This window comes from Equus przewalskii, chromosome 2 (assembly GCF_037783145.1).
Source record: "Equus przewalskii isolate Varuska chromosome 2, EquPr2, whole genome shotgun sequence".
Classification (NCBI taxonomy): Eukaryota; Metazoa; Chordata; class Mammalia; order Perissodactyla; family Equidae; genus Equus; species Equus przewalskii.
This window is the reverse complement of record NC_091832.1, coordinates 3,278,857-3,350,387: the sequence shown is the minus strand read 5'-3', so window position 1 is coordinate 3,350,387 and position 71,531 is coordinate 3,278,857. Positions and strand designations below refer to the sequence as shown.

The following is a 71,531-nucleotide window of genomic DNA, read 5'->3' as shown; positions in this document are numbered from 1 at the left end:
GTTTTTAGTGGGAAAAAATCAATTTACATCACAGTGAAACAGAAGTGTATATCAAAGAAAGTATAAATATTAAAAGCACTAAAAATGGCTGCCTTGAATTAAACAAAGCCCACGGTTTGAAAAACCTCCAACATGAAGAAAATGGAAAGTCAAAGAGATACGGCAGAATCTTCTCTTCATGTGTGGCCAGTCACATGTTCTTTATTCTCCGACGAGAGGATTCAGCGAACACGGCAAGCCTCTTGAGGTAGATTTCAACATCCACGTACTTTTTCATCCAGGATTCTTATAAACAATGAGCTCAAAGAAAAGGGAGCTCTTCACACTTCTGTGAACTACGCTCCCCAGACTTTCCTCCCCATCCTTCCCTCCCACTGCACCTTCCACTATCCTCTAACGACTGAGCAGCGAGCACTTGCCACCTGCAGGGGCACTGACTTGGGCACATCAGATTCCACCCAGGATTTTTCACAGAAGTAAAATTACACTCACCCCACACACCAAAAAGGAGGTCTGCTAGAAATCTTTTAAAAACCGAGCGTTTAATTTATATGAGACGGTGTCTAGACATTTATTTTCTGGAAATATTTAACTTGGATAAGACATGTGGCCCCCAAGATGAATGCAGAATTGAAATATTTCACTTGAAAATTTGTGCAAGGAAACGTCTGGTTGAGTGCAATGAGGTTAAACATTGAAATATTTTCCTCGAATGGAAAGGTCATCCTGTTTGCTGTGTGCCAGGAGGACATTGCGTCTGAACACTCCTGCTATTATGTTAGAAATATATGTTTAGGCAAGAATTGCTTTTGTGATGGCTACTTTTCCGTAGTTATATATGCATTTACATGACTCTATGTGAATGCTACAACTTAGTTAGTTATTGGGGAGAAATACTAGAGACGGAAATTCCAGAGATTATATCCAATGAGAGTTTTATTTGACTTTGAATTAGAAGTTTTTGCCTCAATGTCCTAGACCATAAGGGCCAGCAAATTTTTCCGCAAAGGGCCAAATCATAAATATTTTAGGCTTTGCAGGCCATACGGTGTATCACAACCACTCAGCTCTTCCCTGGTGGTGTGAAAGCAGCCAAAGATAATACACACACAGCGGGTGTGGCTGTGTCCAATAATCTTTGTCCACAGAAACAGGCAGTTGCTGACCCCCATCCTAAATCAGTAACTTCTCTATTGTTTTAACTGTGAATAATAGTAAGATCTGAAATTTACAACATCACCCAAAACAAACACACGTGCGTGTCTGCGTTTGTGTCCGTGTGTGTGATCATTCACAAAACGATACCTACCTTGATAATGAGCATACACTGATATTTTCTATTCTATCCAGTTTGATTCTAAATCACTTTTTAAATGCTGGTGGCCACCATCTAAATTGATTTCAAGACCCACTAATGGGTCATGACCCTCAGCTTATAGAACACTGTCCCAGGCTGACTCTGTGCTTGGGTTTATAGCGAATGGCGTGCAAATGGCTAGAAGCAGACAAAGAATCACTGTCCCTCTGTTCATGAATGGGAACGCTTGCCCTTGGTCTGAAGCCTCTGCTGTCTGCCTGAGTTTTCACGTCTCTGGAATCTGGTAAAGTTGTGACCCAATAACCAGGGAGAACACGCATTGCTGAGAATGAGGATGAAAGGTCTGGGTAAGAGCCACCGTTCAGGAAGCTGGATGCCTTCTCTTTTCCAAAATGGAACGGGGAAACCAAATCTTATTTCGGAATGAGGCTAGTAGAGTTGGCAGGAATCCTTCTCTAAATGGAGCTCCAGTGGGCAAGAAAACCAGGCAACAGACCAAGCCCCAGAGGAAGAATCACCCACCTCAGTCCTAATCCCACTGTGGCCACTGACCAGCCGGTGGCCTCGGCAGGCCACTCCTCCCCCTGAGCCTCAGGCTGCTATACTGCTAGCTGGGTGACTTGATGCAAGTTTCTGCACTTCTCTGAGCCTCAGTCTCTTCAACTGTAAAGTAACGTCTCAGAAGACCGCAATGAGGACTAAATAAATTAATGGTGGATGTAAAGTACTTAACACAAGCCTAGCACGAAGTCAGTGCTTGATATATAATACTTAGTACTAACACATAATACTTGATATGCAATACTTTCAGTTTTAGTTGATAGTTTAATAGGAATGTATGATTTGGCTGCTCCGAAAATTTATGAGACTTCAGACAGCACTCATAGAAGCAAGGACTCCAGAGAAATGGAGGCGGTCTTTCTGCTTGTCTCTGGGATTGGCAGCCTTAATTGGAATGCTGAGACCAATTCCTGGACACAGATAAAGCAGATGGCTTGCCCACGGGGACTTTCCCAATTGTGGTTGTGGGGAGAAGGAGGGGAGGGTAATAAAAGAAGCGACTGAAGAACGGTTGAGACAAATCGGGATGATGACGCTGATGGTGATCGTGACTATTGTTTATGGAGTGAATACAAAGAGTTAGAGCGGTGCAAACTCCACTAGCACTTTTATACACATTATGTGTTCCTCCCAACGTCACACTAGGAAGGCTGGTAGTGACCCCAGCTTGGAGAGTTAGGCGAGGTACCTCAGCCTCATTGCTACTCAATAGCAGAGCTGGGATCTGACCTACACCTGTGGCCTCCAGAACCCCTGCTCCTGCCCATAGCACATACTTGCCTCTGGCCTGAGTACGGGGATAGGTGGATAGGTGACCAGGGGCAGATTCCGGCTCTGCCTCCACGTGCCCTTGAAGGAGTCACTCCCCTTCCCTGAACCTCAGTTTCTTCAGCCTTTTCTGGAAACCCCAGCAGCCCTTGCTCTCTGGGTTCTCTCCCCCTTCTCCCTGCCCCCGTCCCTGCCCCCACCAGAGCTGCAGGCCCTTCCTAGTGAAAGTCAGTCGGTCTCTCCTCCACCCTGCCAGCAGCTCACTTGACCCCCATCAGCGCAACAAAGGGCAGGCACCCAGAGAGGAAGGACTGAACACTGCAGTGTGGAACAGCTTCTCCGCCATTGCTGCCTCCGGGGCCTTGAGGAGGAGCACCCTGCATGAGGCTGGAGGCAGAAGCTCTGGTTAGTTGTTTGCTTGCTTTATAAAATATCCCACACACATGGAGAAGTTCAAAGACTTACAGAACAAACACGCTGCAGCCACTGCCTGGATCTAACAATGTTAACGTTTTGCCATATTTGCTTCAGACGGCTTTTTTCTAATTGAAACCTTTGGTTGAAGGTTCGGCAGAAGTCCTCTTTGCAGGTTTCCCCGGCCTCAGTACCCCTCCTCCCCAGAAGTATTATTATCACGTAGTGGCGTATGCTCTTCCCGACCAGATCTTCACGGTACATAGAAACAGTTCATCTTAAACATTCAGGACTCATGCTTTGTATGTTTTTTAAACATACTTAAATGATATCATCTCTTCCGTCTTTCTGCAACTTGCTCTTTTTTATTTAACACTATGTGTCTGCGATTTATCCACATCGCTAAGTGGAGCTCTAGCGCATTCCTTCAGCTGCTGTTTCATATTTCTTCTACAAATGACCAGTTTATTTATCTGCCCCTCTCTGAATGTACTTTTAGATTGCTTCCAATATTTCACTATTATATAAAACACTGAAGTTGAACGTTTTTGTGCCTCTCTGTCTGCACGTGGGCAAGAGTTTCTCTAAGGTTTCACTGCCCAGAGGAAGCCCTGGTTCCAAGGGCGTGTCCATATTCACCTCTGTCAGGTATTTGCCAGTTGCTTCCCAAACTGACTTTACCAGCTTATATTTCCACTATAGCACCCATGTCTCCCGTCCTCACCAGCCCTTGGTATTCTCCGACTGTTATTTTTGCCAACCCGATGGGTGAGAAACGGTATCACTGTCTTTACGTGAATTTCCCCTATGGTGTGACTAGCGATACAAACGTCTTTTCATGTGATTGCTGGCCATTCGAATTGCCTGTTCATGATCGGTCAATTTTTCCGTTGAGTTGCTTGTCTTTTTCTCGTATTCCTTTGTATGAACTACTTATATATCCTGGATCGTAATTTTTTAAAATTTGAATGTGTTGTAAACACCGGGGCAAGCTTAGTAAACTTCAAAGCAGCGTCAAAAACGTTGGTTTGACTGGTGTTCGTTTTACTGTCACGTAACTCTTATCGCCTAAACAGAGCCCCAGAGGACAGAGAACATGGCTCCCGATGTTTGTTTATCCAGAGTGAGTGTTAATAGGAAGCAGCCTGGAATTATGTGGAAAATTATGGCTTTAAAAATAGAAATGGAGTTAATAGCGCCTCTGCCACTGAAGAGCTATGTAAGCTTGTTCAAGCCGCTTAGTCTCTTTAAATCTGTTTCTTTTGTTCTAAAATGGGAAGAATCTCTCACAAGGTTGTCGTGAAGAATCGCATGAGACAATGCACGCAAAAGTGCTTAGTGTGGGCACGACCTATGCTAGCCCTCACTAGATATTGGTTGAGTAGAAATATTGGTAAATATTTGTTGGTGGTGAACTTAATTCTTCAATGACTGAATAATAGTTTCAATTTATTGAACATTTCTTATGTGCTTAACATGACTCTACAGGAACAGTTACCCTCTGTTGTATTTTCATCCCTTTTACAGATGACAAATCTCAGACTAAGAAAGGTTAAATAATTTGGACAGTTAAAAAGCTTATAAATGGTAGCATTAAGCTGCAAACACTGATCTTATTCTTTTTTTTCACCTTTTTTCTTTTTTCGAGGAAGACTGACCCTGAGCTAACATCCAGGCCCACCTTCTTCAATTTTATATGTGGGACACCTGCCACAACATGGCTTGATAAGCAGTGCATAGGTCTGCACCCGGGATCCGAACCGGCAAACCCCGGGCCGCCAAAGTGGGGCATGCAAACTTAACCACTGCACCACCAGGCTGAGCCCAACTCTCATCTAATTCTTGTCCCCAAATCTATTCTTTCATCAACAATATTTATTGGACGTCTACTATATGCCAGGTCCTCCATAGGCACCGGGCTACACTGGTCGACGAAATGAACAGAGCTCTTTCCCTCACGGATCTTCTAGTAAAGGATGAAAACAGAAAGTGAACAGGCTAATAAATTGTGCTGTGTTATGAAAAAACGTACAGCTAAGACAGAAAGTGGCAAAGAGCTTGGAGGTACCCTTTCAGGGAGGTGATCAAGGAAGGCTTCTCCAAGGAGATGACATTGAAGCCAAAATGAAATAGATGAGCAATAGCAAGCTGGCCATTTGACGAGTAAGAGCACTTCAAGCAGAGGCAACGAGGGTCAAGTCCAGTTCTAGTCTATACTGTCAACTTAACTGAAACTATTTTCTTATTCCATATCCCCCACTTGTGGCTGCCGCTCACTCCTTTTAGCCTAACCCAAGGAAGAAAAGAGTGTGAACCCCAAGCATCTGGGAAAGCTATCATTCTACCCTGGGCCCAGATCACCCCCAGCTGGGCAGTAGCCATCTGGACATCTTCCAGATGTAGGCTGCCCTCCTCCTACCAACTTCCCTTCCACATCGCTGTTGCATCTCCCAGGCCCCAAGCCTGTGAACTCAGCCAGATAGGTTTGGCTTTGTTTCCCAGGTAAAAACTTTTCACCCTAGCATTCCCCACACCATCACCAGGGTGGACATTTGCAGATTGGCCTGTGTGTGCGCGAGCTGAGGACCCCAGAGGATTCATTCAAGCCTGGAAGGCTGCCAGGTTTTCATTAAACCCCCTTGTAAACCCACACTGCGGTGCTGCAGAGCCACATCTGCTGAGGAAGCCATCTGCGATTTGTATCGCTGTGCTCCAACAAAACGCCAGCAGTGTGAAAAACTCTCCCTCCGCTCTGCAGTGAACTGGAAAAGTAACATCGGTAATCACTTCTGCAGGCTCCATAATGACATAATGGGCATTGGCTTAAGTCTTAAACCGCGGCTGATGGTCCCTGCCAACAATCTGGGTGGATCCAAGTTGTCCTAAAAGTTACAGGTCATCACTCATGCCCACCTCCCTACCTAAGAGAATACAGATAAAGAATTTGCACTTTGTGCTACACAGAGAAAAAAGTAACTAACATTTAATGTGGGTCTGCTCAGCATCAAGCATGTTATAACCATGACAACCTTAAAAAGCTGACATTAGTATATTCATTTTACAGAGGAAGAAACCGAGGTCAGAGATGTTAGATGGCTTACCAAAGCCACACAGATAAGTGGCATGGCTGAAAGTCAAACTTGTATCTCATGAACTCCAGAGTCTGAGTTTCCCACCACCCAGAAGGAGAACCCTGAGGAGGGCACACAAAACAATTGTTTGGTAGCTTGTTTCGATTTTTCTCAGACTACAATTCAGAAATTCACTAAAAACTGAGTCAGGCAGGACAGGTAGGACACCTTCCACCTAGAGTGGCCTGGAGCTAAGTAAAACCACTAAGTTGTGGGATCTGCACACGGGTTACATAACCCATGACACTCGCTTTGAATTGGATGGACTGAAAGGAGCTCCCCTTCCCTGCTTCTTTCTTCCTCCTCCCCCAAGCCCAACTCACCTTGCCAAAAAACAAAAACAAGACGTGGCCTGCTCCTGATGACTGAGCCCACATCCAACACTAGAGACATCCAGACCCTGTCCATTCCACCCACGGCGCCTTCCCAAAGCTGGGCTCACCCACATTTGCTGCTGTGGACTTTTGGTGTCTCATGCAGTCTCAGAGCTAAGGCCCTTCTCCTGAAAGTGCAGGTCCGCATTCTCTCTGGATACCCCTGGGGCTATACAGGACAAAAGCACCGGCTCCTTAAAGGCAGAGTTCAGAGGAGCAACAGCTCACTTCAGCAGACTTGCAGACTCAGAAGCAGAGAGTCGTAGAAGAGCGAGCCTGTGCTTTAGGACCAAACAGGCTAAGGTTTGCATCTTGGCTTTGACGCCTAATCATTGTGTGATCTCAGACAAACGTTTACCTTTCTGAGCATCCTGATATGGCAAAGGGATCTAATGATACCCCCGGACGGGGTGGCTGTGAAGAACTGAAAACACAGTACGTCAAGACACAGGCACATGCTATACTTCAATAAAAGTTGATTGGCTCTCCTGACCTTCCACATTTATCTCATATTTGGCTAAGCCTTCAAAAAATGACTCCAAAAAATGTCAGAAGAGTTGATAGCTTTCTTTTGAAAGGATAGTGTCTGATATTTCGGATGTTGAATCGTCCAAAAGTTTACCTCTCAGCAGCTTTTCCTCTTCCCTCGTATAAACACCTAGAAATAATTTCCTGACCCATGTCCCACTGAAGCCAAAGACACCTGGACCAAGAGAATTAAACCTGTTTAAATCGCTTAGGGGAACTCGCCCTCCTCCGTGGACGGCCAGGTTAGCCAAAGGTTTGGGTTTCTTGAGAAAGGGGAATGGTGGGAGAAAAGGCGCCGACAACCGAGGAGACCGGCCTCCATGGCAGAGCTCTAGGCTTGACTAAGACGCATGAACCACAATCTTCCCGCGCACATCTACAGTGTAATCCTGATGAAAGAATCGCGGTGTCTGCGGCAGCCTCGCTGGAGCACGCGCTCACTGCAACTTCAGCTTCCTCCGCCCTCAGGTGGAGACTGCAGATGATAATAACTACCTCGCAGGATGGTTAAGGGATTACAGGTTAAATCCACGTCCCTACCAGGCTCAGGGCCTAGTTGAGAGCAGGTGCTTCTTAAATGGCTGTTTTAGTGCTTACAAAACACTCTTTTGATATCCACAACCCTGTAAGGTAACAATCTCTGATTCCATTTTTTAAGATGAGGAAATGGAGACTCAGGAAAATAAAACCTGCTCAAGATCCAACAGCCCTGGCTTGTGCTGAGAGGATCTGTGCATAGCTTTATTTGGCTGCAAAGCCTCTTTTCCTTCCAGCACACACACAGGCACACGCGCACACACACACACACACACACGTATGCACACACGCACGCGCACACACGCCACTGCCACGTCTGCTCCCGCGGATGCAGAGGGGAAGGAGATTTCAAGCGCGTTGGTCTGCATCTGAGTTGCTTCCTCTCCTCTGGCTGGCTTGGTTCCATCTCTGAGTCCTCCACTATGTTGCCAGCCTCCCCCCACCTCCACAGACCCCCGCCCCCCTCACCCACCGCCCCCCACTCCCCTCTGCCACCACTGAGGCTCCCACACAGCCAAAAAGGCATTTGAGAAACCACAGCGTCCCCCCTCCCCACCGCGTGCCTTTGAAGTAAGCCTGTCATCTGACCGGTACTACTCAGGCTGAAAATCGTGACTCCTCTCCCACCTGGAGCCCTGGCTCCCCCCTGGCTGCGTTCAGCACAGACACCAGATCGTCTGCCCTATTTTTCACAGGGCTTCATTTCTAGCCAACCTGAATTCACTAAGCACCTACTCTGTGCCAGACACCAGGCTTGACTCTGGAAAGAGAGAAATGAGTAAAACATAGGCTCTGCCTTCAAAGAGCCCACGGAATATGACAGAATCCAGTTTAGTTCAGTTCAATAAACACTCGCTGAGCCCCTGCCATATGCCGGACCTGCGCCGGGCACTAGGAAATGCGAGGATAAGTCGGATGCCAGTGCCCTGCAGAGGGAGCATACAGTCAACAGAGCATCTTAATCAGCATCCTCGTGCCTGCCAGGTATCCACTGGACAGCCTGCGGCGGCTCCCTCACTGTGCCTTGTACACATTCTCTCCAGTCCTCAAAATCAAGGAACCTTTTGGGATAGATGTTTGAACGTGCAGAAAAGTTACTCCGTACAAAACCAGTCACGATGATGAGGATTCTAGAACTCAGGTCTGCTTTTTGTCTCAAAAGTTGCTAGGTTTTTGGCAGGGTTGTGACAGATCCGTTGTTCTTTTTATTACCTCATATTTGAATGGTGTGCCTGGATTTTCCAAAGCATCTTCCCTCTGTTACCTCCGCTGAGCATCAGCAGCAGCCCTGTCCTGAGTAGCACAGGGATTTGCGTGGGGCCCAGGGATGGTCACACGTCAGGGTAAAGAGGGCTGACCCGAGCCAAACACTGCAACGCCGCTTGATGCTCACCACACCCAGGAAAGGAGCCAACCTACTTCCCTCCTTCAGTTCCTATTTGAGGAAACTGAGGCTATGAGCATCTGTCCCAAATACACAGAATTAGTCCTGGGCTTGGACCCAAGTCCTGCAGTAGCAGCCACTACCTCTGACAGGCAGATCTGTCCTCAAAACAAAGCAGGGCTCTCATCACGGAGCTGGGACAGCCTGCCTGCCTGGTTGAGAGGCAGAAATGGCTTCATGGGAGCTCAGCACATGCTTGTTCCCTCAGCCATGTGACTTTGGGAAACTCACCAAAACCTCTCTGGGCCTCACTGGCTCATTTGTCAAGAGGCGATGCTAACCTGTGCCGTCTGCATCGCGGGGTTCTGTGAGGGCCTGCTGAGAGGTGAAACGGACGGGAGAAAGGCTTCGGGGGAGTCAGGAGCGAGTGGGATGGTCCTTCATAAAGGTTCTACTGACATGTTACTACAGAAGCAGAAGCCCAGGAGACAGAAAGCAGACAGGCTACAATCCCGTCCGGGAGCCCTGCTCTGGAACCAGGACCTGCCCCTGCACGGGGTCCAAGCGAGGCCCACGGTCCACAGAGCCAGACCCTGCCCCGGTGAGTTATCTGCCTCTGCCTGTTCAGCAGGGTTCAACTTGCAGGCGTGGGGGGAGGGGCCATCTTACAGACAGCCAGGCCTGATCACAGGGTGATGGCATCCACGCCAACAGCCGCCTTGGTTGTGATGAATGACACCAACATTCAGGCCATAAACTCTTCACATCACTGTGTCTGGCAGTAATTACATGCCTCCCATTAATAAATCCTGTTTCTGAATGGTTTACTGCACCCCTTTCTTCAAACTCTGCAGGCTGAGACCTGTCAGATGAGGCGAGGCGGACTTGTAAGAGAAGGCAAACAGTGGCTTTCTGGGCACGAATGGCAGCAACCACAGGCAGGGGGAGCCACAGGCTGCGCCCCACACCCAGGTTCCGGGGAGGAGGGAGATTTGTGATTCTCAACCCCACATTCAATCAATCAGTCACCAACTCCCGGAGATTTTACCTTGAAGCCATCTCCACTGCCTTAGCTCAGAATTCATCATTCTCACCTGGAGTACAGGGACAGACTGTCATCTTGTCACTATCCAACCCATTTACCACAGGCTGCCAGAGTGCCTCCCAGCATAAAAGTCTGACCACCTCATTCTCCTGTGTAGACCCTCCACAGTGGTCCCCAGCACTCCAGGAGAAATCCACTCCTCCCCCGTCAAGGCCCTTTGAGATCTGAATCTTGCTACCTGCCCAAGCTCACTTCCTGGGAGGTCCCCTTCCCATGCTACTCTACCCCAGTGCCTCTCCAAGTGTGCTCCTTGGACCACAGCATCAGCATCACCCAGGACCTTTTGAGAAATGCAAATTCTCAGGCCCCACCCAGAGCCACTGACTCAGAAAGTCTGAGGTGAGGCCCAGTGATCTGATTTTTTAACAAACCCTCCAGTTGATTTTGATGCTTGCTACAGTCTGAAAAACACCTCTTTACCCACTTTTTCTTAAACTTTCCTGTGGGCAGGACCACCTGGGGATCTTGTTAAAATACAGATTCTGGGGGCTGGCCCAGTGGCGTAGCGGTTGAGTTCATGCACTCTGCTTCAGTGGCCCAGAGTTTGCAGGTTTGGATCCCAGGCACGGACCTAGCACTATTCGTCAAGCCATGCTGTGGCGGCATCCCACATAAAATAGAGGAAGACTGGCACAGATGTTAGCTCAGCAAACAATCTTCCTCAAGCAGGAAGGGGAAGATTGGCAATGGATGTTAGCTCATGGCCAATCTTCCTCACACACACACACACAAAATACAGATTCTGACTTAGTTGGTCCAGGGCAGAGCTCAAACTTCTGCTGTTCCAGCAAGTTTTTCCAGGTGATGCCCATGCTGCTGGTGCACACACCAGACTGAGCCACGAAGCTCTGGCCATCAGGCACTCCTCATCATTTCCCAACACACCTACTGCTCCATGCTTTTGTGAGTGCTGTTCCCTCTACCTCCCCTAGATTTCTTCTCCTCCCTTTCTCACCTCCCTCATCCGTCGGACAATTCTATTCATCTATCAAAAGTGAACACAGGGGAGCCGGCCCAGTGGCATAGTGGTTAAGTTTGCACACTCTGCTCCGGCAGCCCGTGGGTTCAGATTCCAGGTGCAGACTTACACACAGCCCATCAAGCCGTGCTGTGACAGTCCCACATACAAAATAGAGGGAGATTAGCACAGATGTTAGGTCAGGGCCAATCTTCCTCACCAAAAAAAAAGTGAACATGAAGGACCCCTCTATACAGAGGACTTCCTTAACCGCCCCCCCTTAACCTGTCTGATCCCACATGACTCTGCAAACAACATCCCCCATCAGAGCACTGACCACACACTACTGTCTGTTCACCTGTCTGTGCTTCCCCATCTATGAGAAATACGCTAAGAAGAGGATCTCTTGCATCTCTGTGACCACAGCACCAGCACAGTGCCTGGCACACAGCAAGAGAATGATGGATAGAGAGGAAGTGAGTGAATCCTTAACAACCAACCCCACCCGTGGGCACAGTAGTAAACAAAGTATTTGGGAGGATTGGCTGCTTACTCTCCTACCCATCACAAGACCTGTATTAACTGCCAGGTCCCTTTTAAAGCCAGTGGTAGCAAACTCCGCTTTCTTTTTTTTTTTTTTTTCCCCAAGGAAGATTAGCCCTGAGCTAACTACTACCAGTCTTCCTCTTTTTGCTGAGGAAGCCTGGCCCTGAGCTAACATCCATGCCCACCTTCCTCTACTTTATATGTGGGACTCCTACCACAGCATGGCTTTCCAAGCGGTGCCAAGTCTGAACCTGGGATCCGAACCTGCGAACCCCGGGCTGCTAAGAAGCGGAATGTGTGAACTTAACCACTGTGCTACTGGGCCGGCCCCACAAACTCTGTTTTCTAAACAGAACCGATGGCCATTCCTAGAAGACAAAAGACAGAGAGATGGTCTTCCTGAACCAGGAACCCCAGAGAAAATTTCCAAGAGGAGATATCCTAACTGGAGGTATGTACATAGGGATTTCTCAGAGAGGAAGACTCTACACACAGGAATTTCACAATGGAAGTTCCTTTTTTAATGTCTACACTCTGTCCACAAACATTTATTGAACCCTGACCATGTGACAAACACTGTTAAGAAGTGGGGCTACAAGCTGAATTAGAATCTTCCTTGCTCCTAAGAGGTGTCAGTAAGGGAAAAAGATACAGACAGGCATCAGGCCAGTGCAGAGTGACAAGGCTGTGGTGCAGGTGTGCACAGACATGGAGCAGACGCTTCTTATGTTGCCGGGAGGGACAGGGAGAAGCATCAAAGAGGAGAAGATATTTGAGCTGAGTCTCGACAGCTGAGTTAATTTTCCAGGAGGAAAACAGGGAAGAAGGATGCTCCAGGCAGAAGGAACAGTGCAGCCCCAGGAGCAGAGGACACGGAGGAGGCTGCCTGTGGGGGGACTGCGAGGGCTCGGTTCGGTGGGGTGGGAGGGCCGGGGTGGAGGTTCATGTTAGGAGGCTGAGCAGAGCCAGATGGGTCGTTGAGCAAACATCCCTTGAGCCCCTCTTGGCACCGAGGCAGGCGCTGGAGATGCAGACAACCATAAATAACACAGAAACGGTTCTGCTCCCCCGGAGATAACAGTTCACAGTTTAGTAGGAGTGGTGGGGAAAACAAACACAGAAACAAATGAGTAAAATATCTGCACACGGTAATGTACAATCCAGCTGAGCCAGAACGAGACTGAGAGCTTTGACTTCAGATAAAGTGGTCAGGGAAGGGCTCTCTGAGGAGGTGAACTTACTTAGAGGAGGAGATGAGAGAAGAGGACCCCGAGCAGAGAGAAAAGATTAGGCAAACCCCCAAGGCGGGAAGGAACGTGGCAAATTCAAGAAACCAGAAGTGCACGGAGTTAACGAGTGAAAGGACTGACGCAAGTGGACAAGAAGGGACTGGCGGGCAGCCAGCCATGCCGCCAGGTCGTGCAGGCCGTGTGGGTGTTTGTACTGATTCCAAGCGCAGCCGACCTTTGGAGGGCTCGTGAGCACCAAGGTGAGATGACCCAGTCTCTTCGGGGTATTTTCCTTCCTCTTTTATTTTTGTCTTTTTCCAAAAAGGTAACTCTAGTTCCTTAGTAGAAAATGGGTTGGAAGAAGACTGAAGACAGACCGTCACTTAAGAATGAGGCTATGGGGCCAGCCCTGTGGTCGAGTGGTTAAGTTCGCACCCTCCGCTTTGATGACCCAGGGTTTCCCCGGTTCGCATCCTGGGCGCGGACATGGCACGCCTCATGAAGCCATGCTGAGGTGGCATCCCACATAACAGAACCAGAAGGACCTACAACTAGAATATACAACTATGTACTGGGGGGCTTTGGGGCAAACAAGAAGATTGGCAACAAATTTTAGCTGAGGTGCCAATCTTAAAAAAAAAAGAATGAGGCTACGTAATTGTCCTTTGGAGACAAAAGCCAGGGCCAGAACTAATATAATGGCAACTCGGATGGAGAGAGCAGCCTCGAGAGAGTGTCTTCCCTAGGAAAAGTCTACACTCGAAGCTACCAACAGCAACTTCCTGTACTTGAAACAAATATACAGCAAGTTCTCTTTCAGACAGCATTTATTGAAAAGAATGCCTTTCCTTTTTGCAACATGGCTTCCATCTGCCTGAATTCTGGGTTAGGGAACCAGCCATTTGGCTCAAGGCACAAGGAAGCCCTACGGTGGCCATTCCTGGCCAACACGTATACTGATGCTGGCAGGCCCTGAAGAATGTAAAGGCGACTCTCATATGTTCCCTCTCGCCACTCTTGGGCTGCCCTATGGCGACCTGCCCAGCCAAGTCTCCCATTGCACTGAACTCCTGAGAAACGAGTCTGAGGAACACTGGGGAAGGGGGTGGCTCCACAAAGGGAATGGCAGATTGTACACAGCAGGCGTGTAACTGCTTCTTTCTCTTAAACCCTCTAGAACACCTGTCCTATGAAACAAACATCAGGCATTTAGCAGAATTTTAGGAATGGCCATTTTTCCTGGGGCTTTTCAGACCTTTCAACAAATCCAAGTCTTAGACCTAAAATGTCTCTAAGGATCATTTAATCCAACCCCATTTTTGACAGATGGGCAAAGTAAGACGCAGAGAAAAGTGACTTATCTAAAGTCATGACGCTATTTTTAAGCAAAGCTGTAGCTGCAATGTTGGTCCTAATTCTCAACTCTGGGCCCTTTCTCTATGACTCAACGCATGCTTCAGTGAGCAACTTATTGAGCATTTACTACGTGCTGGGCTCTAGTTCTCCATACCATTATAGAAACCAAGTTTTACATGAGGCAGCATTATAAAACGGAATACTTGGCTTGTTCAGAATCTTGACCATAGGCATGGCCTCTGTGGTATTCTAAACTCCTGAGAACAAGCGAACTGAGTCTTATTCATCTCTCCACATCCAGTCAAGGAACTGGGCAGATAGCACTGTTTATCAATGAATGGAAGAATGCTTCCTGTGGTTCTGTGAGGATTCTTCACAACTATAAAATGGGGCCAAGTGGTGTCTGGTGCAGACAGTTCCAAGCAGCTCTCCTTTCGTGGTGGGTCTCTGAACGGAGACGCTGCGGGTAGTAGGTGGGTGGCGATGATTTTTTTCCCTTGCTGGTCGATTGCCTTTTCAGGTGGTCTTTATTAAGCCATCAATCTTTCAACCCTGACAGTCACTGTGACCCACTGCAGCTCAGGAAAGGAATCTTTCTTAATTACCAGACCTTACTTGCTCCCTTGAGATCCCTGAGTGCTACACCAGGTGGAGCTGATGGATGTGTCATCCGATTCTACCAGCAAGTGAAGTGTCTTATTTGCTCAAACCTGAGGGCCTAGCTTGCTATTCCAGCCTAGTTAGAGGTGAGGCCCTGGAAAGCCACCCATGTTTTATGTCTCTGGGATAAGACCTCTTTGCTCCAGCATTTGGAGTATTGCTAAGTAGTTAATAACACAGACTTCAGAGTCAGACCCATGGAGCTCAGATTCCCATCTCTGCCAATCACTGTGAAGCAATTGCTTGACTCCCCAAACTTTGATTTCCTCATCTGCAGTGGGGTCCCTTCACCTGCACAACTTTGACATGCCGGAGGGCCCCGTCCTCAGGCTCCTTCTCTTTTCTGTCTATACTCATTTCCTTGGTGACCTGACCCAGGAAAATGCTATGTATACGCCAAAGACTCCTAAATGTTTATCACCCCAGACCTCTATCACAAACCTAGACTCAAATATTTGACTACACCGCAAATCTCAACTGGACCGTGTAACGGAACATCTCACACTTAATATGTCTCAGACCAACTGCTTGATTCCTGCTCTGTCCTGTCTTCCCCATTTTAGTGAATGGCGACTCTATTCTACAGGTTCCTCTGGTATGAGACCATGAAGTCATCCTGGGCTTGCACACCCCACTTCCAAGCCCTGCAAAGCCTGCCTTCTTTGCCTTCCACAATCCCACTCCTTCTGACCACCCATGTGTCTCATCAAAATCCCTTGCTGGGATTATCGCAACCGCCATCTCACTGCTGTCTTGGTTTCCACCCTTGCTCCTTATAGACTTTTTCTCACTCAGCCGCCGTAGTGATACTTTATAAAATCGGATCACGAGTCACTTCTCCACAAATCCTTCAGTGACTTCCTGCTTCACTCAGTAGAAGCTCAAGTCCTTACAGAGTCCTCCAGGGCTCTACGAAATAGCTCCTCCCCTCCCCCGGCCAGTACTTCTTCCCCCACCACACTCCCTTTCCTTCAAGCCATCCCACCCACACACCCCCTTGCTGCGCCCCCAAAGAGTACACGCCCGCCTCACAGCCTTGCTGTCCGCTCTGCCTGGAGCGTGCTGCCCCTGCTCGTTCACGCGGATCACTCTCTCACTGTATTCTGGTCTCTGCTCAGATGTCGCACTCGCAGAGAGGACTCACGCAGCCTTCTCCCACCCTGCGCCATCATCCTCCACAGCCTGCTTTATGCTCCCTCACGGTCTGCCTGCTGCCCCTAAAATACTCATTCAGTCTCTCGTCGGTCTCCTTCAACTTGCACGTAAACTCATGAGAGCAGGAACTTTGTTCTGTTCCCCACCGCGTCCCTGGCATCTAGAATACTGCCTGGCACCGAGGAGGTGTCTGACAAATCTTCGTGGAATGAATAAATGAACAAATTCATAAACTGGAGGGGATAGTCTACCTGCTGGGACGGTGGAGGGATCAAGTGGGACGGTGCGTGTCCATCATCCCGCATGTCGCCTGGAGGTCATATCTGTCTCCCTGTGGAACTTCCAACACGACTGCAGCTCATGAACATGGTACAGTGAAAACCCAGTTCCAGCTCCTCTATATGATGAGACCTAACATTAACTTCCATGCGCCAGTTCCTGTACTAAGCTCTTACCTTCTCTATATCGTTTAATGCCATGGCAAACTTACGAAGTGAGTAGTTTTATTATTCCTAATTTTACAGACGCAGGAACCGAGGTTTGGAGAGGTAGAAAATTTAGATAGATTAAATGTGTATAAAAGAGGTTATACACATAAGGAGCTTATACACAAAAGAGTAGGAACATAACAAAAGTGCATTGACTCTTCCATGCTAAGTTCTGTCTCTGACTGGGAACGTAGGGTCTGGTGGGCTGCTGGGCCTCACTAGAACCCAAGTCTCCCTACAGACCAGATTTTAAAAGGCTGAGAAGTCATGAAGGAACTGGAAGAACAGAACGGGGCTCCTCTTCCATAGATTGGACCTATGAAGAAACCTGCCCTTGAAACTTGAACCTCTTCATCATAGATGTAATGAGGTGAGTCCAACATGGACCTTTTCAACACCCATTTGGAGAAAATCTACTAGAGTCGCAGCAAAGAGATGATGTGCAAGAACACACATGAACTTACCCCATGTTTCTACTTTCAAATCTTGCCGACTTGTCCTCTGTCAGTTGAAAGGACATGGCTGCAAATAGAATCAAGTTTTTAAAAAAAGACACAAGATAATTGCGGCCACTGAGTCACTTGGTTCAGACTCGTGGGTAGAGGATTCTCCTGGACCTTGAAAATCGGGCCCCAGGTCTCAGGCCTCTTAAGGAACTCTGAGTAAGGAAGTGTAAATGCTGCAAGATCAAAGGCATGTAAATGATGCAGAGTGAAAGGGAAAGGGAAGCTGGGAAGAGCTGGAAGCACATTGTTGGGAGAAAGAAAGCTCAAAGTAGACCTATTACACAGAGATATGTGCGTGGTGTGTGGTACGTGTGTTATGTAATGCTTTGTCTATAAAGCGAGAGATTCTGTGAGCATATATAATAAAACACTAAAGAACTTATCTCTGAATAGTGGGAATATGGATGATTTTTATCACTTGTCCTTATCTTTTTTTTTCCCCTGCAATGAACATATTTCATGTGTGTAATAAGAGGGAAAAAGAGAAGATTAGCCAGAAGAGAGCAGGCCCCAGCATTTCCCAGACAGCACTGACACTGGTTCCAAGTGTCGTGTCAGTGAGTCCAGCTCCCCACAACTGTGGAGGCCAGGCCACGGCCTTTCCCCTGGTTTGCGGGGCTCCTCAACTTCACTGCTCTCTTCATCCCTTTATGTATTTCACTCGTCCTAACAGGCAAACTTCTGCTTCGGAAAATGCCTTTCACAGAAACAGTAATAATTAAAGAGAAACCACAAGCATCAATCCTATGTGAGGGAAAATGATCATCCCCCAATAATAAGTAAAGAGATGCAAATTGAAATTAAAGTGATCGCCCATATTTCTCCTAATAACTTTACCAATAATAATAATAGCAATATCCAGTGCTGGCAAGGGTGCAGTGAAACTGATGGTCTCCTTCAATGCTGAGGACATTGTGTATATGTTCAGACCTGTGGGAAAGGCAAATTGGCAATATATATTAAGATCCGTGAAACTGGTCACTCTATTTCATTTAGTAATTCAACATCAGGAAACATATCTTTAAAACATAGTAAGAGGTGCTGTCAAAGATTTACATCCCAAGATGCTCATGTTTGCACAAATAATAACTCTGGTATATCCACTTAATAAAATATTAAGCCACCATTTAAAATTAGCCTCATGAAGACAAGGGGCAATATACTCATGGTATCTGTAAACGCGCACCGTTATTACAATTACACGCAAGTCACCGATAAAACAGTCTAAAACATGTCGGCCCACCCACATTGGAAATGAAAGAGACACAGAAAATGAACATCTTCCTTGAATTTTTCCATAACGTGGGCACGCTTGTTTAAGAAGTTTTTTTAATCCATTCTACATTAAATTGAGGTGGAGACATGCCATCTTTGCACCATAACCTCTCTGTGCCTCAGTTTCCTTTCCTCAGAATGGTGTTCAGAGTAGTTTTCACTTCAGGCGTGTCATGAGGATAAGACAAGTTAGTACCTCTGACACGTTAGATGAGGTAAGTCTTTAAAGTGCTAGAACAAGAGCTGGTACAGAGCAAGTACTCAATGAGTACTAGTTAGTACTGTTGTTGCTCTTTCATAATTTGTCCTTACCTCTCCTCTCCGTGTTCTTCAGCCACATTATTCTAGGGAATTTCGCTTCTCACTTAGGGCCTTTAAGCAACCCCCTCCCTGATCTGCCTCCAGACTCTGATTTGTTACCTCTCCTGAGCTCAGTTCTCTAACAACAAATGGACAGACAACCGCAACCCACAACCAGCCCCTTCCATTGTTGAAGAACGAATAGTAAGTCATCCCACACAGCTGAAAGAACGGCGAGTGGCCACTTGCTGCTGGCCCTGCGGCTGCAATCCGTGCGGGTCGCCTCGCAGCCTTTAGGATGAGGATCCGTCTACGGAAGGGGAAACAAGCCCAGACAAGTGACTTGCCCAGGGCCACATGGCTAGTAAATTACAGAACAGGGATTTGCACTCCGCCCGCGCACCAACTGTGGGGGCTGTCTCCTTCCACCTTCTTCCCCATGTGTCTGCCTCCTGGATACACCTTCCAGTTCAGGCTTTCAGGATCACTGTTCTGCAAACGCACCACGTTTCATCTTGGACCCACTTTGGTTCTTGCGCCTGGAATGACCTAGACACACACCCCTCCTCCACCCACATTAGCACACCTGTGCGTGCGCACGCACACATGCACACACGTGCCCCTATCTAATCCTTAATCTCTCTCCTGAACACTAGCCCTCCTTCTAAGACGACTTAAACCCTTCCTCTTGCATAAAGCCTCTCCTCACCCCACCTTAGTCATTGAATTCCATCCGTTCTAACACCAGATGCTTTGACTGCAGTAACTGAGTGCTGAAAAAAGGGGCTGAGGGGCCAGGGGAGAGGTGACAGGCCAGGTTCCACCTGCGGAGTGCTTACAGCCTGGCAGCTAAAACACTGAGGTGCCAACTACAAGGAAGGTCACACTCCTAGGAGAGATCAGGGAGGGCCAGAGGAGGCAGGAAGGGGGCAGAGCAGACGAGCGAGGAAGCGCTGTGTGCTAGCGAGTCCTGACTGAGTCTGTTGTTCTGGATAAGTCGTCCTCTCTGGGCTCAGGCTCTTCCTACATCAAATAGTATGAATGAGCCGGACGTCCTCTAAGTACCCCCACCCTCACCCCACTCAGCAGAGTGTCTGGCACAGAGTAGGCATTCAATAAATATTTGTTAAATGAAAAAATGAACTCTCATATTCCAATGCACTTTAAGATAAGGTCCAGATGTGTGGAGGGGAAAGGAAGAAAGTTCTTCCAGAGAGGAAAAGACTAGGTTTAGGCTCTCAAGAAATGAGTCCTGACAAAAGGATGAGCCATCACCCCTCTCCCCTTCCTCGCAAGATCCAGGCCAGGTTTTCTCTGAGACCCTGACTGTGCTTTGGCTGGCTGTTTAATTATTTCTCTGTGAGTCTACCCTCCTGGATAGAGTTAATAAACCAGCCAGGTCTTTATCTTAACAAGGAGTCTTAGGATCAAATTCTCCCCTCATTAAAGGCCCAGAGTTCTCCCTGACTGCGGTGGGAGTCCTGCCATCAGCCCGAATGTGAAATTTAGTTTCTGAGTTCCTTCTTGGGCACAAGCCTTTAGCGGTGGGACAGTTTGGGACAGAGGGATGAGCTCCCTGAGGTGGGCGTGGTGTGGACTGGGGGACAACTGGAGCCAGAGCGACCCTCAGGCAGGCCATCTCCCTGACCCTCTGGGCCACCCTGGGGGGTGTTACCATCGAAAGGGGACTGATGAACCTGAGCCCCCGGCTAGCGAATGTTGAAGCGGGTCCTCCTTCCTCCCAGGCCTCGGCTCTTTCCATCAACCACATGGGTTTCCCCAAAGAAATTTCCAAAATGTGGCGGTCACCAGGGACAGCTTTCATATTCCTGTTTCTAAGTTTTCACAACAACCATGCAAGACAGATTTGGAGCCAAACAGTTCTTTCCTCTTTAAGATAAGGCCGCATATATATTTATAATTGAATGAATATTTATATGCAGGGAGAGATCTAAATGTGTATATAAACGACGCTTGTCTATTTTTCTGCACAATTGTTGGGTGTATACTTATGCACATGTACCTGTAGAGTCTACATGGAACCATGAGACCTGAGTTTGAATCCTGCCTGTATCACACACTATGTGTGTGACATTGAACAAATCTTCATGTCCTTGAGATTTTATTTCCTCCTCCTTCAGGAAGGAATAAGAATAAAGCGTATCTCACGGGGTGGTTGTGTGGGTTAAATAGGAGAACACTTAGCCAGTCAAAAGGACAAATGCTGTAGGATTCGGCTTCCGTGAGCTATCTAGGGTCGCCACGTTCACCAGATGGAAAGTAGACCAGGGCTGAGGGGTGGGGAGGGGAAGTCAGGACACGTTTAATGGGTATAGAGTTTCAGTTTTGCAAAGTGAAAAGTTCTGGAGATTCGTTTGTTACACAGCAGTGTAAATATACTTAACACTACTGACCTGTGCACTCAGAGATGGTTAAGGTGGTAAAAGTTATGTTCTGTGTTTTGTACCACAATTAAAAAATAAATGCAAATAGGAGAACACAGCATCTCCTAAACACCAAATATTTTGAACACTTTATCCCACTGAACCTTCCAAACCACCCATCACCATATAAGGTAGTAATTACCTCCTTCATACAGATGACATGACTGAGGCTCAAAGAGTTAAGTAATTTACCCAAGGTCACATGACTAGTTGATGCACCTTTATTTTGAACTCGACTTTCTTGAACTCCAAAGTCCCTTTCCTTTCTGCTGTGACAAGCCTACCCCCTTATAATCCTAGCCTAGCACAGCGCAGGCAGCTGTAAGTACTGGAAAGTGTGCGTGAATGTTTGGGAATACATTCCATTGGAACCACAGGAAGATTCCACACCCTGGAGTGTGACTTGATGGTTCATGGGGCAGAACAAGTGGCCATGTGGTAGGTTATCCTGCACATTAGTTCCAGTTTGTGGGGTCTCCAAGGGCCCAGAGGGATTGCCACTGGGGAGAAGGCCAAAGTTGACGGGTCCCAGGCACAAATCAAAAGACAAGGGTTTGAACTAGAATTCAGGGTTGAGAGGGAGCCCGAGTGGTGGCAGAATAAATAAAGCTGATTATCAGCGTCAGTGGGCAAGGCAAGTCCAGAAATTAAATCAGAAGCGATGGACTTGAAAGCAGTGTGGACCAAAAGCAGTATATGGGAAAGAGCAGAGGAGGAGCCAAACTGCGTGGCTCGGAAGCTGTCTGTGAGAAGGAAGCAGACGTGAGTTTCCCCTTCCAGCAGCACTTGGGACATGACTGGGCTTAGAGAGACTGCAGGGGGGACACTCAGCGTGCTTCTGAAATGTACCCATAGCCTGTGAAACCTGCACTAGCCTATGAACCAGAACTCCAAAATGGTGGGCTGGCTGTGAGCTCAGGGATAAGGACAAAGCAGCCCGTGGTATTTCTCTTCTGAGATCATTCAGCCCCTAGTCAGCCTTCCAAGGGAAATAAGGTTCAGGTCTTCCCCTCCACCTCCCCTGGAAGCTACTGTCAGAAAAAGAGCGTCATGTGCTTTCGAAACATTGAACAGGGCTAGGTGAGCTTTGCAATGTCAGAGGGACATTGCGCCACAGAATGCAGAGAGAGTGAGGACCAGCCCTCTGAAGACAGTAAGGGGACAGGGCAGCCCAGAAAAGGGTCTTGTGTCGGGGTGAGTGCTCTGAGCCCCTTCCTCTGGCTCTTTCAATTCTGAGATAATGGTGCTGGCAGTGATGATATTCCTGTCTGTGTTCCTCACTCAAACCCCCCGCCAATTGTAAGATGGCCACAGGAAAGGCACTCTTGGCAAACCAGAGGCTTTTGGTCTCATTATTTGCACACGTAACTGTCGGTAAGAGGTAAATAGCACAGCCCACGGCCATCTTGTATTGGGGGATTGCACCACTCCTGGGAGAAGTGGCACCAGGACTGGACAGTGCATCTCACTTTGCAAAGTTCTTTCACCTGTCTAGCATCTCAGCAGGAGGGAGGTTATTGGCACCTAGAAAATGAGAAAACTAAAGCCCTGCCACGTCTGCCCTGCCCGCCTCCCCACCTCCTTAGACACCACTCCATCCCTCGCTCACTAGGCGCATCGAGGCTCAAGCTGCACTCACCTTTCTGTTCCTTGAACACTCCAAAATCATTCCCACCTCAAGGCCTTGGCACCCGCTGTTCCCTCCTTCTGGAATGTGCTTCCCTATCTAATTTACATGCCGGCTCCTTCTCACTCAGGTCTCAGCTCCGATGCCACCTTCTCCAAGAGCCTGCCCAGTCCACCCTCAGTCAAGTAGCCTCACCTCCCTGAGACAAGAGCACCAGAACTCAAACTAGACTGTGCTTCTGAGGGTCAATGGGAAAACTGCTTTTCTGTCGTTTGTAGTCTTGTAAAATAAAATACAAGTGAATTTCTCAGTCACTTGTCACAAAAATTGGGAAACCACTCATCTACGGTGACCATTAGCATTGGGCGCTGCTGTGATGGGTATTCCGAATGGAGCAGGGGCAGTAGGGGGGTTCCCTGGAGACTCCCACCCAATAGCACAGGTCACTAGTGGAGAGGCGTCCAGGCTAGGAGAGGCTGGTGGAGGAGGTACGTGGGGAATTTTCTGGCTAATCCTTGCTAGAACTCTTTGTCTAAGACCAAGAACTTGGTGATGAGTTGGGAGAGGGGACATTTAGGCTGCTCCTTGAAGAACGTGTTATTAATATTCTAGTGGTGGTGGTGAGAGTGACCCAGAATTCCCTTCCACATGCCCAGCCAGGGTGGAGAGCAAGGGAAGGGAGTCTCCTTATCCGAGTCTCTATCCTACATATCTGCGCTCAGTCACAAAACACCCACGCTCAATGGTGAAATGCCGCCTCCCACCTGCCCCCCAGCCCCAGGGGTCCCCCGTGCCATGTCTTCTATGTGTTCAGGAGAGGGAGGACTCATCAGGTTCCTGGGAAGAACTAACAGCTGAGAAGCACAAACACCAGAGTGAGAGTCAGAAGACATGGCTTTGGATTCCAAATCCAGCCCTTCCTAGCTGAGTGAATTTAAGCACACCAGGTGATCCCTCTGGGCTTCAGTTTCCTCACCTGTAAAATACGGAGTTGAATCGAACCCTAATCTACAATTCTGCCTTGGGTGTGCCTTGAGGAGCACTGCGTAAATATGAGATTCTACAAACAATTTGCTTTAACAAAGAAGGAAGAGCACCAGAGAGGTGCCGAAGTCACGCAGATAACTTGTCTCTTTCCTATTGAGCTCCCGCTGAGACGGAGCACTGGGTCACAATCAGCGGCAGCATCGGCTTTACAGAAAGGCTCCCACTGGGCCACCTGCACAGAGGAAACCTCCTTGAGGCTTTGAGAAGGAGGGTATTTGCATACATTTGGGTTGCAAACAAATATTCAAGAACCCACAGGCCCCAGATGTATAAAGTGAGTTGGCTTTTCTGTTATAAGTTTACTCTTTACTTGTCCTTTGATTTGACAGATGGCCTTCTGCCTCCCCAGCCCCCAACCTCCTGGGAGCTATGAACTACCATTTACTGACTTTCTGCAGGGTGCTGGCACGGTATTAGCAGTTTTCACTCATTTTTTCTTATTCTTACGGCAACCCTAGGAGATGACTATGATGCAGATCCCCATTTCCCACACAAGGACACTGAGGATCAAGGGGTTCAGGACTCGCCCAGGGTCACACGGTGCTGTAGTGACGCAGCGGGCCGTTTTGGCTCCCAAGCCCGCACTCTATCCACCGCAGGGGAGAGACGGCCGACCATCTGACCTGCGCGGGGTCCTGTGCTTGTTTCATCAGAGAAGTGGCCAAGAAGAGTGAGCGTACCCCTCCGGGCACGCCTCCCGGCTCCTCCTTGCCAGTGGCTCCAGGCCCATACTGCCATCCACCAAGCCATCCACACAGCCTGTTCTGACTTCCCCTGAAGTCAGCCATCCAAGGGAAGTTCGCTTGAAGCAGAACAGCAGGACTTTCCACTTCACAGAGGACTCCAGCCTTGCCAGGTTCTCCACCAGCCAGGCGCCTGGAGGTGGGCCCGTGTGTTCCCATTGCATAAGTGTTATCCCAGCCAGTTCCTGGAATCGGAAATATGGCAAACCGTTCACCTGGTGGGGAGCCCGTGGACCGGAGGGGCAGTTGTTTGGTTAGCTGCGCCTTCAAGGTCCTTTCCAGGAGACCAGCTCATGAAAAGGTTTGTCTCGCAAGCCCCATTTCTTATGTCAAAGTTGCTTTATTTTCCCTATTCTTCAGTCACCCGACACATACTTTTCCTCTCAATGATCCCTCAGATGCACCTCAGCATCCTCTGCCCTGGCTCGGGCCGCCATCTCTGGCTGAAATTGCACCATGGCCTCCTCACTGGCCCCAGGCTTCCCGCCTCCAGCCAGGCCCAGCTCTAGGCCAGCCTTCACATGGCAGCCAGGAGGATCTTTCCAAATGCCAATCATATTGCATTAGGCCCCACCATAAATCCTTCCACAGCTTCCAGAATCTAAAAATTAAATACGTCTCTACCGTTTGAATTGTTTGCAGTGAGAGTGTATTGTTATAATTTGAAAGAAAATGTTTTAAAATATGTATGTAGATATTTGTCTCTCCCTAGACTGCAAGTTTCTTGAAGTAGGAAGAATGTCTTTTTGTCTCCACATCTCTAGAGCACAGCTCAGTGCCCTACACACAGCAGCAAAGAACTCGACGTGTGTTTAGTGAAGTTCAGTCAACAGATACTTACCAGTTAATCGGAACTCATGAAGAGTAATGAGGTACTCAGTGTAACTAGAGTGGGTTGGCAAAATTCTAGACAAAACCATTTAGTCAGTGTGTGCAGCGTTATCTAAGATGAAGATACAATTTCTGTTATAATTTTTGATATTGAAAATGATTCTTAGATGCTTTTTGTCAATTCATGGTAGACTAGGCGTCCAGGTTGGGATCCATTTGTTTGTCCAAATCTCTCGAGTACCAGTGAAGGAAACTGTGTTCTTCAAATTGTCTAGGGTCCTCATTTTGATGAGCTCCAGGGACAGAACCACTGTAGCAAGTAGAAAGGACCAGAAGAACAATTGCAGCCCCATGCTCTATCCTCCCATCTATTTGGACATCTAACGGTAGCCTTTCCTGAAGTTTATGTCTCCAGGGTCAAATCTGCATTCTGTCATATACTAGCAAACCACTTCTTGAGACTTCACGTTTGGATCTGTTCATGGGTTAGTTGTGCAAAATAAATGAAATCATATATATATATAACGTGTGGTGTATTGGCTGATGAATTTGAGAAACACTGAAAACCACTAAAATTGTTGAAGTTACTTATCCACAATCTGCCGGTCCTGCAAGATTAGGCACTTGAATTGTAGGGAATCGTGTCTCAACCATCCTGCCTTCCTCACCGTTCCAGGAGATGGTCTTGAATTGATCAGGTGTTCAGCAAAGGAGTTGGGGCAGGAATTGCCATCAGGCATGGAGGAGTCGGGCCGGCTGGCCTCCACTGAGCCCTGATGCAGGCTTGCCTCTGCGAAGCACAGAGGAGGCGCTGCCAAGCAAAGGTAGCAGAAGGCTCAGTCTTCCAGGAAGCGTTCCAAGGGAGCGTTTTTTTTTCACTTCCTTACTGAATTTTCCCAAGTTTCGGATTTATCCTGCAGTTCCACAGGCTCAGAAACCTGGTTTTGTCAGCCCCCAACATCTAATCCTACCCTCCTACACACCAAGACCCAATCTCCTGGAAACTGATGGCTCACGTTTTATGGCACAGTGAGAGCAAGAAGGTACCATCACAAAGAAGTGGATCCACACATCTGCAAAACCAGGACTTTCTCTCCATGGGCCACACTGCTTGGGATGTCACGTCACACACGTGGAAGATTGCCGGGTGAGCTAGACATCAGCACAAAAGGGATTACCTGAATAAACTTTCTAATTGCACCCAATTAAGAGAGCCTCATGTGATTCCTAGCACACAGCAAGGACAGAGTGCCAAAATTTCCCTCTTGTCTCTGCTTTCCTTCCTTCTTCAAATATATTTAAGATCTATGGGTGGATTAAGATCAGCTGACTCTCACAGTCCTGGGAGCCATCCTGTCTCCTCACTAATCCTCGTGTGCCTCTCTTAAACTTTAACTCTCAGAAGATAATCTTGTCTCCATATTTCTGAGTTCTCCCTGGAAGTTCCTTGTCATCCTACGTACTGGCAACAATGGTTTTGTTTGAGAACAGCCTGATTCAGTGGAATGAGCACAAAATCCACAGTCAAGAAACTGAGATTAAGAACAAGCTCAGACACTTTGTGAAATGAACCTCACCTTGTCATCTGTTAAGTGGGAATGAAATGCTAATAACTCCTCTTCTAGGGTAGCGGCAAGGATCAAGGAGGTGAGGAGTATCGTCAACCCCATACGACAGGCTAGTCGTTATTTCCGTTATTCTTATAGAAAATCTGAGAATGAGAAAGACACAATTTGACTCTTATTCAGCCAGTTTGTAAAGGATGCAAACAGAAAAACCACCCCATCAAATATGAGATGGGGTTTAACACTCAACCACTGAATAGCCGTCTTCTCTCCCAGACTATCCACATCTCTTCTGCGTCTGAAACGCTGGTCCCAGACATTTCTAAAAGACATGTCTGAGGAAGCATCCAATTGGATGTATTTCCTGAAGAGCTGTCTGGGGAGAAGTTCCATGTTTTTGCCCCATCTTGTACATTTCTGGAAGTTCCAGAGATATGAAAGCCAAGAAGTGGGTGGAGATTCATCCAGAAAACAGCCAGACTTTCTGGATACCAGAAGGAGTTCACTTGGGGTTAGATTGATTCAGCTGTCAAATAGTAGCAGACACGAGGATTCTTTTTTAATGAGAGCTAACCAGCCCACCCCTTGTAGAGTATGAACAGCATGAAGAGTATTTGGCAGATGCATCTACCTACTGAAGGGTCATCCATCCGGGATCAGTTCAAACTTGGCCCAAAGAGCTGGGAGGTCCTTGCAAAACATCCGCTGCTGTTAATTACAGAATAATGTGCAATTGAAACCAAAGCAGATGTTGACTCCTAGCTTTTTCATTCTATTACTGGCTTTGACCTTCATGCCTCAATACTTCCTAACACCTACCCTTTGCTTCAGCAAGATACACCTCCTGATTGTAATCCCCTTCTGCCATGACCATTTCCTACCTCCACGTCTTTGCTCATCCTGTTATCTGTCAACATCTGGCAGGACAGGGAGGGGACACAAGGCCTCGTCTGTAAATCCCTAACATCTAGCACCATGTCTAGACTGAGAAGTAGCTCCTTGAGTATTAGGTGGATGAATGAATGAATGAGTCAGTGAATGAACAAATGAGTAAGTGGATGAATAAATGAATGAGTTAGTGAATGAATAAAGTAATGAACAGGAACCTGTGTCTTCCTTCCTCAAATATAAAATAGTTGATTTCCTTGTTTTCTTCCAGGATGGTCCAGACAGCTTGGTTTGCACAACACAGCAGAAATACAGGTCAGTGAAACCCAGGGAATCAAAATGAATTTCAGATTTACTGGGTTTAATTCCAAAACACCCAGTGATAGCCCAAGGGAACCTGGACCCAGTGCTAAAATCTGGGTGCACAGATTCGATACGAGCTTTGAACAGTAACATGTTCTGTTAAGGCAATGGGTTGTTTTTTAAAAGCTCAGGTTGTATCTCTGTGGTGGATGACCTGGGTCAGTGCCACTTCTCTTCTTATGTCAGAATGGGATCCGGAGACAAGAACAAAACTGATGCCTTTCTAGTGCCCAGAGATGTGTGCTTTTCTTACAGCAGCGATAGAGTGTGAACATCATTATCCTCCATTTTATCACTGAGAAAGCCGAGTCTCCAAGAGGTGCGGTGAGTTGCCCAGAGTCATCGCTAGTTCATGGATCTAGGATTCAGATCCAGGCCATTTGGACTCTAAGTCCATGCTCTTCCCACCCATCACTGTAACCACATAGGTTGACGAAGAAGAAGGGGAGTTTGCGTGGAAAGGAATTGGCTAGGAAATCCAACAGTTGACCACTATGGCTGGGGTACAAGAAATGTGCACGCATTCTTACCTTACAGAATGGTAAGAAGTGGGGAAGCTCTATTAAGCCAGTGTAGCGACCAGAATGCAAACCACATTTGGGGAACCTTTCAAAACATGTTGCTGATGTGCTGATGGCCTTCAGAAATATATTTTTCCCTTGGACTAGAGGAGACACAGTAAACAGTAAATTCATCTGGTTTGCAAATTCCCTTAAACAAGTCTACACAGACAATTCTGAGGGCTAAATAGAGCCAGTCCTGTTTTCTTAGAAGGAGAACAATTGAATGTGGAATTTCAGACCAGTGCAGCTGGCCAAGCCGGGTCAGGGAAAAGGCACAGATTACATTCATTAATGTTTTGCAAACCCACCCAATCCCCGCCCACCTACCCCCTTGCCTCTCTTCACCCCATCCTGCAAGGGAAAAGCCTAAAGTTGCTGAAGAGGCACTGAGACAGAATTTGAGGCCGACTGGGGCAGATGTTCAGCGAGGTCTTCCCATGCCGGCGCGGGCACAGTCCAGATACCGTGTTTCGAGAAGGATGCATTTCCACCAGGCAGTGTGCTGCTGAGCTAGGATCCCTGTGCTGGCAGCGCCTCTGAGTCACTGGAGGGAAATGCTGGAAATTCCCATGATGAGAGTCTGGAGAGGGAAAAGTGCTGGTGGGAAGCACAGTGGGAAGAGCATTGGATTTATAATCCAGCATTAGAAGATTCAACTTCCGACTCTAACGAACGGAGAGACCAGCCCAATCAGTCAGTTACACTCTCTGCCCTTCCTGCTCCTCGGCCCATATTGGAGCATGATCGTCAGCGTCCTTTTAATTCCCTAGGTTGCTATAAATAGCAAATGCGATCATCTGAGGATACTATCCATTAGGTCAGGACAAAGCTACCACTGGTATGTATGTTTTTATGTAAATTAGAAAAAGGCACCTCTTCCTCCATGTCGGAGCACATGGTTTAGCAGGCTGAGCATGAGCTGTATTTGCCCCTCAGCTGGGCATCCTTGCATAGGGAACACCCTCGCCACCTTCCTGGTGGCCCCTGGGTCATGGTGCCCCCTTTAAGAATAAGATGAATCAGCACAATTATAGCGACCTCAGGGTGCTCTTGATCACCTTGGTGATAGCAAGAGGCAAGGAGAGTAGTCAAGGCAGCCATAACCACTATCAGCCCAACCCAAGTTAAAAACAATTAGCCAGAATAATCTCTCCCCATCTAGAAACCCACCCTTGCAACAGTGAATGGAGGCAGAGGAGAGGGTCATGAATATGCTCACACTGATATACTTGCCCGGAAACTTCTGCCATCAAGAAAGTCCAAAGTTTTTAGAAGCCTCAAGCTGGCTGGTTTGAATGTACGTATGTTCACAACACCCCCTCCAGCGTCTCTTTTCCTGGGCCTTACGATATTAGGCCTGTACTTAGAGTTGCTCCCCTTACCGTGTCTGTATAATCTGAGTAGAGGTTTGATGTTGAAGATTATGTATGAACCATGCATTCTTAGCCACTAGAGTTCATTAATGCAGGCGGGGGTTGACCGTACTTGTCCCCTTTTTTCTGCTTTTTGCTAGACACTTATTTTTCTTTGATTGCTTTTTTCTGCTTCTGTCTTTGACTGAAACACTGTTAAGACCTATATTCCTATTCAAATTTGTGTTTTGTTGCAATGCTCTGCATGGTTCTGTTGAGCTGCAATGCCTGAACTTCTAGTAGATGGCACCACAGAAAAGGGGCCCACGGCACACTGCGCAAACGTGTCCTGAACTATGTGTCCTAATCTCTTCCCCCTGCCTCACTCCACCTTGCTCTTGGTGCTCCTAGATTCTCACCTCATTGCCCATTTTCCACTTACATCTTCACCTTGCCTGATGAACTTGACCCTCCACACCCTCCCCAACCTGTAGATATTGAGAGCATCCTCAGCTAACAACATTCTGATCCTCTCCTCCCACCCAAACCATTTTGGGTAAACACCTCTGCTGGCTGGCTGTGCCCTGGAGGCCTCACACAGTCATCAACTTAACCCGCCTTGAGTGACATGCGGGTGAGGCCACCCAACCTCAGGAACAAGAAAAGAGTAGAGGGCTAAGGGGAAGTCTTGGTGAAATTTGGAAGAAGCAGGAAGGTGTCCCTCCTTCCTGAGGGGAGAACCCAGCCATGCCACGTGTGAAGAAAGGCATCACGAACCTCCTGGGAATAGAGCCTGAACCCCAAACCAGTAGACTAACAGGGAGACCTCAGTGATGCCAAAAGGGAGTTTTAAGAAGCTCAAAAGAGCTGTAAATATGTTTCATAAAGAGTCACGCGAAAAATCAATATAGGTTCTCATTACAGTTGATTGTCAGTTAATGCTTCCTGGATTACGTTGTCTTTATCAGTTTAACCTCAGGGTACCATTCTTAAACTCTTGAATGTTTCTTAAATCTGGGGGTCTCCCTGTTTCCAGCCTTGTTCCACTCAAATTCACCCTCAACAGTGGCCAGAGGCCCTACCATCTGCCTGCTGGGAACCCATCCGTGGGTTGAAGCATGATTGAAGCGTGGATTGAAGCGCGAGCAACTTGGGTGGGACGCAGGCCCTACAGGACTGGGGCTGCCTACATACCCGATAGACATCTGTCTCCCCCACAAGACTTTCTTGAGGTGGGTCTATGTCTCCTTTGTTTCTGTACCGCTAACACCAAGAGTCACGCCCAACACATAGTGGACACCCCACAAACGGTGATGAGTATCAACTGGTGAATTAATTAATATCACGGACAAAGTGCTCCTAATTGGCATCTAATCCTGTTTATTTAACTTCTCATCTTTCTGTGAACTCAGTGGCCCTGGACCTTGCCAAAGCAGTCCACAGCCCTAAGGGATTATGTGGCTGGGACTTCCTCTGCAGTCAGTGTCTGCAAGGCTGAGGACAGCGAACACTGAGCCACCCTGGTGAGAGAAGTGGAAAATAGGTAGCAGCCACTGAGAGCTTGCAGCCAACGAGATGTTTTTCTAGTCTGGATCCACACACCCAGACAGTCCCGAGAGGTCCTGAGGGCAAGTGAGTGTCCACTTGCACAAGAACTTACTCCCATGGAGGCCACCCTACCACCAAGCCCACCCAGCCTTTCTCCCCAGTGCCGGCGGTTCATGCCCACTTCCTCTTCCACATTCCACAACACTGTCTCCTGGAGCCCAGCCTAGCTTCTGTTCCTGCTTGCCTTAATTCCAGAATGCCTCGTGGAAAGGTTTCTACCTCTACGTTTCCTCCCAAGGCTCAGGGGACCTTTGCGGCCGGCAGAAGCAGTTCGTTGCGTGCACTCAGCAGCCTTCAGTTCAGCCGTTCTCTCGGGGCCCCGCCGCAGTTTGAAGCAATGGTAGCAGTGCGTGCCCCCACCGACCTCCTTACCTCCTCAAGGCTCAAAGTAGCCCAGAAACGGAGGCACGCAGCAAAGGTCAGAACCGCCCCAAGGACAAGAAGGCGCTTACTTGTCGACTTGATGACATTTCTGCTAACTTGAGACCCTTTGTAAAAGCCCTGCTCTGGCAGGCAGCTGAGATGAGGGTGTGAGGAGAGGCAGCGTGCATAGTGGAAAGAGCAAGGACTTGGACACCAGAAAGTCCAGGTTTAGGTCCTTGCAGCTGGCTGTGGGATCTTTAACAAGTTGTTGAAGCTGTCTGAGCCTTCTTTGCCAGAAGTCTACGAAGTCAGACAGCTATGAATCTGCTACATATACAGCAAGCGGAAAACCAGGGAAGTCTTGCCTTTCCTGAGTGCTGTGTTCTTCATCCCCAAAAACCAAAACAAAAATACTTCCCCTTGAATCTTTCCAGCGACCTCCTAAAGCTCAGAGAGGTTGCAGCTTGCCAAGGTCACACAGCAAATGTCCAGAACAGAGATACAACCTAGTTCTGTCTAGTTCCCAAATCACATGTCCCAAGTCTCAAGCTTCCAAAGTCAAATAAGACAGGTATGTAATCTCTGCTTTGAGCGAACTCAAGTCTTCGAGAGAAGGTATATTAACATCTAAAAGTCTATATTCAGCAGACACTTCTCGGAGCAGCGAGACAGATGGGCTGAGCTTTGAAGAAGGAGTTTACTAAGCCCCTTCTTTCCTTGCCTACTAGAAAACCTGATCCCAGTTTGTGGCTCCCGGCAGCGTGCGTAAAGGACTTGACATCTGTGGTGTGTGTGCTTACGGCGCCTGCCCACAGCTTCGTCCTTCTTTCCTGACCTTGTCTTCTCTTTGCTACACTGTTTGCCTTGAAGCGTACTTCACCTTGTTATTTTGACTGTATCTTTGTAAGCAAGCTGCCTTCCCATCTTTTGTAACAAGGTAGAAGATGAGTAAACGAATAAATCACAGCGTGGGGACAGTTCCCTCCTCCACCCCACTTAAGTGTGTGCACACAGGCAAGTATAGACACCGCTTGGCCCATGACTGGTTTCGGTGCTCATTTTGGTGAGGTCCCTGCCTTTAAAGCCTTCTCACACCTGCCGTTGGGGCCACTTGTCCTCTCTCGCTCTATCTATAGGTTCACTAATCAGAGCACTGATGAGCCCCGACGTGCGCAGCTGGGTTTGGGGGAGCAAGCAGGTCAGCCTGGTGAGCTCCCGCAGAGGGTGGTCCCACCCTCAGAGAAGGTGCTCACAGTGCTTCTGGCAGCCACGGTCTAGAGCCTTGGTCCCAGCTGTCTCCGTGTCCACCCTCTGCTGAGATTTCCTACCCAGCCCCATTGGCTCTGAACTGGGCCTTCGCTCTTGTCAGCCCCGGTCCTGGAGCCTGGAGTCCTAGCACTGACCCCCCCGGCCTTCAGCTGGGGCAGGATGTGAGCACAAAGTGGTGCAAATTTAAGTAAAGGGGCTAAGGTGTACTCGGCGTTGACCTTTAAAGTCAGTGGGTCAGAACAGAGATATGCAAAGTCACCTGAAGGACCCAGAAGGGCTCCCAGGCAAGAGAGGCTGAAAGCCCCCATGAGGTCCAGAGGAAGATGAGTCACGCTGCAGGGGAGCTGGCCAACCACTGGAACTGAAGAAAAGGGAAGGTCATGGAGTCAAACCAAGGGACACTGCCTATGAGGAAGATTTAGCCAAACATTTGCAGTATTTACAGCTCCATTGGCAGGACTGTCCCTACCGTGTGATAAATACCTGAGAAGTCTTATAAAGATGTCAGTAAACATTTCATGTGTGTATTTCTCGTTGTTCCTATTTCATGCTTATCACACAACCTTGTATATAGAGTTTAGTTTTCCCAGGAGGTCTGATTCCAGGGAAAGCGTGAGCTTATCATGCCAATGGGAGCATTCCATCTCTGTAAACTCGATTTAGCAAGCTACATCAACAATTTGGCTGCTGAGACCTCCTTCAATCACATGAGCAGAACCTACCGCTGAGTCACAGGTCCTCTGCCAGAGACCTCACAAAGCAGATGTCTAAGTCTAAAAGGCAGCAGGATTATGGAGAATTTACCAAAGGAGTGAATGACAAATTGTGAGACCCACCCCTTTCCCCATAGACCTCACTCGCCCTGGTGGACTTCTTGGCACCTGCTCTCTGTCTGGACTGCCCACCGTAGCCCCTGGGGAGCAAGCATGCCTTGGCGGGACTCGGTCTTCCCTTGTGCAGGTGGGCCGGGCTCTAACCACTGGCCCACACCCTGTGGGTGAGAATAATCACCAGCACCTGACCCCTCTCCATCCGACCCGCCCCACCGCCTAACCAAACCCAGATCCATACCTTCCCCAACTTGGCTCCCTGGCCACTGCCACCCCACCCAGCCCAGACAGGAAATAGAGATTGTCTCCTTGGGTAACGAATCTGTTAAAATTTTCGTATCCTAGTATAGAGCGTTACTCAAACCAACTCAAGAAGCAAGAAGGAAGAATTGAAAGAACATGGCTTCGCTAAGGCAGATATTTTGTGTTGGGCTATCCAAACAGCAAAGATCTTTTCACGCTCACTTGGTGAGGGAGCAGGGAAGCAGAAAGGTTCACCCACTGCAGGCGGGAAGTGAAATTTTTACAGCTTTCCTGGGGGGTAACTTGGCAGCATAATATATTAAAATGTTTTTAAAACCCAAATGCACTTTGAATCATCAATTCCATTTCTAGGAATTTATCCTAAGAAGTAAAGATATACGCAAAAATTAACTGCAAGGATATTTATTTCAGCATTTTTTTAATACTAGTGAAAAACTAGACCTTAGCTAAATATTTAACCACAGAAGATGGGTTAAATAAACAGTACATTCATCTAATGAACTAATACTTTGTGATCTTTTTAAATGATATAGAAACACATTTATAAATGCAGAAAGACATTTACAGTATATTGTTAAGCAGAAAAGCAGGTTACAAATATATACATGGGAAAAAAGGTATGAAAAGACCTAACAATGTGACAATAGTTCTTATACTCGAATGGTAGAATTAAAGGGTAATTTTTAATTTTTGTTTGTTATCAGTATTTTCTCTTTTTCAGACAATAAATATGCATTACTTTAGTAATAAAAAATACAAGAAAGTTTGTTTTTGTAAAGGGTTGGGACTGGCATTCGTTTAGACATGGGTTCCAATCCCAGCCAGACATGGATTACCAGTGTGACCATGGGGACGGTACCACTCTCTCAAGCCTCAGTTTCCCCACATCCGGAATGGCCACACCAGCTCCTTCCTCGTGAGGCAGGCGTGAGGATTCAGTGAGGAGGCGTGAATAGAGCACTGAGCACGGAGCAGACATTAAATGGCAATTTCCCCTTCCTTCCTAGCTGTCCAGAATAATAATTCGCGAAGAAGATGGTGAAACACACGCTAATCATATAAAAGGGAGGTGTGGAAAATTAGGACAGCCTGGTCTTTAAGGGTCCGGGCTATGTTCTTTGAGCTCTGATCTCCTCAACCCCAGGCAGCAGCAGCCCTGGAGACACCCCTTGTCACATGTCTCTCGCGCTGCAGGTGGAACCAGGCGGGCTGTGTTACCAGCCGCATCTGCAGGGGGGCCAGTCGCCCCCTGTGTCTCCATCCAGCCTGCTACGCCCACTCCAGGCAGCAGCTCAGGGAAAGCCATGCCGCCAGACTGACTGAAACGTCGGGGCCCCTCTCTCTCACCTCTGTCTGCTCCCAGCTCCATCCAGGTCCGGGTCATGTCTCACTCCTACTGCTCTGGACTGGGCCCCAGGTTCATGAATTCGGTTATTTGTCAGGAATCCTTCTCCCAGCTTCTCATCTATCCACTCTCCAAACTCTGTGACCACCTAGTAGATACTCAGCTTTGTGTACGATATAGAGATGAATGAGCCAGACCCTGCTCTGGGGGCCTCATGGGCTGGTGGGACACAGACCACCCCACCATAATGCTGTGTTCCATGGACTGCTATTACCATAATACTCACATAGCATTTGCTCTATGCCAGGAGCTGTTCTAATCACTTTAAATGTTACGCCTCTTTTAATCCTCACAACCTCCCTTTATGAGGTAGGTTAAAATTATCTCTATTTTCAGGGTTGGAGGAGAAAGTGAAGTAGAGAGAAGTTAAGTTACTTGCTCGGGACAGCACAGCTGGTAAATAGCAGAACCGAGACTTGAAATGCAGCTTCTTCACACGCTTACAAACAACAGAAGACACCACGCAGCTGCCATGTGTGTGGGTCCCACCTAATGATAGTTACTGTATTAGAAATTAAAGTTGAGGACTTTTAAAAATATTTATTTATTTCACTAAAATAACGATAATAAACCCATTACATGTTAATTTAAATAACATATTATTTATTTATTTATTTTCTGTGTGTGAGGAAGACTGGCCCTGAGCTAACATCTGTGCCAATCTTCCTGTATTTTATGTGGGACACCTGCCACAGCATGGCTTGACGAGCAGGGCTAGGTCCACGCCCAGGACCCAAACCTGTGAACCCCAGGCCTCCCAAGCGGAACACACTAACTTAACTGCTACGCCACTGGGCCAGCCTCTAAATAACACATTTTTAAGTGAAAAACTCTCTATAAAAATTAGTGAGAAGAATGGCATTGTTTCACTTGTCTGTGAATCTCTCTCGTGTCTGACTTAGCATACAAGTGGATTCTCATATCTTCTTTTGCATTCGGTCTATTGTGATATGCTGTCTGGTTGTGTTGAAAGATACACTGAGTCATATTAAAAATTTTAAGAGCTTATTTGAACCAAAATCAATTCCAATCAGGCAATGCCCAGGCGGTAGCGGGCAGGAGCGCTGCACCGACAGCAGCTCAGGAAAGGCCTTTCCGGAGAAGAGCAGGAGCGCAACAAGGGAGTGATCTGCCACCTACAGCCTGGGCGGCCGCCTCGTGGGACAACCTGGGTCGTCCTGAGGGTTGATTTCTCAATGCTGAGGCGTCACAGGCTTGGGTTCCGGTTTGCTGCGGCGTTTGAGCCCCGGCTCCCCCGGGTCTAATGGCCTCCTCGTTTAATTAATCTAACAGTGGACAGCGATGGAGAAGTGTGGCTCCGCATGGCGTGGAGCTGGGGGGGAACACAGTCTGGACAGCCTGTCCAGGCGGTGGACGTCCTCCACTCCTGCACTCAGGCTCACGGGCGCTTTTCACAGGCGGCTGCAAGGTGCAATGTGACAGCTGACGGTGGAGGCCACAAGTTTTCCAAAATTCTCATTTTTCATTTGAACTCTCCAATTTTACTATTGGCAGCAAATACCATCACTTGTTTTCTTTGAAGTGACAGCCCCGACTTCATCATTACCAAAAAAAAAATCTGCCAACAACCCAAGTCTAAATGACCGGGGTGTGTGTATCCTTCTGTCAAGGGCAAGGGGTTCTGGAGAAAATGGCTGGTTCAGCTCCAGCCCCAGCCCCACAGCCAGGTTGCACTGCCCCGGCATAGGCGGCCCTGGGGGCAGCAGACATGCGCCACGCACCACTCTCTGCGGTAAACCAGGCTCCATGAGCCTCGTCCGTGAGTCCTGCCCTGAGCCTCCCCCCGTGACAGCCCCTCGGCCTCCGCCAGCCTCTCCCGCGCCTCGCCAGTCTGCGACCTCCAGGTCCTGGCCCAGACGGATGCCTGACCGCCACCCGTCCTCAGAGCTGACCCAGCCAGCTTGGACAGCACTTCAGTCACCTCACCCCCAAAGACTGGGCAGAACTGCCAGGTCCCGAGCCCTGACTGTGGCTCAGGCAAGACATTATGGAGTTGCATTCTCATAAGGCTTCCGTGAGGCCGGTATCAGCATCCCCAGTTTCCACTGAGGCAGCGCAGAGCCCAACGTGCTGGCCACACGGCTCCCTCTGGCCCGGGAGCCAAGGCCTTGCACTGCCTCCTCGGCAGTTCCCACAGGCCCTTTCCCACCCCCCGACTTCCTCCCCCGCGGTAGGCCTGCTGGGGAGGTTCCAGCATGCCTCACAACCAAAATTTCCTGAAATGAGGAAAATTCCCAGCACTGGTGGTTTTAATCATCCAGTGTCTGAATTCCTAATATTCACAAATCACTCAGACGTTGGAAACAATGAGACACATCGGCCTTCCGGAACAGACCATTGATAAAGTCTGAGCTGGGCTGGCTGCTGCCATGTCTGTCGTGTGCCAGGCCAGGAGACACAGGCCTGCCTTCAGGGAGGACTTCCACCCAGGCCGACGGTTTGTCATCGCTCTCTTTGCCCCGCACAGGGGAGGTGACATCCTCCAGCCTCTTCCTCAGCGCCAGCGGCTCCCCTGAAAAGCCCAGGCCCATTCAGGCAAGGCAGAAAACATCTGCCCAGGATGTGACCAGGATGAGAATCACACCCTAAGACTCAGCTTCAGGAAAGCTCATCCCAAAATAAACACAAAGCTGAAGTAAATAAAGCATTAGGATATCTTGGGAGAGCAATTTTACAGAAGTACAAAAGGAGAAAAAAGTACTATTGTCTACGGCTTTTGTTCAGACATTCTGTATTTCTGCTACATCTTGTTAAATGGTGGTTTCATATCTGACTGATGTAAGTTAAGGGGGAAATGACCCATGTTTATGAAAATTATACCATTTCTTCTGAGCGCAAGAGTGGCCTTTAAGCACTGGTTTGAGATACAGCAGGGTCTGATGAGGACCCGAGGTTGCGATGATTAAAGCCAGGCTAGGAAAAACTTATAATTTGTGCAAAAGAACCAAGTGAACACAGCTAAGGAAGAATTGCCTTGACTACGCACTAAAGGGACACTGCAGCACAGTCTTGGCTCCACAGGGGGAAGAAGGGGTACAGACAGGAGTATGATTCACAGGACCAGAGAAGGAACAGCACTGGGCACAAGGAAGGACAAAGCATTCGGAATGAGGGACACCAACTGAGACTTCACTTACACATTCTATCAGAACAAGTGGATTCCATCGTCATGACCGTGATCTTCTTGAAATCATTCATTCATCCAACATTTCACAAGTATCCTCTCCTTGGCTAGGCACTGGGAATGTCACAGTGATGAAAACATTGTGCCTTCGAGGAGCTTCCAGGCCAGCGGGCAAAACAGACTTGTGAACAGGCAGGCAAGAAGGTAAGAGTGCCCCTCATCCTAATGGGGAGGAGGTCCACCCACAAAGGCTTCCTGGTGGAGATGGCAAACGACCTACTTAGGCTCCCAGTGAGGATAGGAGGGTGGCTGGGCTTTGACAGATGGAGGTGGGTGTGGACGGTCAGCACGTTGCTCCCAAAGATATCAGTCCTCAACTTTCTCCAGTCTGCATTACGTCACTCTACTTAAATCCTTCAGAACTGCTACCACTTCTGTGGTCCTTAATTTAAACGTGATAAGCAGTGAATCATTATATTTGACTTAGGAAAGTAGCACTCTCTGGTAGGGAAAAACAAGACGTTTAGGGACCGACAGACCCGGGTTTGAATTCTGCCTCTGCACTAATTAGTTGGGGACAAGTTGCTTAACCTCTCGCAACCACATCTCCCTCATAGGGACATGATAAGAAAGAGAATTCGAGTGTCTGGCATATAGTGGTCCATTCTTTCTCTGAGATCCAGGAACCACGTCCCAAGCGTCCCTCAGTTCTGTGTGTTGCTCTTTCCATCCCCACAGCCTCAGCACTAGCTGCCATCCTCTCGCTCCGAGACTGCGTGACAGCCTCAGCACCTTAGTCCCTGCTACCTGTCCTGTTCCCCTTTGGTCCATTCCTCACACAACAGCCCAAAATGCTTTAAAATGCACATGTGCCCATGCCTTGCCCCTGCTTCAAACCCTTCCGTAGCTCCCCTTGTCCTCAGATAGAGCTGAAACGAAAATGGCTCTCGGGACCTTCGTGATTTGAGCCTGCTGATCTCTCCGCCTCCTCTGTCCCCACGGCCCCATCACACTCCAACTCGCTTTTGCCTCCAGATCTCTGTGGGCACTTCTTTCTGCCTGGAACACAGTCCCTGCTGCCCTACCCTCTAATTCCCCAGGCTAATGCCTCGTCCTTCCCAATGCTCCATGCTTCCACGCTTCTTCCAGGAAGCCTTCTGTGACTCTTCTCACACAGCAACACTGGACTTCGTGCCCCCTCTCTGTGCTCTCATAACCCCTTTCCATTTTTTCTCATCATCGTACCCTATTGTAATCTACTCCTCTGTAGCCATCGTTAGAGAGGCATTTCTTAGGAGTGGGTTTTGTACTTTTATCCTCAGTATCTGGCCTGTTTGAAATGAATGAACAATCTCACGGCTAATGAATAGCAGAGATGAGGTTAAAACCCCAGGTCAGTCTAATCCCCAAACTCACAGGTTCCCACCATCCCAGTTAGAACCCAAGTGAAAACAGGCAGTACCGCCCCCCTCCACCCCAGTCGATCCCCTCCCACCCCACATCTTCTGCAGCCTCTCCAGTAGGTGTGGACTCACTTCCTGCCAGGAATTCATATCTCCCTTGCAGACTAAGGCTCAATATGTACTATGTATTTATTGTCAAGGAAAGCACTCAACCCACAGATTTTGGTGAAAACATTTTGGAGTGACAGTGATAAGCAGGGGCTTTCCTGGGCTCAGGACTCTGGCTTTGGGGAATGGCAAAAACCACATGGCAAGTCAGGTCAGGAGAAAATTCCTGGAACTTTGAGCAAGCTGCTTTGTTTCTTACTCATTAAAGCACATCGAGCCAGCTCTCGTTCTTTTGTCAATATTTGTGGACTGAAACATGACACACCGCCCTCCGTGCTGGTCAAGATGTGGACATTGGCTGATAGAACCAGGGACAAGGTCCCCTGAGAAGAAAAAAGAAGTTTCACAACCGGCTATAGGATAACGTTTTCCCGTTTTGGAAGGTTCCGCCACGTGATGGGAGAGCACTCGTGTGCTGAGCTCAGGAGACCCCCCCTCACGCCTCCCCAGAGGGGTTTGAGTCCAGAACATGAAGGGACCTGTGTGTCACACTAAGGAGTTTGGACATTAACACTGACAGTGCCGCTCACTGAGGGCCTCACCTCGGTAGAGACGCCTCACATATCTCTCTAGTCCTGAAAGCAAAGAGTTTATACAACCAGATTATGAACTTGGAGAATGAGGTAGGGAAGTCAGGTACATGCCATTGCCACTCCACGGCTAGGTGACAGAGACAGGATTCACGTCTGTCCTTTTTGCTCTGTCTGCCCCACCGCCCCCTGGCCCCAGCCTCTGTCATCTCTCTTTGGAGTAGCTTCCATCGGTCCTCCTGCTTCCTCTTTTCCCTGCTCCGACCCAGAGTGAATCAGGTTCTATCAACCTTCTGCTTGACATCTTTCCATTGTGACAGGCGTTGTTGCCAGTTCCCAGCATCTGCCCTGCCCACGCATCATCCTGTAGGTCGGGGAGCCTAGTGAGCCTGCGCCGGGAGCCCCACTGGCCCTGCTGCAGGAGCTGGTAATCTGGGCATTGCATTCTCTAGGCGCACAGATTGGGAGGGATGCAAAGACAAGCCTCTAGTCAGAAGCTCAGAACTGAATATCTTTCGAGGTTGTGAGGAGTAATATTCTGATCTCATTCTCACTCTCGTTCTCTCTCTCCAGCATGTGAATGAAAAGCACAGCCTCTGTGCCTGCTGGCAGCCATCTTGTGACCATGAGGGAAAGCAGTGTGAGGACGGTGCTGGCCAACAGGAAGACAGAGCCAAGGGAATCACAGAGACACGGAGCTGGAGCCCTGACTGCACCACATCTGAAGGCTCTCCACATTTAACCTTCCAGTTATGGGAAACCAATAAACTTCCTGGTTGTTCAGGCCCGCGTGGGTTAGGCTCTCTGCAAGTTGCCCCAGAAAGTCTCCCGGGTGATTCAGACGCCTCAAGTGCGCTTTGAACTGCATCAGCCCAACCTTGGTAGTAAAGGCCCATAACCTCTGCGATCAGCAAGTGGTGAGGGCTCGGGCTAGACTCTCATTTACCTTGGTACTGCCAGCCCCTCACCTCCATCTGGCACACAGCAGGCACCCTGTAATTTTTTCTTCTGAACAAGTGAACCCAGATCTCTCTCTAGTACATTCTCTGTTTCCCAAAGGCAGGGAGGCCCTCTGGGGTCCCACGGCATCATATGCTGGACCCACTGCTCTGCAAGTCGGCCGTATTCTCCTAGTTTTGTCAGCCATCCAGCTCCCCCATCAGTGTCCTGAGGAGGCCCCATCAGGGAGGCTCGGCCGTTCTGGATGTGAGGATGTGTCCACAGGGCCTCCGATTTCCTGGGCAGCGGCCCAGCAATGCCCAAGTTGCAGACACGCACACTCCGCGAAGGAGAACCTCTGGAACAGGACGGAATTCTCACAAGTAAACGGGGAGGAGACTCAGACTGGTGATCTGGGCAGCAGTGGGTGTGACCAGGCGGCACGGGGACCGTCCAGTCCAGGTGTAGATTAGGAGAACTTTTATTCCTTTTGTTTATCTACCCAGGAGGCCCCCTCCAGCTCCCAGCCCTCGGCACTGCTGTTTCCTCTACCTGATTCCTGCTCTTCTCTGTGGTCGCCCTTTGTCTTCACTCTCTACAGTGTTTATCAATAGCTGATTTTACTTGTTTGTTTATTTTTCTCTGTTCCCCCCTCCAAAATATAAGCTCCATGAGAGCAGAGACCTCCACTAAACACACATTAAATCAGTGAGGAGTTGCCTTGCTGCCTCCTGCTCAGAGGCCCACCCCCTTGAAAGGGCTGACTCAGTCTCATCAGTTAGTATCATTCAAATGTGACCTCCTCAGGGAGGCCTCCACCCCCTCCTGTACCGTAACCCTCCCCCCGCCACAGTCTGTCAAGACACGTGCTCGTCTCTTCCTTAGCCCTGCTCACAGTATAAAACCATCTCCTGTATTTGCGTTTACTGGTTTGCTATCTGCTTTCTAAAATGAATGGAAACCTTATCTCATCCCCGCTGAATCCCCAAAGGTGAGATGACTTCCAGAAATTAAGTAGGTGCCCAGTAAACTCTTATGGAAGGAATGAAGGAATGAGGAAGAGAGGGAATCTCCAGGGCCTGGGAACCAGTGGACGTGAGGAGGAAAGAAGGAATCAAGGTTGCTGTCAGAGGATCTTTGGGAGGTAACCAGGCTTTGCTCCACGAAGAAAGCAGAGGTCGGCCACAGTCAAAATACCATGTCCGTTGAAGTTCAAATTTGAACCCAGGTCCCTCTTGACTTATTTTCCAGTTCTCTTTCTACTGAGTCAAGCAGCTTTCCTGTCGAAAACTTATCTACATAAACGCTTAAAGGATCAACAGTCTCGTCTCTCACCCTCGCTGGATTCTCCGAGGTGGAGACTGGCTGTTTGAGAAACCAAAACTGAATCTCTTGTTGTTTGTCTTCACAATGCTTCAATTAAACCGCTTTAGTGAGGCCCTAGCAGCAATACCAGCCTGATATTTTAAAAGTCTGTCCACACCTTCATGCTACAGCCATGCCTCTGGGCTCTCCCTCTCAATTGTTACCTTCACATGCCCTGGAGACCTAAGGAGCCAGTTTATTTTGACTGGGAGATTGTTAAACTGCAGGAGGCACATCCAGACACTGGCAGGCTGTGATTCCCATTGCTCCATGTCCACAGGGCGCTGAGAATAGCCAGGGCCCCTTCCTGCTGGAGGAGGAAGTGGTGGTTTCCTCAGCTCCCGGAACAGCACTTCCTCTCTGGTGCCTAGCTCCGTGTCAGCCAGTTAGACAACCGCCTCCCACCCCGAGCCCGCTGAGACCGGCCCAGCCTGCGGAAGACATCCTGTTTCCCCCGAGGAAGTGGCCAGCTGGACAGAGGCTCCAGAGTATCTGAGTGAGGGGTGAGTAGGTGGTGGGGCAGGAAGGAAAGGACCAGTAGTAATAATGGCAGCGTCATCCAGTGTCAGCTGAGTACATGCCCCTCCCCACTCCCTTGTCCTGACGCTCAGACCTGAGTAAACTTGACCTGAGCTCTCACTGGCCTTTGATAGTCCAAAGTCATCAAAGATAAAAAATCCAGTTCTTTTCTTGTTTCTGCAGAAAATCTGCCCACGCACCGCACAGTCCAGGAATTTAGAAACATCGCAGGGGAAGTGACTGGTCACAAGGTGGAGCGTAGTTCCTGGCAAGTGGCCTCATGGGGTCGGCTCTGGAGCCAAGCTTCCTGGGTTCAAACTCCGCTTCATACTCCCTCCTCCCTATTAGCTGTACACTATTGGGCAGGACAGGGTCTCTGGGCCTCGGTTTCCCACCACCTAGGGGAAAAGTGGTATCTACCTCATCAAGATTCAGTGAGAGAAAGCACTTAGCACAGAGAACTTGGCACGTAGTTCAGTACTCAAGAAATGTTCCTCCTTGTTTACCCTGCTTCCTGCTCCTCTTTCAGAAGGAAAAAAACACAGCTTCCTTGTCTCCTGAAGAATAATGGCGGCCCTTCTCTGAACTGTGGCATCAGCCCGTTTCCATGCCTGTGGAATGTCAGCTTCTCTAGGAATAGGCCCTATCAGGACATTCCTCTGAGTGCTCTCCTTGTGGGCCATTTGAGTGTTTAAAAATTTCTCTATTTCATTATTGTTTATTACCATTTAATAGCAACCACTCACCAAATGTTTTTTTATGGTATTATCCCATTTTTAAAAATAAACTTCATATTTTAGAATAGTTTTAGATTTGCAGGAAAACTGCGAAAATAGTACAGAGTTCCCACATATCTCATGCTCAGATTCCCCAGTTACTAACATTGTATGTGAATGTGATATATTTATTATAATTAATAAGCCAGTATTGATTCATTATTATTAAGGAAAGTCCATATTTATTCAGACATCTTTGATTTTTAGCTAATATCCTTTTTCTGTTCCAGGATCCCACCCAGGATAGCACATTATATTTAGTTGTCTTGTCTCCTAGGCTCCTCTTGGTTGTGAGATTCTCAGACTTTCTTATGTTTGATGACCTAGACAGTTTTGAGGAGTACTGGACTATCCCTCAATTAGGCTTTGTCTGATGTTTTTCTTATGAAAGAATGGAGTTTGGGAAGGAAGAAGCTTTACAGAGGTAAAGCGCCATTGTGATCATATCATGTCAAATGCACACCAGCACCATGACTTAGCATTGTCAATGTCGACCTTGATCGCCTGGCTGAGGGAGTGCCTGTCGATTTCTCCACTGTACGGTCACTCTTCTTTTCTCCCTCTCTATACTGCACTCTCGGGAAGGAAATCACTTTGTGCAGTCTCCACTTGAGTGGGGAAAAGTGCTTCACCTCCTGGATGTCAGAGTGTCTGCATAAATTATTTGGAATTCTGCTGCATGGGAAATTTGTGCGTTCTCCTCCACTGATTTATTTATTCAATCGTTTGTTTATATCAGCATGGACTCATGGATATTTATTTTATATTTTGTGCTACAATCAAATATTAATTTATTTATTCTGTTGTTCAAATTGTTCCCGCTTTGGCCTCTAAGAGCTCTTTCAGTTGGTTCCTGCCTCCCTTTGACATATGACATCATTGTCTCACTTTCTTTCGTTTTATTTTTGAGCACTTTCTTACTTTCTGGTCCTGTGAGATGCTCCAGGTTCATCTTATGAATTTCCTGCCCAAGATTTAGGTTCAGCCACTTCTCTAAGGAGAACTGGCTCCTTTTATTGTAGAATGGTGTTAGAAACCAAGATCGGGACACTAGGTGTGCTCATTGTGACTGGAGTGCCATTGCCTCTAGGCTCTCTCAGCTGACAGCAAGGACGTATATGTGTATATACTAACCACACTGATAACCCGTGTATTTGTACATATCTATAAACATTTCCATATGTAATCGTCTTTATCTATATTAAGCTAAACATGGTTCATACTGATGTCTCCAGTTTTTGTCCATTACCACATGGATCATTCCAGCCTCGTCCTGTTGCTCAGCTCTGCACTCTCACTCCAAAGGAAGAACGCTGGCTCCACCATCCATTTATTTAATTGTTCAGTTCTAGTATACGGGCACAGCAGCATCAGAATTGTTAACCCATATTCTCATGGGAAACAACTTTTTAACTAGAGTACAGTGCTTACATACAGGTTCTTTTGCCTTTAGTTTTATGAACTCCACTCATTTCCAAAGTTACTTAGGTCAGGAACATTCTCCTCCACCCCATTCACTAAAGTTCTCTCATACATTTGTAATACAATTAGATGGTTTTGTCCCATTCTGTATCCTATCCTGGGACCCCTTGACCTCCTCTGATTTCATTTTTACTGCACGTACATTAAGGTTCACTCTGTGTTGTGAAGTTCTGTGTGTTCTGATAAATGCATGTCATGTATCCACAGTTACGATATCATACAGGATAGTTTCAACACCCTAAAAAATCCCTGTGCTTCATCTGTTCAAGCATCCCCCGAAGCGTCTGGCAACTACTGATCTTTTTAACCCACTATTGTTTTGCCTTTTTCTAGAATGGCGTATAGTTGGAATCATAGAGGATGCAGTCTTTTCAGACCAGCTTCTTTCACTTAGCAATATGCATTTAAGATTCATCCGTGTCTTTTCATGGCTTAATAGCTCTTTATTATTTTATTGTGGAATAATATTCCGCTGTGTATATGTACCACAGTTTATCCATCTGTTGAGGGACATCTTGAGTGTGTGTGTTGGGAGGAGGAGGTTCCCGTTTTTGGCAATTATGAATAAAGCTTCTATAAACACTAATGTGCAGATTTTTATTTGGATGTTAGTTTTCAAATCAGTTGGAGAAATAGCTAGGCGGGCAATTGCTGGACCACGTGGTGAGAAATCTTTAGCCTTAATCATCTTTTCATGTGATTATTTACCTCTGTCTATCTTTTTTGGTGAGGTATCTGTTTAGATATTTTGCCCATTTTCTTATTTTTGAGCTTCAAGTGTTCTTGTATATTTCAAATGTAAGTCCTTTATCAGATGTGTTCTGCAAATATTTTCTCCCAAAGGCCTTTGGTGTTGTCTCTAAAAACTCATCACCAAGCCGCAAATGATTTCAGATATGTTCCCTTATGTAATCCTGATCCCACTGCTCTTAGGCAAGGGATGTTACATCCATTTTATAGGAGAAATGGCTGCTTCTCACGCTTTTCTCTGAAGTATCTTTAAACAGGCAAAAAAAAAAAAAAAAGAAGAACTAAGAGAGAATGTGTAGACAAAAGCAGGCCAAGACACACATGAAATATCTTCACATCTCCTGTTCAGCCTTAAAAGTCACGAGCACGTGACTGTCTCCTCGACCACCTCGCTGGATTTGTTTTAATGTAAACATCACACTCTTGTTGCCGGAGTACGCACACGAAGATGGGGCCAACGTTTGAGAAAACTGGTGCTCCATCGGGAAATCCCATGTGTGTTGTCTGGGTGACTGCAGCTCCCGGCACAGCGACATGCTCCTTCCAGGAATATTTGTACATCAGTTTGGGGTGCAAACAGGGCTGAGGAAGGGACAAGGCTCAGTAACTGTCCGATGTCACCCAGCTAGCAAGTGACAGATCAGGATTCGAGACCCGATTGAGCAGACCCCCAAGCCAGCGCTCCCGCAGCCTGTGGGGTGCAGCGTGTGTGCTGGCCCTTGGCCAGAGACGGCCTGGCTCAGGGAGGCTGTGCCATCTCCCTCTCAAGGAGGCGGCCTCCTCCCTCCCGGGAAATGGCCTTTGCAGCCTCCAGAATCACCCCATGTAATTGCGGCTTCCCTCTCCCTCCAGAGCACAAACGAGAAAAGGAAAAAGCAGCCCGGGATGTGCCTATCACGGAAGCGTGTGAAAGTGGGGGAGAGCCAGCCTTATGGGGATGAAAAAGAAACTGAGAAAAAAATGGTAATTTTTTTAATAACAAAAAACTTTCTATAGCCAAACAATTTTTGCTGAAACAACAATGCACATAATAAGTCGTATTGAGAAACTTATAATTACGCCAAATTAAACTGTGTGGAAGCGTCTCTCTGGCCGTGAGAACCATTCATCTCTTGGTGCAGTCGCATTCAATGGCTGGGACCCGGGCAGCCGCAGTGCTGAAAGGAGCAGCTTCCTGAGAGAAAGAGGTCATTCTCTCCAAGGAATGGCCTCTGCCCTCCAGAGCCAGGAGCGGACTGGCTCCTCTGGGGAGAGTGGAGCGGGAGGCAGCTCTGTGAGAGCCTGCTTTCAGAGGAGTCCATTTGCCTCCCACCCCTTTCATCCGGTTTGTATGCATTCAGCACACATGACCATGGATGGGTGCAGACCCGCGCTCCAACCTCCTGCTCAGGGCGCAGTGGCCTGGGAACTTCCCTCGAAGCAGCCCCCTTTCCCATATGCTGTCCTGGAGCCCAAGACCTGAACTTAAATCTCTGCCACACCTGCGACTAACTCTGTGACCCTGCTCCACCTCTGGCCACTTTCCTCTCATCAGCTGAACAGGGGTAATAGGACTCCAGGGGCTGGGCGGGTGCTTCCTCCTGCCAGTTTGAAGAAGATTGCTATTCTAGAGGAAGAACTGACAGGGTGGTGGCTCCATCATTGAGACAGGCCCTCAGAGCTGGCTGCAAAACTTCTAGTTCCCTCTGGTAGTGAGTGCTTCCTCTCAGGTGTATGTAAAACTCGGGCCGGTGTGCAAACTCAGTGAGGGCGGAGACCTTTTCCTTCCCTTTTCTTGTGCCTGCCTCAAAGAGCCCCCACCCTCTTTTGCATGCCTCACTGCCTGGGACCAGGCAGCTCTCCCCATGGCCCGCTCATGCCCTGATCCTCAAGCTTCAGGGTGACTGCTGCCATTCATGTTGCAAAGACTCCAAAATGGGGCTCTAAGTCCCGAGCAGCGTGACGGAAAGACAGAGCGGGAACAGGGGGTTTTGGGGGATTAACCAGCTCTCCCACTGAGAGGCCAGGCAACCTGCCTTACTAAATCCTCCTACTGGCTTAAGGCTGAGCCCGGAGATCACGGCAGCCTTGAACAGATGTGACACGATGGGACACTTTCTGGGCCTTGGTCCAAGGAAGGAGCTAAAAGTAGATGGCACATGGGCACATGGCACTTGTCACTCTCTCCCTTGGGTTATTTGTAGAGGCAGCAGGGTGTCTTGAAAAGAACAGGAGACAAAAGACCCGGGTTTGCCCCCAGCTCTGCCACTTGCCAGCTGTGTGACCTTGGGTGGGTTACTTCACTTCTCTAGGCTTCAGTTCCCTCAACAGAAAAACAGAGTCTTGAAGGATTCTGAGATATTATCAAAATTTCGTTTCCTCAAAGAACATGTGCATGAAACATGAGTGAGACTGCTTCTGGCTGGGATGAAGTCCTGGCCCCAATGTGGCCTCCTGTCTGTGGCTTCCCACATCTTCCTGCCTCCTCCATGCTTAATGGTGCCTTGCACACACTTCGATCTTAACACTCTGACCTTCAAGGTGTGTAGTGTGTATCCTTGCTTCCCCACACTCGGCCACACCTGGGTTCCTAGAAAACTAAACCACCAAAGGAAAAAGACCCTGCGACTACCGGCCCCACTGGGGTCATTAACCAGTGTATCCATCGGCGTGCCCGCCTCTCCTTCTCGGCTGCAGACTCTCCAAGGGCAGCGACCACGGCTGATGACCGGGTATTCACCACAGCGCCAAGAGGACACACGGGGCGTGTTCAGAGAACACATGTGGAAAGCAAGAAGAAAGATGGGAAGGGAGAGAAAGAAATAGAACCGCCCTCCCCAACAGCAGCTGCCCCAGCCAGTCCTCCCTCCCTCTCACCACCGGGCAGACCCACACTCTCATTGTCCCTCTGAGACCAAGATCCAGACGTTTTCTTAGTCCTCCTGGCCGCAAACTCTACAAAATTCATAAAGCCCGGCTATGGCTCTTTTTTCCAGCAGGACTCTCCTGTATGAGGTTTAATGACTCAACCAGTCACCCAAAGCCTGCAGTCGCTAGGGACTGCCAGGGTCATGAGATAACGCATCCTGGCTCCATCGTGCAGGAAGATCCCTGGTATAATCTCTCCATAAAATGGGAGATTTCATTCACTCCCCCACTTATACCTGACCTGCTGTGTTCAACCTCTGTATCTTTGCATGTGTTCTTCCCCTTTGCCTGAAATGCCTTTAATCATTCCCCAAACCACCCCCCCACACTCTGAAATTCCTACAACCACCACTCTTGCCACGGCCAATTTGCCTGGTTGACTCAGACTTATCTTTCAAAATACAGCGCAAGAGAAGCCTCACCAGCCGGGAGGCTGCACAGCAGGCATGCAGAACAGTTGTCGGGACCCTGGGCATTAGAGTCGAACCTCAGTACTAGCACACAGGAGCTGTGTGACTTTGGGGAAGTCACCTCCCAACTCTGAGCCTCAGTTTGCACATCTGTAAAAAGGGAATGATAACACCTTCTTCATGGAGTTGTTATGAGAAGTAAATTGGTTAATGAATGTAAAGAGCTTGGCACAAAACTTGGCACGTGGAAAGCTCTCCGTGAGTGGCAGCTCGAGTTGTGTGTGAAGCATTCCGTGGACCCCAGCCTGGGTTAGTGCCCCTCCTCTATAACCCTACAGCACCCTGTGCTTATCCCACTAGTTGCCATTTATCTCACTGTTTTGGTATCTGCTCATTACTTGTGGCCCTCCTAGACGGGAAGCAACTCATGGCAGAATCTCTCCGACTTGATATTCCCAGGACCCAGGAGCGGGTCTGTTTGTTGCATGAGTGAATGAATGGGTGGAATGAATGAATGCATGCATAAATAAAGTGCATTAACAGACCTTTAGGCTACACTGACAACGACGCTTATTCTAAGCCCCACGAGGGCTGGAGTTGGATCTGCCCAGAGCGGCTCAGGTCTGAACCATGCCTATGACATCGCACTGGGTCCATGAGGACACAGAGCAGTGGGGACAATGAGAACTAAAAGGTGGGCTCCAACACGTACTCTGTCACTGCTGAGCTCGCCCCTCTCACCTCCTCTCAAGGCCCACCAGCTGGTTGACCATCAATAAACATTTGCTTGGAATTCATAGATTTATTTATTCATTCAACAAATATTAATTGAGCCAGACACTGTTCCAGGCCATAGGGTACAGCAGCGGATAAGATGGGCACATTCGCAGGAGAGACAAAAGGACGTACGATTCCTTAGAGGTGACACAAACCAACATCACCTATGGCTGTGGAAGCCGGAAGGGAAGGAGCAAGAGCAACGGACAGGGGGTCAGGAAGCCCACGTTTGTATTTTCACTACAGGCACAGCCATCTCAGCCAAGTCTTTCAGCTTCTCTCCGCCCCTGTGACATGGTACTTACACATGGTGGCTGTGTCTGCCCTACTCACCACAAAGTCAGATAGTCATACTGGGAATGATGGAAAATGCCGTGGAGTCATGGAAAGATGACAACTTGTCATCAAAACGATCTGACTCTGTGACCTTAAGCACATCGTCCGCCTCTCCAAGCCTCCACTTCTTTGTCTGTAAAATGGGGATCAATACTCACTGGGCCTACCTCGCAGAGTCCTTGTGGGTCTTACCCTAGACCACAGCCGGAAGCAGGGTGTTATAACCGCAAGGAGCCCTGACACTGGAGCTCCCTGCTGTGGGCCTGTGCTGCAGCCCCCTATCTCAGGCTCAGGGGCTGGGTTTCCCTCAGGTGGATCAGTTAGCCTCTCTGACCCTCAGGGTCCTCATCTGTAAAATGGGAACAGTAATCCCTGCCTGGCCCAGCTCACAGTGTTGTGAGAATCTAATGAAATTGTGGGTGTGGGAAATCTTAGCAAAAGTTGACCTGCTACGTAAATGACAAAGTGGTCTGCAAATTTGAGGAATGGTTATTCTTTGCGTCATGAGGGATTATGCCCATTAGAGTAGAATTGGACTTGATCCCACGTCTGTGACTCCCCATCTAGAAAGAAAGAAAAGAACCATTGAGATGGTCTCCATGTATCCCAAACTCACAGAAACTCTCACTTTATTTATTTATTTATTTATTTTTTTGCAGAGGAAGATTCGCCCTAAGGTAACATCTGTGGCCAATCTTCCTCCTTTTTCTTCTTTTTCCCCTGCCACAAAGCCCTGGTACCTAACTGTACATAATTGTAAGTTCTTGCCACTCTTCCATATGAGCTGCCACCACAACACGGCTACTAATAGACCAACGGTGTGGTTCCACACCCAGGAAATCAACCCAGGCCAGCAAAGCAGAGCACAACAAAATTTAACCAGTAGGCCATCAGAGCTGGCTTCTCACTTTACTCTTGAGGTAACTCCATGTGTTATGCAGGAGAAAAAGTTTTTTCCATTATTAGAGAGGAAAATAGGAGAATCGGATTCTAGGCTGCTACTGTTGTCCCTACTGTGTGACGTTGGGCAAGTTACATTCCCTCTCTGAGCCTCATTGTCCTCACTTGTCAAGTAAAGAGGTCAGATTCTATTTAAGTTAGGATGCCTTTGGAGGGAAGAAAAAAAAAGTGATAATCAATAATGCTGTTTTCTCACATAGCAAGAAGTCCAGGTGCCAAGGTCCCAGGGTGGGTACTAAGGGGTCTCAAAGATATCAGGGCCACAAGCCAGTTTCTATGTGTTTCTTTAGTGGTGTCAAGATGGATCCTGCAGCTGCAAACTTTACCCCCTCTCAAAAACGCCCAAAGGCAAGAGGAAGTGTTTATTCTCTTCTTAAGAAAAGAATAAGGAGAACTTTCCCAGATGTGCCCTTGGTGTGTCATGACGGGGGCGGGGCAGAAGGGTGGTCACATGCCCCTTACCTAAAGAAGTCGGGAGAAAGGGAAAGGAATTACCATGACGAGCAACGGAATCAGCGTTGTGATGTCAAGAACCAACGTGGGAATGGCCACTGAGCAGGCACCCCTCAGGGCCTGATACAGACTCGGGATCTCTGAAGTCCCTTCACACCCCAAGGTCCAATGCTGAGACCCGCCCAAGGTCATGGACCTCCACAGGGGGAACTGAGAGCCCCTTCCCAGCCTCCAAGCCAGCCCCGTTGCTGCTGGATAGGACCAGCTGGGAGGTGAGGCTGGCGAGTGAACCAGGACCCCACAGCCGTGAACGGTTCTCTCGCCTGAGGACGCCCATTCGGCCAGGCCACACCTCCGGCAGCTTTCTGGATTCTATTTCTAAAAACAGGCTAGTTCGGCAGGCCCCGCTGACCACTTACTTTCCTTCCTGCATCTTCCGATAAATAAACAGAAACTGGTAAGAGTGACTGGAACGAAACAGAAGTCTATTTTTTCCTCATGTAACAAGCCTAGGGCTCCAGGGTCCTCAGAAACTCAAGCTCCTTCCGTCTTTCTGCTGCTCCACCCTCAGCACATGTGCACCCTCAAGGTTATTTCCTGGTCCAAGATTGCATCTGCAACTCTGTTACGATCATTATGTCACATTCTACAAGGAATAGAGAAAAGTGAAAGAAAAAAGACCTTTATCTGCCATACCCTCCTGCTTTTCCTCCACATCCCACCCCAAAACTTCTTATGTCTCAATGGACAGAACTGGGTCACAGGGCCACAACTTGCTGCTAAGGAGGCTGGGAGATGTCCTTTTTAGACGGGGCATATGGCAACTCCCAGTCCATTTAAATGAATAAGCACGATGAAGAGAAGGGATCCTGGGCAGGCAGCTAGCAATCTCGGCTACAGCTCCAGGGCTGGTCAGCAGAGTAACACGAGTTCTGGATAAAGGGTCCGGGCGGTGGGTCACTGCCAAGTGTCGGAGGACAGGGGACATCGGGTGCAGTGGGGGTTGCTTTGTTCACTGGGTTTGGACTGGCTTTCATCTGGCTCCCTATGAGATTTTGAACGCATCGCTTCATCCCTCTACATTTCCTCAGGTCTGACACGGACGGAGAGTCTACCAGGTCCACTGTGGTGAAATGAATCTGAGGATGAGATTCGTTCTTCCACGTGTCCGTGCATTTATTCCACGAGAATCTACTGCACGGCTTCTATAAGCCAAGTGTTGTGCTATACATCGAGGATTCAGAGATTCACAAAAACCCTGCTTTGGGGAGTTTATAGTAGATTGATAAAAGCCCAGGAAAACATCCATTACGATAGATCGTGCTAAATCTTACGTTAAGGATAAGTACAAAGAAATGGGAGGTTGAAAGAAAGGCACCTATTGCAGGCAGCGGTCCTCAAAAGCATCATCAGGATGCTTAAAGTATGAACAGGAGCTGGTGGATAGAGGAGGAGGAGGAGGACAGGAAGGAGACCAGCATGTGAACAGGTATGAACCCGTGAAAAAGTCTGTCATGTTCCGGAAGCATTTTCCCACTGCACACTCGCCCTCAGGGGAGGCTCTGCTCTCAGAGCTTTGTCTGCTGGCTGGTATTGTTTATTCTACTTGTTTGAATTCAAATAAACCTGAAATTAGGTCTCAGCTCCACCACCTCACAGTGTGAGCTCAGGCACGGAGCTTCGTCTTGAACTTGACCTTCGTATCACATGAACTTCAGTGTCTTTATCTACGAACACCCCCAGCCGTTGGTGGTATGGACGAAGGGAGATGTGAACGCGCCAAGCATGGTCCTGACACTCAGTCAGCTTTCAGTCCGTGCTTCCTCCCTGCTCCCTTTCCCCATGGCTACGGGGTGAGCCTAATAGGTTTCGGGGAAACCAGAAAGAGGAGACAGCCACAGGCAACAGCTTAAGGAGGGCAAGAGTGGTTTCTGTGTTGTTTCCAAGTGCTTACTGGAACAGGAAAAACTCAGGTGAGAGAGAAACCACGACGCCTGCCAAGCAGTAGACTGCATTGCTCACCCCTGGTAAAAGAGATGCAAAGAGCTTTTAAAGCAAGGGAAAGGTCAACCTCTCCAACAGATCAAATGCCAAACCTGTGGCCCTGTGACCTTCCTCCTGCAATTCCCATGTGCTGGTTTCCTCCTCTGGAAAATGGGAGAGCGATCTCTGCCCTGCCAGGGCTGTCTGTGCTGTGTGCATAGGCTTGCAGGGGGGTTTTAGGTGCAAACTACATCAAGCCCCTGACGAGGAGCGTTACTTCTGTCTTGGTGCCTCTGCCAGGCTGGCCCCCTCATCTCCACGCTGTTGGCTCAGCGCTGCCTCTGGCCTGTCCTTCAGGCTCCCCTTCACCCAAAGCTCTCTCTTCTTCCTTTTACCTTCCAAATTCTCCCCATCCTTACCAACCGCATCTCCAGAAGCCCCTCCTGATGGCACTCGTCCACACTGATCTCACGCCCTCAAGAGGTCTTCAGACTGGACCGCACCATGAGACAGTTACTCTCTTTCTTCTGTCTTTTTCCATTCTGCCGCATCCTCACCTCACTCAGACAAGGACCGCCTGGTCTCCCACTTCCCCCATATCATCACTTTCAGAGGGCCCTCCCTCTGCTCCCACCTCTGCTCATTCCGAGTCTAGCATCACCTTCATGCTCTAGTGAAGCCACTTCGTCTCTGTGCTCTGCCACGACCATTTCAGTTCCCTAAATGTGCCATGCCCTGGCTTGCCTCCCCTGCCTTTGTCCTTCGGGCTTCAGGTTAGATGTCTCCTCTTTTGGAAGCCTTCCTTTGCTCCTCAGCTCCAACCTGACTCAAATTAGGTACCTCTACTATCAGTCCCTTTTGCACCTGTTTCCCCCATTACTCCTCATCTCAGTGCTGAAATTAATAAGTTTATGCCTTTCTCTGCCTCTGACAGTAAATTGTATGAGAGCCAGGGCTTGTCTCTCCTATTCATCAGAGTCGTAGCTCCAGCACTGAGCATAGTGTCTACCCAGCTAGGTGCATGCATGACCTCTCATGAATTCCCCTACCTTCCAATGATTGCACTGAACTCATAACAGATGCACAGCGAATGTTATCAATCCAGTCAGTTCACAAGCATTTATCCAGTGCCTACTATGTGTCAGGCACTGGGCTAGGTCCCAGGATAGAATGATGAATAAGACGGACCATGCTCTCAAGAAGATCCCAGGCTGGAGGAGGAAAAAGACCACTGCAGTGTAGGGGGATGAAGCCCTGTGTAGAGATACAACCCTCTAGAAGTACAGAGAAGGAGCCAAAACTTCATCTGTGAGAGTCAGGAAAGGCTTCTCAGAGGAGGTGGCAGTTGATGGGTCCTTTCAGCTAAGGAGGAGTTTGCCAGATTTAGGAAAGAGGACTGGGCTGGCCAAGGTGGAAGAAGCAGCATGTGCAAAGATGGGAGGGAGCAAAAGGGTCACTGCCTCCAGGGCAGGTGAGGAGTTCAGGGTCACTGGGTGTGGAGTCCAAGGTGGGGGTGGAGGCCGTGAGGCTGAGATGAAGGCAGAGCCCAACGGGGAAGGGCCTTGCCTGCCAGGCGATGCAGCCCTGATCCTGCAGTCAGTGAGGAGCCGTGGAGGCCTTCGAGCACGTTAGTCATGTGTCCAAGTTCGAGTTTCAGAAAGATGACCCTGAGCGCAGTATAGTCTCATTTCCTACCCCCCACCCCGACCCCCGCTTCTCACAAACCCTCACTCACCTTTCCATCCTTCTTCCTGCAGACCAGAGGTTCTCAAAGTGTGGCCCTGAACCAGCAGTGCCATATCAGTTGGGAACTTGTTAAACACGCAAATTCCCTGGCCTCATCCCTGACCCAGTCAATCAGAAGCACTGGGAGTGGGGCCGGCACCCCAGCTTTAACAAGCCTCCAGGGGACTTGAATGCACTCCCAAGCTCAAGAACCCGCGCGCCAGACCATTCTACCTTACAAGGAGGGAAAGCCAGCCCCGGTGGTCTCACCACCACCACCACCAACGGGGTTTGTTTCCTGGTCAGGGAACCACACCAACGTCTGTCGGTTGTCACACTGCAGCAGCTGCGTGTTGCTTTGATGCTGACAGCTCTGCCACCAGGATTTCAAATACCAGCAGAGTCATCCGTGGTGCACAGGTTTCAACAGAGCTTCCAGACTAGACAGACTAGGACGAAGGACCTGGCCACCCACTTCTTACGAAGCTGGCCGTGAAAACCCCATGAACAGCAGCGGAGCACTGTCTGGTACAGCGCGGGGAGGTAGGAGGATGGTGCGGAATGACCGGGCAGGGGTTCGCTCTGCTGTCCACAGCGGTGCTACAAGTCAGAATCCACTCCATGGCACCATTGACAAAAGAAGGGAAAAGACTAAATAGTGATATTCTTCCATTAGCTTCCTAGTTCTCCAGAAACACCCCAACGTGAAGGCCCCATCGCAGTGGACTTATTCTTTCTCCCAGCAAACATGATAATGCACTTATTACATAGAGATGGAAGGAAGAACGCTTCACCCCTATTCCTTCTCTGATTTATCCCACAGATACGTATTGAGCACCTGCCATGTATGTTTCCGGCTTGAACTCAGACACATCCGAGTTTGAGTCCCAGCTCCACCGCTCGTTGCCAAGAATGGAAACATGGTGGGGCAAGGACTCCACTGGGGAAGTGAGACGATTGCTGAGGGAGCTCCGTATCCGGCTTCGTCTGAGGCGGGGGCAGTTCCAGGGCACCTCTCTTAGGTGCGTGGCTGCATCCCCCTGCACCAAGCTCCCGCAGATGGAGCTCCCAGCTGTGCAGGGAAGGCTGTGGGGTGGGGCACGCCAGCAAGCATCAGTGACACATGTTTCATATTATACGCAACATTCTTTGTGGGAGCCCCAGTGGAAAGTGCGCATGGCCAACCATCCCTTTCTCAGAAGAAGGGGGCCCCAGGAAAGGGGATTTTGGCTGCTGGCTTTATCAAGAGTTAGAAACAAAGTGACGGCTCTGAGCTTGTTAGAAAAACAAACTGTCTGTGCTTGGGCTTTGCATTTTGAGGATCAGGACACGGTGAGGATATCAGCGGACCCCTGAAGGGCCCACCTGGGTCTCAAGACAATGGCAGAAAGCGCATGGAATGTGGCATCTACCCCAGCTCCCTGACTGCCTTGCTGTGTGGCGTTAGGGGATCCACTCACCTAGCTGAGCCTCTACTTCCTCATCTCGAATACGATAGTAACATTCCCCTCCCAGGGGAGGCACTAAGAAGACCCTATGAAATGGCATTTGCAAGAGTGCCCTGTAAAACATACTACGTAAAAGGGATTTTTATTATCATTATTCTATGTTGACAATTCAGAAGGAAATATTGTCTGTCATCATAAACTAGTGGAAGAAATATGGATTTAAAGACATACAGAACTGGACATAAATCCCACCTTCACCACTTACTGGCTGTGTGGCCTCAGGCAAGTGACTTTGCTTCTCTGAGCCTCAGCTTTCTCATATGTAAAATGGAGTAGAGTGTTCCCCACCCAATCTGCTTGCTGCCAGGACTAACTTGTGCCCTCTGTAAATGCCCCTGGCCTAGGGAAGTTGCTCCACGCAGGTGAGCCCTGCAGGAAGGGCGCAAGGGTGTCTGCCAGGTTTGAGGCCACTCCCAGAGTCAGCTCTGCTCTGTACATTGCCTCACTGGAGGGGACACGGCTGCCTCCTCCCCCTGACACTCCTCTGAAAAGCTATTCATCCTCATAGCTCTGGCGGCCTCCTCTCACCACCTCGATCAAGTTACAGACGCCTTTGTTTTCCCCTTACCAAGCGCGAGGTCTGCAGCTTCTCCCCTTTCCCCTCCAGCCTGGTGAGCTGGGCCAAGAGCTCAGCCCCGAGCAGCACAGCCCAGCACCTCTCATTAAGGCACACAGAAAATGCCATAGCTGCCCCGTCCTCCTTCCCTGGTAAGTGTCTTCATCAATTGGCAGCCCCGGGAAGCAGTTCCCAGCCTCCACGTCTTTTCAGCTGAGTAAGATCCCTGGAAGGCAGCGGGACTTTCTTAAACCTGCTCAAACCCAGCCAGAGTTGGGACAGACCTGATCCAGGCCGGATGGGGCAGGGACTAAGGTTTGCAGACCACCTCCCACGTCCAATCCCAGCGTGAGCATCGCCCTTCTGCAGGCGCCTCACCTGACCCCACAGGACTCAGTGAATCCGGTCACCCACTCCCTCAGCAACCTGCGTTTCTTCTTGCAGGACTTACGGGTGTGTGATGACTGTCCTTCCTGCTGGGTGAGCTCCCCGAGGGCACAGTCAAGTCTACCTCATTCTCCGGTGTTCCTTTAGCACCTGCCACAGTGTCTGCCACACAGCAGGTGCTTAACAGACGTATATTCAGTGAATGGATGAAACCTCGTGCAACGCAGTGGGGTAAATATCATCATTTTCCTGATTCTACAGTGGGGAACTGAGACTAAGGGGCCAATGTCATATCCAGGCTGACACAGCCCACAGTGGTGGAGCTAAGATGCAAACCCAGGTTTTCCCCAGGCCTCCCTGCATTTGATTGATATTAAGATCAGGCCGAAAACGTTAACAAAGGCAATTTTTAAAACTAAAGAAGCTGAAACTGTTTGCCCAGAATTCCCTCTCCACCCCCAACACAGCGGGATTTGTACTAAGCGAGAGAGAGGATTCTGAGAGCTTTGTGCCACCCACGCAAGGCCGAGGAAGGGGACAGGGGCGGCCCTTGTCCCTCAGCTGCTGGGGACTGGACCCTCGCACGGAGCCCTCCCCGGCTCGTCCCCACCAGAGCAGCACTGGGATAAAAAGTCTTAGGAGAACAAAGACCACATTTTCCCCTGAGAAGCGGAGAGGCCGGTGCTGGGGAACAATGGCCGTGCTGGGATCAAAGACAGCTGGGGACAGAGCTGGATGAGAATGACAACCTGCTCTCCTGCTCCTTTCACAAAGGTCTCCGGAGAGCATGCAGGCCAGGCCCTTGGAGGGCCCCCGACCATCCCACCTCCCCTCCCCATCCCTCCCCTCCCCCCGCACAGAGCCCCTGACTGCAGCCTCAGGCTCCTCCCCGGCCGGCCAGCCGTGTCCTCCTCCACTCTAGGCCGCAGCTCAGGCCTTTCCTCTGCCTCTCCCTCCTTTCCTCGTAAGTGCATGGAGTCAGCTTCAGTGTTTCGCTCAAAAGCAGCCTCCTCTCTGCCCTCCACACCACCCCCCTGGCTGGAAGCCCTGGACCCGCGGCACCCTGAGTGCTCACCCAGAGCCCGCTTCCAGCCTCTACTTACAGCACGGACCGCACCAGACTATCACTACCAGTGTCACCGCCTCCCCCACTGGACTGTGACCACCACATGCAGGCTGAGACAATTTCTTAAGGATCTTGTGAATGCGTTGCCCAGCACAGGAGAAGGCTGATGGATAAACGTTTGTTGAATGAATAAAGCTGTGAATGGTGGAGAGCGAGCTCTCCTAAGGCCTGGAAATTCACTTGGGAACCATGTCTTTGGTGTGAATCAAAACCTCCCTGACCTCTCGATCACCTTCGTTTAATTTTCTTCAGCTAACACTCTCACAGTGCCTCCTCTGTCCCGGGCACGGCTGGGAGCTGAGAGTGGAGTGTCAGCAAGCCAAGTCCCAAGTGACAGTCTAGTGGCCGGGACAGGGGACAAACAGTAAGCATTTGCTTAATTAGAAATTATGGTAAGTGCTGTGAAGACAGAGCACGGGGCAGGACAGTAAACAAGTGCATTAATTTGTGCATCAACACCTGCTGAGAGCCCACCACGTCCCAGAGGAGGTGAAGGCTCGGGGGGCATACATGGGGAACTACGTGTCCGTCACGGAGTGAACCTGGCCTCTAAGCGGGAAGCTGGTCCAGGCTGAGAAAGTGGCAGTGGAGCCAAGATTGAAGGGATGAGCCAGCACGGAGGAGGCAAAAGGCAGAAGGTGGAGAGACTAAAAGTTTGCTTTGATTGGCAAGAGGATTGGGTTGCCTGCAGGAAAATATAAATGCCTTTGCACTAAAAGGCCCACAGAGGACGTGGTAGCAGAAGTCAGCAGAGCAATCAATGTGTGACGATCAGACTCAACTACCCACAGAGACTTTGTCTTTGCCCAAGGTCACCCTGAGGCCCCTGGCAGATGGAGAGAAATGGAGCCCCAGGGCCCTGGCTCCAGCCACTGCCTCAGGATGCCCTGTAACTGTGAAATGGATTGGGGAGACCCTTCTCTAGCCCAGAGATGGACCCCTGGGATTGGAGAGCAAGGCATCACCAGGATGTGCCTCTCTGGAGGACCAGGTTTGACCTGGCATTTCCCATAAAGGGACTGCCACTTACCATAGCAAAAATAATGAGTGATGCCTTCTGGTGTGTTCATTCAGCATTTACAGTTGGCAATGCTCTTTCGCGTAGATAGTCCACCTCTTCTAAGAGCAATCGTCAAGCCCTAGGTTTCAACGAGACTGAGTTCTACTCAAGTCTTCTTGTTAACTGTGACCTTGGACTTGTTATTTCACCACTCTGAGCCTGAATTTCCCCATTTGTCACCTGGGACCAATTCTCCCTTCTGGCAGGGCTACGGTTGGGATGGTGTATGAGTCAGCCCAGCCGCCATAACAAAGTACCACATTCTAGGCGGCTTAGGCAGCAGAAATGTGTTTTCTCACAGCTCTGGGGGCTGGAGGTCCAAGATCAAGGCGTCAGCAGGGTTGGGCCCACTCTAATGACCTGACTTTAATCTAATTCTGTCTTTAAAGGCCCCATCTCCAAACACAGTCACATTCTTAGGTACTAGGGGTTAGGACTTCAACGTATGAATTTGAGGGGAACACAGTTCAGCCCATAACAGATGGAATAATGTTTCTAAATTTCTGCATGATGCCTGGCACACAGCAGACACTGGCTAGATGGTAGGTGGCACTGGCATCATTGGGAGAGACTATGGGGTAGATGATGAGCGGTTCTCTCTCATGTCCTATAATGGACGAACAGGAGTCGGGAGGTGCCTTAAGTTCTAATCCTGCCTGGCTGCCTGGATGACCTCAGCAAGACCTTGGTGCCTTCTCAGTAACCACGAAGGGGATGCACCTCATAATATATACATTCCTTTCCTTCTCACATAGCGCCATTGTATAAGTTGAGAAAAATGAAGTCCCCAACACCGGCCGCTCCAAGAGCAGGACAGCAAGGAGGCTAAGGTTCTACCATTTTCAGAACCAGCCACGCTAATGTTCCCCAAGGGCTCAGCTTCCTGCTGCTGCTCTGAACATTCTTCTGCAGTTGAAGCAACTCCAGAAAACGTTCCTTTCCTTACGTCTCCCCTACTGCCCTCCCCAGCATGTGGGAGACAGCATTTTTCCTAGAGGCAATCAGTTACATTATCAGGCACAGAAGATATAACTTAGGGGGCAGTCCTGATAAGACTCAATTGTCCCCAGGTCACCCACTGGTATCTTAGGCCAGATTCATTCGTCTGGCACCTGCCCTGCCCTGACCTGCCCTGGGGTGCCCAGGACAGCTAACCTTCCAGGAGCAGGTGACAAGGCCAGAACACAACCTTTGAGGTAACTTTCCCACCGTGCTGCTTGCTCAGTGAGATGCTAAAGAGGTTGTTGGTTTTTCATGGTTTTTTTTAAAGACTATATCAGCACATCCTTTTTGCAACGTGAGCCCAGGCAGTTCCTAAAGACTGGCTTTAGTCTATTGTATTTGCTTCCTCTTTGAACCCAGTCAAATCAAGATCGTGATGCCAAAAGAGATGAGTGAGCAGAGGAGAGATGCTGAAATGGCACTTTGGCATAGCAGGGGGCAAAAAATGGATTTTGAAAAGGTGTTAATTGATCTTTAAGCCAGTGAGGCCGTATTTGGGGGGAGCTCTTCGTGCTCCATTCTGAGCCCCATATTTTGTGTTGATTTTCAAAATGACCCATGTTCACAGTAGAAAATTTGGAAAATAGAAAAATATAAATAGAAAAATGTAAAGAATATACACATGCACACACACACACAATCTGTAAGCCCATCATCTTAAGAAAGTTGTTGAGATAAATTGTTATCAGTGTTGGGATGTATCTTATTCCAGGCTTACTTCTTGTGGAGGTGAGATCATACTAAAGATAAAGTTTCATATCTTGCTTGTGGTTTTTTTCAGCTTTGTTGAGGTATAATTGACATATCTTACTCGTTTTAATTAGCACTTTATCATAGGCATTTTTTTTTTCAAGAGAAACATCAATATATGTCTAATATCCCATTAAACTGATGTACCACTGTTCCTTACCCATTCTCCTGTGGTGGATGTTTAAATTGGTTCTGTTTTCTGTTTTACTGTGGATGGCTTTTCTTTTATTTGTTGGGTTCTTATAAATAATGCTACCTTGGACATCCATATATTTTATCTACTTTTTTCTAAGGAAGTATCACTTCCTTAATTTCACATGCTGTATTCTTAAAACAACACTGAGAATTAGGTAGCATTCACACGGAATAGATGAGGATTCCAGAAGCCAAGTACTGAAACATAGTTTGTAACCCCAGAACTGAAGCAGACCCCACTTCTTTGGACCTCAAAGCCCACGCTCTTTCTACTACTCTGTGCTTCACGTTACAGGTGAAGGACAGGAGCGTGGACCATCTGATACCAGGTCCCATCAGGAAGAGTTGGAGGAACCAGGAATTCTGCACCTGCAGAGAGAAGACTTAGAAAGCAAAGACGTCTTCCAGCATCTGCCAGGTCGGCCGATTGGTGAAAAAGCAAGCAAGCTTGTCCTGTGCAGCCACAGAGGGCAGAACTAAGACATCCATACAGACATTAGAGATGATTTTGCTCAGCATAAGGAGAAAGTGTGGCGTCGTGGGTGTGATACAAGACAGACTTGAGTGTGAATCCCTGCTCCATTGCCCTCCAGTTGTGTGGCCTTGGGCAAGTCACTTGTGTTCTATGAAACTCAATTCCCACAAATTATAAACCATGTAAGTTTGGTCGGAGGATGAGAAGTAATGTGCATTTAGAATACAATTTGGTGTATAGCAAGGGCTCCAAAACTGGTCACTAGATTTTTTAGCCCTAGATTATGGCTGTCCAGCCCTGAAATGGGCCATGTTGGATGTTCAGCAGAGTTGGGATATCCGTCTGTCCAATATGTGTGGAGGCAGCCAGAGGTGAAACCAAGTGATCTCTAAGATACCTTATAGGAAAAATGTGAGGCAGAGTTAGGAGTCCTGGACACAAGACCTTGCTCCATGACTTAGCAGGTGAGGCGTAAGGACAAATGATTTACCCATTCTGGGCCTCCGTCACCTTGCTTGTAAAAATAGGGATAATAACAACGTACTCCTCACCGGGCTGTTGGGAGAGAGAAAAGAGATTGTTGATATGCAAGCACACAATATAACTCCAAAAATTTCCACCAAAGTCCATTAATTGTATGATTATCATCCCAACACAACGACATGATGACTCTCCTGGGGTTGCATGGAGAAAACAAACTGTGCTTCTGATACAACTCCTGCCTCCCGGCCTCCAGCTCCCCTCACAGCAGTCACTGTGTTTTACAGTGTCGTTTAAAGGCAGAGCTGGCCAGGACGACCAGTGCACGCCTGGAGTGTGGAGGAGTTAGGATGCTGCCCGTGGATCTGTGTTTCATCTCCCAGGAATGTCTACATACAGAGCAGACAGCACCTTGTCTCCAGGACCGGGTCAGAGACTACGCGGACCCTTCCCCAGCCCCTTCACCTCCGACTGTGGGACACTCAGAGGTTTTGGAAAGCTGACCCTTTGCGCTGGAATGCAGTGAGCTAGGCCTGACACATCTTCCATCAAATTCCTTGGGAAAGAAAGATCCCAGAGAGGCAGCCTGCATTCATCCCTCTGATCTCAACCATGCGCGTGTCATTAGGATTTTATCTCTTCCTTGATTGCAGCAACTGCCTGGTGCCCTTCACTGAAATGCCCAGTACATGAGGCCAGACATTCCTGATCCTCAGTGCTCAGACTTCCATCCATCACTTAGGGAGGGACAAGAACTGCATTCAGAGGAAGAAGTGGCTTGTAGCAGCTTCACCCCATAAATTCTGATCAGGTGTCTTCTTAGCCAACATTACCTTTCTTCCATTGAAGACTTGGGGTTTATAGCAATCCCCTATCAGTCTCCTCAAAGCAGAATCGGGCAGTTGAAAGCTCTGAAGGCAGGTAGACCTGATCATAAATACCAGTTATTTGTGGCATTTATTTGTGACACAAGGCAAGCTGTTACGTAGATTAAATGAGATGGTGTATGTCAGACCTTAGCCCACTGCCTGAGCCACAGTGAACGCTGTAAAGGTTGCTGTGACTTAGCTCATGTAGTAGCTGCATGACCTTGGGCAATTCACACAGCTCTTACAAGTCTCAGTTTCCTCATCTGGAAAAATGGGTCATCTGTCAAAGGTGCTTGAGAACAAAGCAGTAGGTTCCACACCCAGAGCAGGCTATGTTCATTTTCAGCTTCTTTCACTTAGTAAACCGTGTGTCCTTGGCATGTTATTTAAAGGAACCTCAGAGCTTCAGGTTCCTTTTCTCTAAGTACAAATAATAACACCCATTTTGCAGCGTTGCTGGGAGAATTAGAGATAATATCTGGAAAGCTCCTGGCATGAAGAACAACTGCGACATTATTCCTGAGGGGTGACTGGCAGAATGGTTGCCACCTTAATTTTGAATGGCAGCAATTTAAATTTGGCATCTGAAGGCATTGCCTTCTTCTTCAAAGAGCGGAACAGTGTAATCGCCAGCCAGCATGGCAGCAAGCAGACATTGAGGTAGGCGCTGCGGGTGCAGTTGATGGCCCACATAAATTAAATCAGAACCAGGCTCAAATTACACAGCAGCCACCAGGTGGGGAGCTGGCAAGGGGATGACCGCTCTGCCATCAGGGCTTCCCAGCCCCTCCCTGCCCCTGTTCAGAAGTGGACTGTTCCTCTAGACATGAATTCCGGGAATAGCCAAAATAAAATGGCCTCTAGTTTTCAATCCATCATCAAGCCCCACATTTACCTTAGTCATTCATTACCTAAAAGCAGCTTTGTCACATGACTCTCAGCTCACAGAGCTTCAACGATCCCTAATATCTCCCCAGTAAAGTTCAAATTCAAACCATGAAGTTAAAGTCTTCTGGAATTTTCTACCACTTATCCTGAAGAGAGTTCACGGTATAGGAAGGGCAGGGGGCTCTGGACTAAGAGGCACACACACCTAGCTGAAGCCTCCTGCTGGGGCGGGGCTTCCTCACCTCATATGGGAGGAGGCGGGATCAGGAGAGCTCACAACACGCTCCCAAGCCTCATATTCACCTTTCTCCACTGGCTAATTCCTCTAGCTCCAACTTTTAAGGACATTTTGAAAATACCTGAAAGTGTCTCCTGAATATTAAGATATTAGGGACAGCTACTGGGGGTAAAACATGTTGACCAACCCCCCACCTCAGAACAGTGCAAAGATTTAGGATAGAGGTAATTCAAACAGGACAAGAGGCTCCAAATATCAAGGTTAGGGTTTTTAATGTGATCAGAAGGGATTCTCAAATTGCCTTTCTCCCTTACTCACTCTCTCTCTCTCTCTGTCTTACACACACACACACATACACACACCCCAAGCTAATCCTGCTACCTATCTGGACCAAACAAACAAGATAAGGGGTTGGGAGAGGGAATTGCCATTTACTATCCTAGCCACACCCTCCTCGCCAGGTTTTTCTTGTTCAAAACCCAGCTCACTTGAGCAGGAAGCATCGCCTCATCAAAATCACCTGGAGTGGAGGCTGCAAGTCTGTCCAAATGCAGATTTCCAGGCCCCATGCAGATCTTCTAAATCGGATATTTTTCGCACACTCCTCAACGCCCCCCCTTTCCAATGCTTCCTAAGTTTTGAGACTCACTGTGTAAATGTTTAGGCCAATGTGGCGACTATTGAAATGTGCCATGCACTTTATATAGTAGCTTGAAGCATATGAAATCGTCAATATTCAACCATTTTTAACCTTCAGAAGTGACAACTTTATATGGTTCAACCTAATCCATTGGCGTATTTGATAGAAACCTCAGCACAACCTTCCAGGTAGGCATCATTGCTCCTAGTTTCCATTTACAAACACGAGGCTCCGAGAGGTCACGCATCTTGCTGAAGGACACATCGTCAGTGCGGGGAAGAGGTGGGATCTGAAGGCAGGTCTGGCCACCTCCACAGCCCACATACGCCCCTCTGTTCCTGAACTTTCCAACACCGCTCCTCAGGACAACTGAAACACTAGACAGATGTGCATGTCTCGGCCACAGTGTCCTAGGTTGGCGCCACCTCTGGCTCAAAACAGGCCCCGAGTCTGTCCCCGGAGGCTTGGGCTGTGTGCACAAGTGTTCAGAAAGCTTTGTTTCTTGTCAAAAACTCAACTGATGTTTTTCCTGGAATGGCTTTTGGAAGGGAGCATGATTGCTGATTAAATATGAAGTGGTTTGAAACCTAAGTGTCTCTCTGAATAACGTAATGTTTGCTCCTGACCAGGAAGGGGTGCCAAGGGGCTGTCCCCTCAGGGTGATTTACGGCTCGCTCTCCAACAGCCCCCTTGGAAGCGCTGCAGTGGCTCTCCTTGTGTTTGACACCCCTCAAGGGATGCGTGTCCTGAAGTGGCCTGAGGGCTGGGAGGGAGCACGGCTGTCCCCAGAGCCATCAGCTCTGCTGGCTGAAACCGTGCCTGCCCGAGAACTGGCTGCACTGCTCCACGCCTGGCGGAGGAACAGAGATGGACAGACACACGCTCTCCCGCCGTCTCGGCTGGGGGCCTGTGAGGCTGTGAGGGAGTCCCGGGGGAGGGTGGAAGGAAGAAGAGCAGCTTTGTCTAGAAGGGCTTCGCCTCCCAGGTTACATCTGTCATCTCTCATTTCCTCAAAGACCCCTCAGGATGGTTATTCCTGTTGCCATTTCATGAATAAGAAAAACCAAGACCCAGGAAAGTGAATACTTTCCCCAAGTTCACACAGGATTTGAACCCAGGATTGTCTGATTCCACAGCCCCTGTTCACTTCAGGAAGGGAGAGGAAGCAGGAGGGAAGGGAACTTGTGCCAAGCTCTGTCCTGGATGACTTCCTCTCTATTATCTTTATTTTTCTTTTTGATGAGGAAGATTGTCCCTGAGCTAACATCTGTGCCAATCTTCTGAGTTTTTTTTCTTCTTCTCCCCAAAGTCCCCCAGTATATAGTTGTATATTCTAGTTGTAGGTCCTTCTAGTTCTTCTATGTGGGCTGCCACCTCAGCATGGCTTGATGAGCAGTGTGTAGGTCCACACCCAGGATCCGAACCTGTGAACCCCAGGCTGCCCAAGCGGAGTGTGCGAACTTAACCACTACGCCACCGGGCCAGCCCCTCCATTACCTTCTTTATTCCTTCCACCGTTCCTGTGAGGAAGGTAAAATTCTGCCTATTTCACAGTTGAGAAAACTGGGGTTCCATGTCCTGGAGCACCTGCCCGGGGTCACCCAGGCAATGAGCAGCAGAACGGGCTACCCCCAGGCTGGTTCTCGCTTCCCACTCCCTCATGCCCCCCGGTCGACCATGAGTCCCACAATCGGGATCTCTCCTAACCCTGCCACTAAGCTGTGTGTGCTTTGCATGCATGTTAGTCCTCACAACATCTCAACAAAACGTTTAGTATTACTGTGCCCATTTCACCAACACAGCCCCCTGAGGTTCAGAGAGGTTGAGTAACTTATACAAAATCACACAGTAGGCAGCTACACAGTAGCTGGCAGATTGGGAATACGAATCCTGATCTGTTTGATCTCAACACTTGCCGCTCTCCATAACTCAGGAGGCCTCACTGAGGAGCTGTGTCAACACCCCAGCCTTTGCCCTTATTAACTGTCACCTTTGCTGAAGGCGTTCAGCCCTCTGAACTTCAGTTTCCCTGTCTGTGAAATGGAATTGTGTGGGGACCAGGAAGACTAGATCCATTCATGTACTTAGCCGGGCATTCCACAAGCACCTATGGGTCTCCTTTGTGCTGTCAGGCACTCCGCTGGGTTCTGGGGTCCAGGAGCTGAATGAGAATCTCCACTGACAAAGACAAAAGACACAGACACAACAGGTGAAAAGGCAGCGTGCTAAGTGGTACGACAGGGCTGTCTGCACAGCAGAAGCACTGGAGAAAGTCCCACGTTCTTACGAACCTTATGTAAAGGATTATTATTGCTGTTCACTGAAACGTTCAAGGCTCATTTTCCTGAGCCTCACTTCCTGGGGTTCCCCCTTTAGGTCCCGCATTCTTCAGATGGCCGCCTGGGCCAGCAGGACTTGTATGTGCAGCTGGTTTCAGAACTTGCGACACCCTGGACTTTTTTTAACCCTCCAGGAGCTTTTAACCCTCCTTAGCCTGGAAAACCCCAAAGGTGACTCAGAGACTTTCAGGAAAGGGACTCGAGTGGTAGCCTCTGAAGCCCCCGACTCCCCCAGTCCTGTGGCTGCCCCTGTCCTGGAGCAGACTGTGAGGGCGGACCCCACAGACTTCTCGCCCAGCGAGGGCTCAGCGTCCAGGGTCCACTGCCCCTCAGCCCTGCGCCAGTCCTGGAGCCCTGGGCAGGTCCCTCCAAGCTTGGTGTCCCTAGCTGTGGCATGGGACAGAACTTCGACCCCCTCTTCCTCCCAAGCCTGCTGTGAGGACAGAACGGGGAAGGACAGCACTGTGCAACGATCCTCTGGGATGCGGAGCCCCTCCGTTCCCTGTTCACTGAGCGCGCACTTTGTGTCACCAACACACCAGAATACCTAACCCTACTGGGCACCAATTCCATATAGCAAATCAGTTTACAAATAAAACTATTAGTCAATACTTAATATATGGAATTTAGAAAATAGAATTCTAAGAATACTTCGACCTACATATCCTGGCTAATGTAATCCTTGCAAGAAGCCTGCAGGCAGATGTTCACGGATGGGGAGAGCGTTTGCACAGAGCTTGCGTCACCGTGTCAGGCTGCGCATGCGGCTGATAGAGCAGAGCAGAGCCGGGATGTGAACCGGGATGCGAACCGGCAGGACGGCTCCGGGGGCTGTGCTCCTCACCTCCATGGCATCTCTCGCTCTCCACCGGCAAGGTCTGGCCCTGCCTTCCGGGGTTCACCGTCTGGCAGGAGAGATTGACAAGAAAGCAGACAATTACAATATCATACGATGCCTGCTGTGACGGGGAAGCACAGGGGGCCCTGGGGCTGGAGGAGGGGCTCTGACCGAGCCAGGGGTATCACGGAAAGGCTTCTTGGAGGAAGCAAGTACAGAGTAACAAAGTACCCCTGGCCGAAGCACCAGATGTGGGAAAGCTCCGGGGTAAGAAAGAGGCCGGTGCATGTGAACAATGGAGAGAAGTGGGAACACAGGGTGCAAGTGGGGAGACGAGCTGGGGCAGAGCGCACAGGCCTGTAATCTGTCTCCGGCAGGGTCTCGGAGGAGAGAGACACACGCTCGCCTGAGCCATTCGAGAAGGGAACCTCACCCAGGGTGTGGGCAGGGAAGAGCGAAGGTCATAATGGACGCTGCGGAGCTCCTGGGCTAATGGCCATTACCACCCTGAAGCCTGAGGGGGCGAGCGAGGGCGTGTGGGAGACAGCGGCAGGAGCAATGGACTTGGCAGAGGGACACAGCGCTCCATGGGGACCTGGAGGAGGGAAGCCGGAGGAAAGGCTCTGACGGTTCTCCTCCTCCTCGCCCTTCTCTTGGGGCTTCATTGGCTGAACCCCACTGGGAAAGGAAACGTAAGTGGGCCCGCTGACACCCTCAACACAGATCAGGGTCCTGGGGCCCAGGGCGGGTGGAGAAGGGGGAATGGCGGACCTGCAGGGGGCAATCAGACGACACCCTTGTCCAGGAGATTGTTTGTCCTGAGGACGGCGGGGAGCCACTGTAGAGACACTATCAAGTCTCCATTTCAGAACGGTGGCTCTGATCGCAAAGCGAAGGAGAATGAAAGCAGCCTGAGAGGCTGGAGGCAGGGCCACCAGCTAAGGGGCTACGCAGACGCCCTGGTGGGAGGCTGCGGGCCTGGACCACGGCAGCGGTGTCGAGGGTGAGGAGACTTCGACAGGTCGTTAGGTAAAGGCTTCCCAAACCTCAAGAAGCTGCCACCCTTTCCTCCTCCTCTTCCCCCACCTCCACTGTAACAGCTTTACCCGTACACACGCATGCGCAGGCACAAGCATGCACACATGCACATGCACATGCGCACACACCCCACCAGCACCACTCCACGTGGCCTGGTGCCGTCACAGCCCGCATCTTCCATTCCTTGGATTCAGATTCAACTCACTCGTCCAGCAGCCCTGGAGTGGCTGACGCTGCCAGGCGTTCTCACTGTGTCATTTCATTCTGCTCCATAGGTCCGTGGTCTGGACGCTACGCCCAGCAACATGAAGCTCAGACGAAGCCAGAGTCTTGTTCAACAGCAAGTAAGCGGCACAGCCAGCACTTGAACCCCAGTCTGCCCGGCCCTGTCTGTCCGGGGCATCTTGGCCCTGATGCACCGAGAGTTGACCCCTCCTCTCTCCCTCCTTTCTCTTGCCCTCCTCCCCTCCTTGCCATGAGAGCCCAGAGGGTGTCCCAGGTGAAATGCATCCTCCCCTGTGGTGTCGTCAACAGACAGGCTGGGTGGCAGCGTCTCCCCATTGCCAGCAGCAGCCTGGTGTGGGCGGAGCCTTGCGGGCCGGGCCACGACCCTGGAGTGGAGGGCCTGCTCTTCCCACCCTCCCGAGCCCAGGCTGTGGCCTGCTGCAGGCCTCCAAGGCCCTTCCTCTAGGCCGGGAGCTATTTGAAGTGCTTTACGACATTTAATCGTCACAAACCCTGTGCGGTGTGTACCGTGAG

The 71,531-nt window shown here is 49.1% G+C and overlaps 3 long non-coding RNA genes across 4 annotated transcripts; 1 reads left to right on the top strand and 2 right to left on the bottom strand.

Moving 5' to 3' along the window:
- Positions 1-43,371: 43,371 nt before the first annotated feature.
- Positions 43,372-46,668, top strand: LOC139079078 (uncharacterized). The gene is made up of 2 exons (XR_011532371.1): positions 43,372-43,808; positions 44,354-46,668. It is a non-coding gene; the product is annotated as an uncharacterized lncRNA (long non-coding RNA).
- Positions 46,669-50,934: 4,266 nt separating this feature from the next.
- LOC103543210 (uncharacterized) lies at positions 50,935-55,262 on the bottom strand. Of its 2 annotated transcripts, none has more exons than XR_011532376.1 (3): positions 55,078-55,262; positions 53,095-53,321; positions 50,935-51,825 (listed from the first exon to the last, which is right to left on the bottom strand). It is a non-coding gene; the product is annotated as an uncharacterized lncRNA (long non-coding RNA). The 2 variants fall into 2 exon arrangements; XR_011532375.1 differs by lacking the exon at positions 50,935-51,825 and adding an exon at positions 51,918-52,684 and having other exon boundaries at positions 55,078-55,216.
- A 14,246-nt stretch (positions 55,263-69,508) lies between these two features.
- LOC139079080 (uncharacterized) lies at positions 69,509-70,838 on the bottom strand. The gene is made up of 2 exons (XR_011532373.1): positions 70,506-70,838; positions 69,509-69,801 (listed from the first exon to the last, which is right to left on the bottom strand). It is a non-coding gene; the product is annotated as an uncharacterized lncRNA (long non-coding RNA).
- Positions 70,839-71,531: the final 693 nt, after the last annotated feature.